Consider the following 72,089-nt stretch of genomic DNA (forward strand, 5'->3'; position numbering starts at 1 on the left):
CAACTAGCATTACAAGAATTGAAACGATATCTATCGAACCCACCACTACTGCACACTCCAAAAACCGACGAAAAACTTTACCTGTACTTGGCAGTATCAGAAGTCGCCATAAGCAGTGTCCTGGTTCTAGAAGAGGAAGGTACACAATTTCCTGTTTACTATGTAAGTCGGACCTTAGGGGAAGCGGAAACTAGATATCCACACTTGGAAAAATTGGCGCTTGCGCTAATTAGCGCCTCTAGGAAGTTACGACCGTACTTCCAATGCCACCCCATAAGCGTACTAACCACCTGCCCACTTCGTAATATTTTACGTAGGCCTGAACTATCGGGCCGATTAGCCAAATGGGCCATCGAACTCAGCGGGTATGATATCGAATATCGACCTCGAACGGCCATCAAGTCTCAAATTTTAGCAGACTTCGTGGCCGATTTCATGCCGACCCTCGTACCCGAAGTCGAAAAAGAACTACTGTTAAAATCAAATTTATCAACGAGGGCATGGATCCTCTTTACGGACGGAGCTTCGAACGTAAAGGGGTCCGGGATAGGCATAGTTTTAAAATCTCCCACGGGTAACATTATTAGGCAAGCTATTAAAACTATCAGGTTAACTAACAATGAGGCCGAGTATGAAGCCATAATTGCAGGTCTCGAGCTAGCTAGAAATTTGGGAGCGGAGGTCGTTGAGGCCAATTGCGACTCTTTGCTGGTGGTGAGTCAAGTAAACAAAACCTTCGAAGTCCGAGAAGGCAGAATGTAAAGGTATTTGGACAAACTGCTTATCACTTTGAACCATTTCAAACAATGGAGTCTACGACATGTTCCACGAGAACAGAATAACGAGGCCGATACGCTTGCTAATTTGGGATCATCGGTCGAGGTGAATGATTTGAACTCGGAAACTGTCGTTCAACTTTCAAGATCTGTAATCGAAGAAAGGCACACCGAAATAAATTCTACTAGCTTAACCTGGGATTGGAGAAACAAGTATATTGAATACTTAAAAAATGGAAAGCTCCCTTCAGACCACAAAGAGTCCAGGACCCTTCGAACTAAAGCTGCTCGATTTACTTTGACTGCGGACGGAACGTTATATCGAAGAACATTCGATGGACCGATGGTGGTATGCATAGGTCGGGGAGATACCAATTACATCCTCTGGGAAGTACACGAGGGCACTTGTGTCAATCACTCCGGTGCCGACATGTTAGTTCGAAAAGTGATCAGAGCAGGGTATTATTGGATCGATATGGGAAAGACACAAAAGAATTTGTTCGTAAATGCGATAAATGTCAAAGGTTTGCTCCAATGATCCATCAGCCCGGAGAACAACTTCACTCGGTCCTATCCCCATGGCCATTCATGAAATGGGGAATGGACATCGTCGGCCCCCTACCATCGACCCCAGGTAAAGCCAGATTTATTTTGTTTATGACTGACTATTTTTCTAAATGGGTTGAAGCGCAGGCGTTCGAGAAAGTAAGAGAAAAAGAGGTTATCGACTTTTTGTGGGATCATATCATATGCCGATTCGGGATACCATCCGAAATAGTATGTGATAATGGGAAGCAATTCATTGGCAACAAAATCACAAAATTCTTCGAAGACCACAAAATAAGAAGGATACTAGCAACCCCGTACCACCCCAACAGAAACGGACAAGCCGAATCAACAAACAAAACTATTCTTCAAAACCTGAAGAAGAGATTGAACGACGCTAAGGGAAAATGGAGAGAAATCCTGCCCGAAGTTCTTTGGGCATACCGAACAACATCGAAATCCAGTACAGGGGCGACCCCATTCTCCTTAGTATATGGCTCCGAGGCATTGATACCAGTTGAAGTCGGAGAGCCTAGTCCCAGATTTCAATTCATGATGGAAGAATCAAATAACGAGGCTATGAACACCAGCCTTGAATTATCGGACGAATGACGAGAAGCTGCCCTCATCCGATTGGCCGCACAAAAGCAACAAATCGAAAGGTATTACAATCGAAGAACTAAACTTCGCCACTTCAAGCCAGGGGACTTGGTGTTAAGGAAAGTCACCATCAATACTCAGAATCCAAACGAAGGAAAACTAGGACCAAATTGGGAAGGACCGTACTAGGTGCTCGAGAACTTTGGGAAAGGATCGTACAGGCTCGGCATCATAAACGGCAAACAGCTATCAAGCAGTTGGAATGTATTACATCTAAAACGGTACTACTGCTAAGGTCCGACATTTCCCATATTTATTCAACTGTCCCGTACAGAAGTTCGAACAAAGAACAGAAGTATTCTTTTACTCAAAAGCACGTGTTGCACTCTTTTTTCCTTAGACCAGTTTTTTCCCAAATGGGTTTTTGCAGCAAGGTTTTTAATGAGGCAACCATCGATCGTGCTGCGCTTTTAAAACAGTATCCGAGGCTTTCGACCCTTAGCCCGAATGGCCTCAAATACCGGGGGCACAGGCCCTCAAATACATCGAGTTCAAATGCAACAAAGTCTTCTCACAACAATAGAGGAAAAGTTGTAAGAGCCAAAATGGTCAAAATGAACCATTCTCATATAGATTGCCCCAAAACATATGTACAATGACTTGAGATTTATTATGTAACCAGAATTAACAATCACTCGAGCATTAAACCTACGGGCTACCACATTATCTCGAGTTCGAAATAAACACTCGAATATTAAGCCTACGGGCTACTTCTATATCAAGTTTGAAATACTCAGTCGACCGTTGAGCCTACGGGCTACTTCAACATCGAGTTCGAAATAATCACTCGAATATTAAGCCTACGGGCTTCCACATTATCTCGAGTTCGAAATAATCACTCGAATATTAAGCCTACGGGCTACCACATTATCTCGAGTTCAAAATAAACACTCGAATATTGAGCCCACGGGCTACTTCTATATCGAGTTCGAAATAAACACTCAAATGTTAAAGCCTACGGGCTGCCGAGTTCGAACAAGGACACAATCGAGTTTGAAACATTGAAAAGCTACGTTTACTCAGAGTTTACGTTAACCACCACATTATCATCAACTCAACAAGCAAAACGTCACTCCAAATCTGATCGATCAAAATCGACCTTGTTATATATATATATATATATACAAAATTGCCTATGTAATTAATTTACAGATATGAAGAATTAGACTCTAAGCTTCTGGGTCGGGGTCTTCCCCACCCTCAGACCCGCTTTTTCTACCATCATCGTCATCATCATCAAAAGCCAAGGCTTCAGCTTCCGCTTCAAGCTCTTTTGCCTTTCTTACCTCTTCGGTAAGGTCGAAACCCCGAGCATGTATCTCCTCGAGGGTCTCTCTCCGAGATCTACACTTAACAAGTTCGGCAACCCAATGAGCTCGAGCATCGGCAATCTTCGCCGCTTCCCGGGCCTCCACTTGAGCGGCCTCAGCATCAGCTCGATATACAACAATAGACTTATCCGCCAAAACTTTTGATGACTCAACCTCCGCCTTAGCCTCAGCAAGTCGTATCTCAAGCTCATCGATTTTCTTAGCCTGAACCGACACCTTTTGCTTGACGTTTCGAAGATGAACGTCGGCTGATAATAACTTTGTTAAGATGGTTTTTTTCTCCACTGCCAGGCGGTCAAAAGTCTCCTTCCACTGGTTGAATTCGGCCCGGATTTGATCGACCTCCTCTCGAAGTAGCCCGATCTTCTCAATCTTTTGCTGCAACTGAGACAACGGAGGGTTAACTTCCACAGTCGAGTCGAATCCATACTTTAACAGAACGAGGCTCACCTGCTGATCGAGCTCGACCCTTTCTTCACGAACCTTAGCCAAATCCGCTTAAAGATCCTTTATAGCCTCCTCCTTTTTGCTACAAAGAAGCCGAAGGTCATCTCTTTCACCTAGGACCTTCCGGAGTTCGGCCTCACACTGGCTAAGATCAACTCGAAACCTACCGATGGCCTACATAGTTAGAAACTGTCATCAACACCAATAAAACAAAGAAGGATCACCGATATCGGAACTGTCAAGTATGGAAAAGAACAAAGAAGCCAAGTATGGAAGAATCATTACCCGAGTAATAAAACGCTGAGCTTCCTCTAACAAAAGAGAAGCATCACCGATATCGAAACTATCATCAACACCAGTAAAACAATCCTTAAAAGGATCTGCTGCACCTGAGCTAGCACCAATATCGAGAGTCTTCAGCTCTCGAGCCTCTTTCAATGCCTCCTCAGAAAAAGACAGAAGAAAAGGTGAATGACCCATTGCCATTGCCCCGAGCAAATCACTCGGAGTACTTCGATCGAGACTTAGGTCTTCGGAACCAACCCCGATGGGCACGGCCGCCATCGGCTCAGCAGCTCTAGCAACCTCGACTGCCTCCGTAGGTCGGACTACCAAAGCCGTGGAGCTATCTTCTTCTTCTCCTTCCTCCCTCAGTCGTTGGACCGAGTCGATCGAAAGGGCAATAATTTTTCTCCTCACATTTTGAGCTTTGGGCTTAGGGTCCTCCGGCCGAGAGGAAGCCCTTCGTTTCTTTTCTTTTCCCTGTTCCAGGATCGGGGACTTGTTTCCTTCATCACCGCTCGAAGGCCTCAAAATGGCATCCCTAGTTACACCTATATACAAAGGAAAAATCGATAACGAAATGAACGCAGAATATACCTCGAGGGAAACAGGAACCAAACCTCACCATGATTCTTAGCCTCCCATCTACCTTTAGCCAAATCAAGCCAAGCGCGCTCGGCATAGGATGAAGTCGAGGCTAACTTTCGAACCCAATCCTCGAGATCAGGCACAGCTTGTGGCATCCAAGGTGCAGCTGGACATCATAAAATAATATTAACAAAAACGAAAAAAGACACAAAAAGCAAACAAGTATCATTTACGGTCGAAATTCCATTTTTCAGGAAACGGCATTTTTTCCTCCGGGATAAGATCACGAGTCCTCACTCGAATATATCGACCCATCCAACCTCGATCCTTATCTTCATCGATGCTCGACATCAAAGCCTTCGATGCTCGACGATGTAGCCTAATTAGTCCACGATAAATCTGAGGCCGATACAGTCGTATAAGGTGGTTCAGAGAAAAATCCAACCCTCCGGCTTTGATAGAGAAGAAACGCAATAAGATGACTATACGCCATAAGGAAGGATGAATTTGGCCGAGGGTGACCTGATATCTCCTGCAGAAATCAAAAATCACGGGATCAACAGCTCCCAATGTAAAGGGATAGGTGTAAATACTTAGAAATCCCTCCACATAGGTAGTGACGCTCTCATCGGAGGAGGGGACTTGTAACACAACCTCAGAACCCCAGCCGTAGTCTTTTCTGACGGCCTCGAGGTGAACCTCCGCTATAGAGCACGTATACATCGATACGTGCTCACACCGACCCGGAACGGACGAAGGGTTCTTCACCCTAAAATCAGTTTTTAAAATACACGGGCCAGGAATATAATCTTGAACGGACGGCTCCGTCGGTGCCTTATCGTCACGCGGCCGTGAGAAGGAAGCTTTCTCCTTATGAGGTACGATTTTTGAAGTTTTCGCCATTAATATAAGAAGAAAAAGTCCCAAAGGAAGGTGAAAGAGGGGACAACACCAAAACTCTGGTATAAGCGGCACTAAAGCAACGAAATAGAGAAAATAATCAAAGGGAATTTGGAAAAAGAGGAAGCACAAAAGTGGAAAATATTATATGGAAAAGCTATTTATAAGGCATGGTGATTCGTTTCTAGCGGTGGCCGACCACCGACTGATACACATTAAATGCCTCGATAAAACCAAATCGATAGGACAGCTATCACGCACGTCATAGTCAAAGTCGATAGAAACGTCATCATTGAGTCTGTCGAACCTTAGGGAAATCACATCGTTTCTCGTCATCTCCTTTCCAAGAAACGAGGGGGCTATCTGTATACGGTTAAAACCGATCCTCGATCATGAAGATCGATCGAGGATGGCATCTCAGTCAAGGGGTATCTTCATGGAAAATCCGAATGAATTCCGAGATGGGGGCGTCGAGCTCGGGGCGTCCGAATCGACCGAGGTAACATCGACCGATACAGGTCCCGAACATCGATGCCCGAAAGTGATCACCAAGCTCGAAACCAAGGCCGAGGTTCCGATCCGATACCAAGCTCGAGTCGGTATCGAGCTCACAGACAAAAAGCTGTTACAACCGCACCAAAGGAGAGAATCTTGGCGGGAATTAAGGAGGAGACACACCATCATGGGTCCTCCACTAGTAATATTATTCCATTATGTTGCTATAGATAAAGTAGTGATCCTTGGCTATAAAAGGCAAGATAGATTGTAATAGAAGACATCTTCCCTGGGATTAAGAATTCATTGTGTTTATCTTTCTAAAGCTCACTAAGTATCTTTGTTCATCATTTTCTATTTTGCGTCATAAATACGTGTATTGTTATCTTCAGATCAAAGGAATATACTTACCCTTAGAACCATACATAAATTCAACGTTATCCGATTTTTCGGGTAAACAATATATTCTCTCCAATTGTGAAGGTAATTTAAAATATCATTTTAAAACAGATCTTCTTACCAATTTTGAAGTACGAAATTTGGATGCCGAGCTGTTAAAATTTAATTTCATTCCATCGGCATTCATATGATAAAATCTAGAAAAATCTAATGAGAAAGTAGAACTAAATTTCGAGCATTATATATAAGATGCATGTGTTCGCTCAATAATATATTCAATTGTAAGCTTTTCTAAATGATCGTCCGTGAAGTTATGGTTATCTGCTTTTCTCTATTGATTCTTTGATTTAACAATGTAAGGTAATTTCTCTCGCTTTCTTTTTATTTTCTCTGTTATAGAGCTAAGACCTCGTTTTATTTCATATAAAAGAGGTTTTAATTTAATCAGATTCGTTCAAATATTAGCCCATTAAATGTATATATTTTTCTTTTCTATAACCATTCATTTGATCAGTTCAGATCTTGTATAGACTCTTGAAAACATCAAAAGAGAGATGATGTTAAATATTCATGTAAATATGTCATTTTATAAATACTTTATCTACTATTCCTAACCTAAATTTCCATTGGCAACCACTATCACCACTATCAACAACCATTTTTGCCACTAACATTCATCGCAGAGCCACAACCACCAACAAATTCTATAGCTAGTCACTACTGACCACTATTGCACAATCACCATCGCTATTTGTCCACGACCGCTACCAATTACTTTCTCACAACTTTACGATTGGCTATCACCACTCCAGTTGCCATTGCTGCTGGCTTTTAAAGTGTACTTCATTAATAACAAATAATAGTTTTATACCAAACTATCTAAATTAATTTTTTATTTTTATAGATATAATATATAATTATTATTTTATTTTAATTTTGTATTTAATGTATTAATAAGCTAAATTGTATATATATTCATATTTAAGAGTAAACAATCTGAAATTTATAGATAATACCATAATAATCATATATGTATTAAACTTCAGATATTTTAATTTCAAAACATGGACTTTGCACTCGCTTATCTAAATGAATCTAATATGTTTTTATATGCTTGAATTAGGTTCCAAAGTTGTGATAATTATAGAAGTCACTATGAGAAGACTTCATAAGTTCCTGGCTAATCTGCCCATCAGATCTATAACGTTATGTTTCAAGAAGCCTCCATCATCTGCAGGTAGTAGTTATATATTTTTTTAAAATATGAATTTTTTTAAAACAACCAAACATATCTTTTCATAAAAAAAATATTTGCAGAAAATTGTGTATTTAATAGACAAAGGGTTCAAATCTTTGGTTTAGCAAAGAAATGTACAATATATCACATGGTTTTTACCGGATTCAAAAGTTTAAATTGTTAAAGAAATGCGAGGTTTATTTGTAATATTTTTTTCTCAACAAATATCTCTATTAAAAATCAGAGTCGCTTTTTATGTTGCACCTACATGAAAAAATTGTGGAAATAGACCATTGTGACGCCATAATTTTGGATCCTTGAGTTGTTAATGTAAATATAAATTCTTTTTATATGAAATAACCAATTTTCTTATTTAAACAAATGCAGGCTAACTATGCACACCGGAAAATGGCAAAACAGTTGCATCAATCATCTTCTCGTTCATGTCACGACCCAAAATCTCACCTGTCGTGATGACGCCTACCTTAATACTAGGCAAGCCGACAACCTCAGTAAACCACCAATTACTTTAAGTTTGAAAATACCATAATTAAATTTAAGAGTAAAATCCCAAATTTTCTGATACAAAATACTATCTCTATACCATACACTCCCAAAATCTGGTATCACTAAGTACATGAGCATCTAAATGACCACACAGTCTGACTAATAAAAATACTGTCTGAAAATATAGAACAGTACAAATAACTGAAAGGGAAGAGGGAGTCAAGGTCTGCGGACACCAAAGTAGCTATCTCGATAGTCTCCAACAGATAAATTTCCAAAATCTAGCAACCGCTGTGTCCGGAAGCACCTGGATCTGCACACGAGGTGCAGGATGTAGTGTGAGTACAACCAACTCAGTAAGTACCAAGACTAACTATTGGACTGAAAGTAGTAACGAGCATCACGGTACAGTTCACTTTACAAACAATATAATACGGATAAATAGGCATGCTTTCAAGTTTGACATTTAAAACCAAAACAGTTAAATCGTATCAAGGTCAATTGAAACAGGACATAGAATCTTTTAGAAAATTTCGTGACAGGGATCTATATCAGCTGAAACACAACAGTAATGAAATCAAGTGCACATACTCAGAGTAACAGTCACTCAGTCCTCCCATTCACTCCAACCTTTTCACAGTCACTCATTCCTCAAAATCGCTCATCTCTCTCAGACACTCAGCACTCGCACTCAGTAGGTACTTGCGCTCACTGGGGGTGTACAAACTCTGGAGGGGCTCCTTCAGCCCAAGCGCTATAACAAGCCAATCATGGCATAAATCAATAAAACATGTTACGGCATGCAGCCCGCTACCATAAATATCCTCACAATCATGCCCTCGGCCTCACTCAGTCATCAATCTCTCCAGTCTCTCGGGCTCTCAAAAATCATGATAATCAGCCAAAACAACGATAATATAATGTGTCAATAAAAAATAATAGAGACCGAGATATAATATGCAGTAGCACTGTGACTGAGTTCAATACATCAATTTAGCAGATAATTCAATATATAGCACGACCTCTGTAGGTCCCTACAGTGCCAACACATAGCCTAAACAGGATTTGCAGTGCAATTTCTATAATACATGGAGAATATACGGATAATATCAGATTAATCAACTATACGGTTCCATGGAATTGACCAAATCACAATTCCTACGTTGTACGCCCACACGCCCGTTACCTAGCATGTGAGTCACTTCAAAACCAAGCACATGACACATAGTACGGGGTTTCATACCCTCATAACTAAATTTAGAACTGTTACTTACCTCAATCCGTGCAAATTCTCTATTCCAATAAGCCTTTGCCTCGCGAGTCGGCCTCTGAGCGCCTCGAATCTAGTCACAATTAATTCGACACAGTCAACACAAATTATAGGAATCAATTCCATATGAAAATACTAAATTTTCCAATGAAATCCGAAAATTCACCCAAATATTAATAGTGAGGCCTACGTCTCGGAACCCGACAAAAGTTACAAAATATGAACGCCCATTCAACCATGAGTCCAACCATACCAAATTTGCCAAATTCAGACATCAACTCAACCTCCAAATCTTAAATTCTTATGTTGAAATTCCTAAGCCCAAATTATCGAATTATACCTCAAAAATATGTAATCTAGTTGGAATACTCAATGATAATTTAATATTATCAACTAAAAATGGTCACAAGTGACTTACCTCAAGAATCCCCGTGATTTCCCTCTGACAAATCGCCCCAAACCGTACTTGAAAAGTCCAAAATCAGAAAAATCTCGGACCCTTCGGAATATATATTGCCCAGGTCCTTTCACTTCTGCGGATCACTTAACCGCACATGCGGTTCCGCTTTTGCGAAAAAATCCTCTGCTTCTGCGGTGGTCCACAAGGCTACACTGCCTCCGTTTCTGCGATTATGCTTCTGTCTCTGCGAGAAGCAGTCCGCTTCTACGGTCACCTGCGCTTCTGCAACCCCTCATCCGCATCTACGATCACGCAGATGTGGAATTTCCATCATACCTGCGGCCACTGCCTCACTCTCCCTTTTCCCGCTTCTGTGCTGCCATGCTCGCTTCTACGAGCTTCGCACCTGCGATCAACAATCTGCATGTGCGATTACACCAACAGACTCCCAGCTTCAGCAATGCACTAAGTCTCGTTTTGATCCGTTAACTATCCGAAATCAACCCGAGGCCCCCGGAACCTCAACCCATTATACCAACAAGTCCTAAAATACGATACGAACTTAGTCGAGCCCTCAAATTATATTCAATACCGAAACCTATCAAATCAAGTTCGATTAACCTCAAATTTTGCTCACAAGTCATAAATGACATAACAGACCTATGAAAATTTCCAGAGCTGGATTCCGACCCCAATATCAATAAAGTCAACTCTCTGTCAAACTTTCAAACCTTTCATTTCCTACTTTCGCCATTTCAAGCCCTAATCAACTACGGACTTCCAAATAATTATTTGGACACACTCCTAAGTCCAAGATCACTATACAGAGCTATTGGAATCATCAAAACTCTATTCCAGAGTCGTTTACACATGAGTCAATATCCGGTCAACCTTTTCAATTTAAGTTTTTATCGTTGAGACTAAATGTCTTAATTTATTCTGAAACCTCACCGGACCCGAATCAACTACCCCGTCAAGTCACATAATAACTGTAAAGTACAAAATGAGCAGTAAATGGGAGAATGGGGCTGTAATACTCAAACGAATAGTCGGGTCGTTATTAAACTAATGTACTATAACGACCCAATCGGTCATTTTAACTATTACAGCCTATTTCCCCCATTTACTGCTCAATTTATGCTTTATAGTTGTTATATGACTTGTTGGGGTAATTGGTTCGGGTCCGGTGAGGTTTCAGAATGAATTGGAACACTTAGTTTCAAGATTTAAAGCTTAAGTGGAAATAGTTGATCGGATGTTGACTTATATGCAAACTACCCCTGTACCAGGTTCTTCTAGTAGTTATTCTAGTTCTCGAGGTCCAACTCAGTACTTGCCGACATTTTCAGAGAAGGGTTATTTTGAGCGTGGATATTTGGGTCACATAAAGAGATATTGCCCCCGCCTTACGGGAGGTTCAGCTCAGCATGGGAGTTAGACTACAACTTCAGCACCAGTTGCTTCACCACCTTCCCACCCAGCTCGGGGTGGGGCTCAGTCAGCTATGGGTCGCCCAAGAGGGGGAGGTCGATCAAGTGGTAGTCATGCCCGATTATATGTTATTCCTGCCATGCTAGATGTCGTTGCTTCAGATGCAGTGATCACATGTATTGTCTTAGTATTCCACAGGGAAGCTTCTATATTATTTGACCACGGTTCCACGTATTCGTATGTATAATCATATTTTGCTCGTTATCTGGATATGCCCTGTGAATCCTTAGTTTCACATGTTCTTGTACCTATGCCGGTAGGTGATACTATTATTGTGGACCGTGTGTATCTGACGTGTGTGGTAACTATTGGGGGATTGGAGACTAGAGTTGATCTTTTATTGCTTAGTATGGTTGATTTCGATGTGATCTTGGGTATGGATTGGTTGTCTCTATGTCATGCTATTCTGGACTGTCACGAGAACACTGTGACGTTGACAATGTTGGGGTTGTCGAGGATCGAATTGAGAGGTTCTCTAGATTATGTTCCCAGTAGAGTAATTTCTTATTTGAAGGCCCAATGGATGGGTGTTTGTCATATTTGGCCTTTGTGAGAGATGTTGATGCAGAAACTCCTACTATTGATTCTGTACCGGTAGTGCAAGACTTTCCGAATGTATTTCCTGCAGACCTGCCGGGTATGCCACCCGACAGGGATATTGATTTCGGTATTGACTTAGTGTCGGGCACTCAGCCCATTTCTACTGCTCTGTATCATATGACACCAGCTAAATTGAAAGAATTGAAAGAGCAACTTCATGAACTTCTTGATAAGGGGTTTATTAGGCCTAGTTTGTCGCCTTGGGGTGCACCGGTTCTGTTTGTGAAAAATAAAATGGTACTATGCGGATGTGCATCCACTACAGGCAGTTGAACAAAGTTACAATCAAGAACAAGTATTATTTACCTCGTATTGATGATTTATTTGACCAGCTTCAGGGAGCGAGGGTGTTCTCTAAGATTGATTTGAGGTCTGGGTATTATCAGTTGATGATTCGGGATTCAAATATTCTAAAGACGGCATTCAGGCCCCGTTATGGTCACTATGAATTTATCGTGATGTCTTTTGGGCTGACCAACGCCACAACAACATTTGTGCACTTGATGAATAATGTATTCCTGGTGTACTCACGTAGCCAGGTGGAACATACACAACATTTGAGTATCGTACTACAGAGGCTGAGGGAGGAGAAACTTTATGCCAAATTCTCTAAGTGTGAGTTCTGGCTTAGTTCAGTGGCATTCTTGGGACACATAGTGTCCAGTGATGGAATTAAGGTGGATCAAAAGAAGATAGAGGTAGTTCAGAGTTGGCCCAGGCCATCTTCAGCTACTGAGATTAAGAGTTTTCTCGGCTTGGCCAGTTATTATCGTCGCTTTGTGGAGAGCTTCTCGTCTATTTCGGCGCCTATGACTAAATTGACCCAAAAGGATGCTCCATTCAGGTGGTCGGGCGAGTGTGAAGAGAGCTTTCAGAAGATCAAGACTGCCTTGACGACAACTCCAGTTTTAGTTTTACCTTCAGCTTCAGGCTCTTATACAGTGTATTGTGATGCTTCTCGGATTGGTATTGGGTGTGTCTTAATGCAGGAGGGTAGAGTGATTGCTTATGCTTTGCACCATCTGAAGCCACATGAAAAGAACTACCATGTTCATGATTTAGAGTTGGTCGCCATTGTCCATGCATTAAAGATTTGAAGGCACTATCTCTACGGTGTGTCCTGTGAAGTATTTATGGATCATCGGAGTCTCCAGCACTTGTTCAAACAAAAAGATCTAAATTTGAGAGAGCGGAGATGGTTGGAGCTGCTAAAGAACTATGATATTACTATTTTGTATCATCCTGGAAAGGACAATGTGGTGGCCGATGCTTTGAGTAGAAAGGCAATGAGTATAGGTAGCCTTGCATTCATTCCTGTTGGTGAGAGGCCTCTTGCAGTTGATGTTCAGGACTTGGCCAACCAATTTGTGAGATTAGATATTTTGGAGCCCAGTCGGAATCTAGCTTGTGTGATTTCTCGGTATTTTTTATATGACCGCATCAGAGAGTGCCAGTATGATGATCCCCATTTGCTTGTCCTGAAGGACACAGTTCAGCACAGTGATGCCAAAGATGTTACTATTGGAGATGATGGGATGTTGAGGATGCAGGGTCGAATTTGTGTGCCAAATATAGATGGACTGCGTGAGTTAATTCTTGAAGAAGCCCACAGTTCGCAGTATTCCATTCATCCGAGTGCCGCTAGGATGTACCAGGATTTGAGACAGCACTATTGGTGGAGAAAAATGAAGAAAGATATAATGGGGTTTGTAGCTCGGTGTTTAAATTGTCAGCATGTGAAGTACGAGCATCAGAGACCGGGCGGATTGCTTCAGAGACTTGAAATTCCGGAGTGGGAATGGGAGCGTATTACTATGGACTTCGTAGTTGGACTCCCAGGGACTTTGAGGAAGTTGATGTTGTTTGGGTGATTGTGGATCGGTTGATCAAGTTCGCGCATTTTATTCCAGTTGGGACTACTTACTCTTCGGAGCAGTTGGCTGAGATTTATATCTACGAGATTGTTTGCCTACACGGTGTGCCAGTGTCTATTATTTCAGACTGGGACACGTAGTTTACATCACAGTTTTGGAGAACAATGCAGCGAGAGTTAGGCACACGGGTACAGTTGAGTACAACATTTCACCCTCAGACGGACGGGCAGTCCGAGTGTACTATTCAGATATTGGAAGATATGTTACGCGCTTGTGTTATAGATTTTGGGGGTTCTTGGGATCAGTTTCTGCCACTTACAGAGTTTGCCTATAACAACAGTTACCAATCGAGCATTCAGATGGCTCTGTATGAGGCTTTATATGGTAGATGGTGTCGGTCTCCGGTAGGTTGGTTTGAGCCGGGTAAGACTAGGCTATTAGGTACTGATTTAGTTCAAGATGCTTTGGAAAAAGTTAAATTGATTCAGGATCCACTTCGCACGGCGCAGTATAGACAGAAGAGTTATGCCGACCGGAAGGTTCGCGATGTTTCTTACATGGTAGGAGAGAAGGTACTACTCCGAGTTTCGCCTATGAAGGGTGTTATGAGATTCAGGAAGAAGGGAAAGTTGAGTCCTAGGTATATTGAGCCTTTTGAAATATTTAAGAAGGTTGGAGAGGTGACTGATGAACTTGCATTGCCGCCTAGATTATCGGGTGTTCATCCAGTGTTTCATGTATCTATGCTCCAAAAGTATGTCAGAGATCCGTCTCATGTTTTGGATTTCAGTACAGTGCATTTCGATGGCAATCTGACTTATGATGTGGAGATGGTGGCCATTTTGGACCGGTAGGTTCGAAAGTTGAGATCAAAGAACATAGATTCAGTGAAACTACAATGGAGAGGCCAGCCAGTCGGAGAAGCTACTTGGGATACTGAGCGGGAGATGCGGAGCAAATATCCACACCTATTTGAGACTCCAGGTATAATTCTAAACCCGTTCGAGGACGAACATTTGTTTAAGAGGGGAGAATGTAACGACCCAGCTAGTCATTTTAACTATTACAGCCATATTCCCCCATTTACTACTAAATTTGTGCTTTACAACTGTTATATGACTTGTCGGGGTAATTGGTTCGGGTCCGGTGAGGTTTCAGAATGAATTGGAACACTTAGTTCCAAAATTTAAAGCTTAAGTGAAAATAGTTGACCGGGTATTGACTTATATGTAAACAACCCCAGAATAGAGTTTTGATGATTCCAATAGCTCCGTATGGTGATTTTGGACTTAGGAGCGTGTACGAAAAATTATTTAGAAACTCATAGTTAAATTAGGCTTGAAATGGCGAAAATAGGAAGTTTAAGTTTGGAAGTTTGACCGGGGAGTTGACTTTTTGATATCAGGGACGGAATCCAGTTATGAAAATTTGAATAGGTCCGTTATGTCATTTATGACTTGTGTGCAAAATTTGAGATCAATCGGACGTGATTTGATAGGTTTCGGCATCGAATGTAGAAGTTTGAATTTCTTAGTTTCATTAGGCTTGCATCGCAATATAATTCGTGTTTTTAGCATTGTTTGATGTAATTTGAGGCTTTGACTAAGTTCGTATGATATTTTAGGACTTATTGGTATATTTGATTAAGGTATCGGGGGCCTCGGGTTAGTTTCAGATGATTAACGGATCAAAATTTGGACTTAAACAGTTGTTGGAAATTTTGTCCTTCTAGTGCAATCGCACCTGCGAAATTTAGCTCGCAGGTGCGAACTCGCAGAAGCGACCAGGCATGGGTTGATGCAGAGGTCGCAGAAGCGAGCAGATGGTCCGCAGAAGTGGAGTCGCATCTGCGACTGTACGACCGTAGAAGCGCAGAGGCCGCAGAAGCGGCTTGCTCCTCGCAGAAGCCCGTTCGCAGAAGCGGGAAGGCGACCGCAGAAGCGAAGGGAGGCCAGCCTTGGCAAAAACCGCAGATGTGGTGGATTCTCTGCAAAAGCGCGACCGCAGATGCGGTTAAGTGTCCGCTAGTGAGAAACCTATGGATAGATTACAAAATAGAAGGGTTCCGACATTTTTGTCATTTTGGACATTTCCAACACGGGTTGAGGCGATTTTTGAGTGAGAATTCACGGGAAATCTTGAGGTAAGTCACTTATGATCATTATTAGTCAATAATATTGAATTATCATTGAGTATTCCGACTATATTACGTATTTTTGAGGTGTAATTTGAGAATTTGGGCCTAGGGATTCGAAAAATAGATTTGAGGATTTGAAGGTCGAGTTGTTGTCGGAATTTGATAAATTTGGTATGGTTGGACTCACGTTTATATTTTGTAACTTTTGTCGGGTTCCGAGACGTGGGCCTCACTAGCGATTTTTGAGTGGAATTTCGGATTTTGTTGGAAAAATAAGTATTTTCATATGGAATAAATTCCTATGATTTGTATTGGCTGAATCGAATTAATTGTGACTAGATTCGAGACGTTCGGAGGCCGATTCACGAGGAAAAAGCATATTGGAATAAAAAAATTACACGGTTTGAGGTAAGTAACACTTCTAAACTTGGTTCTGAGGGTATAAATCCCTCAATTACATATTATATGAATTGTTTGGAGGTGACGCACATGCTAGGTGACGGATGTGTGGGTGTGCACCATAGAAATTATGAATTAATTGATTCTGTGGAGTTGCATAATCAAATAATCATGTTATTATCTACATATCCTCCACGTGTTAGAGGAAATTGAGATGAGACTCATGTTAAAGATCATGTTTAAGCTACGTGTCAATATTTTTGGGACCCACAGAGGTCATATTACTGTTGAATTATTCATTTAAATTATAATTTTGTACTCAGTCACATCTATCATTTGCATATCATATCTCAATATCTGTTGCTATTCATTGATACATCATATCATCATGTCAGGTTGATTTTCATGTCGGGTTGATTTTCATGTCATTGAGAGCCCGAGAGACTGGAGATTTTGAGTGATATTTATGGGATCGGGCTGCACGCCGCAACATATTTTATTTATTTATGCATGGATCTGGCTATTATAGAGCTTGGGCTGAAGGAGCCCCTCCGGAGTCTGCACCCCCATAGTGAGCGCAGTTGATTTATATTGAGGGATGAATCTTCCGTGGACATGGATCTTGTCCAAATTATTTATATTTGGGGATGGATCTTCCCTTGGGATGGATTGGCCTTATACAGTACCGAGTGACTGACTGTCAATTGATGTATTTATATATGGGATGGATCTTCCCTGGGCTGGATTGGCCATATACAGTACTGAGTGATTGAGTATTTTGAGATTGTGAGTACACGAGGTTTTCCACAGAGGTGAATCATATACAGCATATGCATTGGCATGTAGATACAGAGATGTCATATTCCTCATATCATTCAGAATTGATCTATTTTATTTGTACCGAGTTTAATTGTGAACTTGAAAGCATGCCTATATTTTCTGTATTGTTATTTCTATACTGGATTGTACCTGTTGAGCTCGTCACTACTTTCAGCCCAAAGGTTAGTCTTGTTACTTATTGAGTTGGTTGTACTCATACTACACTCTGCACCTCGTGTGCAGATCCAGGTACTTCCGGACACGGCGGTTGCTAGTTTTTGGGAGATTATCTGTTGGAGACTATCGAGGTAGTTGCTTGATGTCCACAGACCTTGACTCTCTTTCCTTTGAGTTGATTGTACTGTCCTACATTTTCAGACAGTAATTGTATCCCTCAGACTCTGTTTTCATTTAGATGTTCATGTATTCAGTGCCACCAGGTTTTGGGAGTATTTTATATCAGTATTTGTAAGATTTTTATATTGAATTTAAATATTATGTTTTCAAATAAAAGAATTTGTGATTTATTGAGGTTGTCCGCTTGCCTAGTATTAAGATAGGCGTCATCACGACATATGAGATTTTGGGCCGTGACATGTACATTCTTTTTAATTAGGTTGAAAAGGACCAAAACGCTACTACAGAGGATCTTCAAATTGGAGAGCAAAACAACATGCTCGTGCAAAACCTAAAAAAGAACTTGCTCCCAAAATATTACAAGAGAAGCATGTTGGCCGCGGGCGAAGGATCGTCAGTAGCTGGAAGATCTGTGGGTGCGGCCAACCAACACCGTAGTGTGAGGCCGAATGCGCCTCCACATGTGGTTGCACTACCGGCGAATCCTCCTCCTCAGTACGTTCCTCCGCCCGAGAACATACACTGCATCGGTATGTATAAGTTAAATTTCTTCCAATCATATATAAATCACATTTCTTCCTTTTAACTCTCCAAGTTCAATGCAAAATCGCGTTTCTTGGTCAAAAATACTGTGGTTATGCTTTACATTGCCATAAGAAGGTGCAATCACTTATCCAATATAATGAGTAGCACGATGTATTTCGGTGTATATTGAACTTTTAAGCTACGACCGTTCTAGAGGTTTTTTTCTTTGTTGGACTTGAGTTGATCTTTAATTCAAATACCTAGTCACTTTGGGAGGAACAAAAGTACATACTAATCAAAATACTGGTGCAAAATAAGTTTGGAGTGAAAATGCTGGAAATTCCCTTAAAATTTAAATTGATGGGGGATAAATTAGAAAATATTATTAGTGACATTTCATTTCAACAATCTTTGACAATAATCACTTAATTAGTAGATAATTTTACATACCGAAAAATAATAGATTGACAGTCAACAATGTCATTTATGCTTTTAAAAACGAAATCTTCTTAAATTCTTGCTTGGAAAAAGTCGAAAGAAAAGAATAAAACCCAAATGTATTGACATTGTTGTTGGTTCTCATTTGTTGTGTTCGTTTCAGCCATGAACACCGCCTGGTTTCATAAGTACGTAGAGAACTGGCCTTACAAAGTTCTCCTTGAAGCGGCTAACACTTCACACTTACATAGGTGATTCCTAAACGTGTCATCCTGTAGATACACTATTTGATATACCCCGTATCAAATTTAGAAATCATTAAAAGGCCTTAATGCTTTATCCTTGGTACTGAACATTGTCTCATCACGAGAACGGACTAAAATTTTATTTGACAATGTTGAACCGTCATTAATGACTTTGTTTGATCTCCTTGAACCTAGATCTTGGGATCTCCAGTCTTCTAGGTAGAGTTACCGCCACAATGACTTGTTCTCGGCCATATTCCCATTCCCCTTGATGATTTCTCAACTACCTCTCTAGTTAGGCCTTTTGTAAGTGGATCCGACACATTATCACTTGACTTTACATAGTCAATCGTGATAATTCCTCCAGAGAGTAATTGCTTAACGGTTTTATGTCTTCATCGTATATGACGAGATTTACCGTTATACATAACGCTCCCAGCCCTTCCAATTTTCGCTTGACTATCACAATGTATGCATATTGGTGCCAACGGTTTGGGCCAAAATAGAATGTCTTCTAAGAAATTTCGGAGCCATTCAGCTTCTTCACCGGCTTTATCTAAGGCTATGAATTCAGCCTCCATTGTAGAGCGGGCAATACATGTTTGTTTGAACAATGGCTGCCAGTTCTAAGTCATGAACATGATAATTTTTCTCGTGAACTTTCAACTGCCGCGACGCATATGCAATCACCCTGCCATCTTGCATTAATATTGCACCAAGCCCAATGTGAGATACATCACAATACACCGTATAAGATCCTGAACATGTGGGTAACACCAACACTGACGTCATAGTCAAAGCAGTCTTGAGCTTCTGAAAGCTCAACTCACACTCGTCTGACCATCTAAATGGGGCACCCTTCTGGGTCAATCTGGTCTTAATAGTTGTTCATAATCAATTACAGAATCGTCAATTAACTTCATGTTAACAAAAATCTCATTTCAAACCTTCACAATACTAATAACGAGATGCGAGGCATGAAAACCTCATAATTATTTACCTGAATTAACGAGTCACATTTAACACCACCTTGGCGGGCACCTACCTCGTAGGTTACAACTCAATATTACAACACGAATTTGGCAAGTATGCACAGAGAATTTCATACAAAAATTTTCAAATAAGCCTAACAGGCATGACTCTCTATTAGTACTATAGTACAAATTTAATTTCACAAGGGAGAATTTAAACACAAGAATTTTTATCACAAGGATCTCGTCCTTATATAACTTCCACCGCAGCTCATAGTCCGGTTTAAACATATCAATTTATTTTAAAATGTGAGGACCTCAGCCTCAGTTCTGAATCACAAGTAATATGCACATCTTGCCAATCAAAACTTTCTATTTTCTCCTTTTAAATAACTTTCGTTAAACAAAATCATAACACATAATGAACCCCACACTGGTAAGGCATATAATTCATAATTTATAATTAATTATCCGTAAATTACATCAAAACTTACCGAAATGAGTAACAGAAAGCCACCTTTAGCCTCACAGCTCTTATTAGAGACCAACATGGAATGATAGGCATAGTTATCTCCATAAAACCTCCCAACAGGAGTAAACACATAAGTAGATTATAGAATTACGAAGCTCACTCATAAGTGGAGCACAATAGGAGGACTCGTCTTGATACTCAGAACCGAATCAAGTTAAGAAAATTATTCCTTTATTTTAAATCGAGGTCGTACCTATAACGACACCATCTGATGTAACGACCTCCGCTATTCCATAAAACAAATATAACAATGGCTGGGTCTCCACCTCTAGGACGCCTTCTACCCGCCTGTCCTCTACCCCTAACTGGTCGTGTGGGTGGTGTAGTAACTGCAATGGGGCACGTAGCCTGAGTGCTTTGATGAAATATGCCTCTCCCAAGTTTGGGACAATTTCTTTTTTCATGATGTGCCTAGTATCACCGTATTCATAATAACCCCTTTGCTGGTTTGGCTGCTCATATTGAGTCTGTGCCAGATAACTGAAATAACCATTGTAGGAAACTCATGTCGATGGTGCATTAAAAGAACTTACTAGAGCACCCCGAGTAATCCGATGTGCGGACTGGGCTGGCCGACTGCCCGAGCCCCCACCATAATGATTTATACTTTCAGAGTATAATCCACTGAATCCCCCATAACCTCGAGACGTCTTGGTCTCCTTAGTTTCCTTTTTCCTCATTCCGAACACGTTCTAATATCTTGGCAATTTCTACCACTAGCGGAAATGAAGTATCAGCATGTAGCTCCCAAGTCGTACAAAATTTTACGATTATAATTGAGTCCTTTAATGAGTTTGTGGACTCGCTTTCTGGTTGTAGGAAGCAAAGTAGGAATATGACGGGCTACCTAATTGAACCTGATGGCATATTATGACACCGTCATGGTGGCCTGACGCAACCGTTCAAAACCTATGTGCCACGCATTACGGAGAGTCTATGAACAAACTCTTTCAAAAGCGTTTATGAGAACTGAGCCAAGTGGACGGTGTTGCATTGGCTGGTCTGCCCTCTTCATAGGCTTGCCACAAACACTTGTGGAGAATTATCTCTCCCAAGGCCAATTTATTCTTTTGTTATGTTGACTCAATACTGTTGAGCTGACCCATTTCTTAACACCCCTATTTATACACAACGATCACAAAAGTAGAGCTCCATACAGACAAATCTTGGTCCAAAATCTCGTCAACCACTGTACTTCCTCCGAAGTACCCCAAAAGCTGCAACCATAACGTCCACGCCAAGTAGACTTTCTGAAAATTAAAGTTATTTCTCTAACTCCTTTGGTACTGAAGTATAGGATTATTAAGTAGGCGGACATACCGCAAGTCCCAACCTTATCCTCTACAAAATCTCGGGTCTTAAACATGTATAAATTTTGGAGAACCTTTCAGTACCACATATATACATTTCAGGCCAAAACTGATATAACACATGACAACGCAATCCATCCATTGATAATGGACTCCCCCACTCGGCGCGATGTCATAGTTCACCACGTCCGATGATCCACAATATTAACCTTCACAGCTCGTATAAATCAACAAGATGCCAAGGTTCGTTGCACCCCTCACATGATTCACTGGTTGATCTCTCAATACGTCCGCATTTTCAGTTGGAACCACACGTTGAGGCAATGTTGAGCATCTCTGGCTCTCTCGTAGTCCATCTGCGGCATCACGAACCGTCGACGCACAACTGATACCGAGTGCGCAATGTCATACACGAGTGGATGCAAAGGAATATGAGATATATGTTTCAAGATAAATCAATGTCGCACGATAAGGAATGAAAGAAGTAGAATTATTCCTAAACTCTGTTGCCTCTAGAAGATAAGTACAGACATCTCCGTACCGATCCTTCAGACTCTACTAAGCTTGCTCATGACTCGTGAGACCTATGTAACCTAGTGCTCTGATACCAACTGTCACGACCCGAAATTCTCACCTTCGGACCGTGATGGCGCCTAACATTTCACTTGCTAGGTAAGCCAACGTTAGAATAATATTATCTATTTTTAAAATATTTTTTTTAATTTATTAATAACAAAGAACAAACGCGAAAGTGAAGTCTGAAATGTAGTGAATAATCCTTAAAAATAACGGTGTCTAAATACCATCCCAGAATTGGTGTCACAAGTGCACGAGCTTTTAGAATAATACAAATAAAGGTCTGAATAAAATAAAGCTGTCTGAAAATAAACACACAACTAAAGTAAAGTAGACGTGAACTTCAGAACTGCGAACATCATACAATTATACCTCAAGTCTCCTTTGAGTAGCTAAAATCCGAGCAAGTCTATAGTATGCCGCTGGGACCAACTCCGAAATCTGCACAAGAAGTGCAGAGTATAGTATTAGTATAACCGACCCCATGTACTGTAAGTGTTGAGCCTAACTTCGACGAATTAGTGACGAGGCTAAGGCGGTTCACTTACATTAACTTGTACGTAATATTAGTAACAACAACAAATAATAGAAATAAATAAGGTAACTCATTTATAATAATTGAAGCCAATTCAGCAGTCATAACCAATTATCATTTCCATCAATTCTGTTGCAGCGTGCAACCCGCTCTCACAATATATTCACATTTAATTCTGTTGCAGCGTGCAACCCGCTCTCCCAATATATTCCTTTTAATCAAGTCTGTCATATATTTATTTCAATCAAGTATATATAAACTTTTAAATAAGTCTGTTGCAGCGTGCAATCCGATCCCTCAATATTGACTTTTAAATAAATCTATTGTGGCGTGCTATTCGATCCCCCAATATTGGCTTTTAAATAAGTCTATTGCGGCGTGCAATACGATCCCCCAATATTGACTCTTAATAAGTCTGTTGCGGCGTGCAACCCGATCCTCCAATATGGACTTTTAATAAGTCTGTTCCGGCGTGCAACCCGATCCTCCAATATGGACTTTTTAATAAGTCTATTGCGGCGTGCAACCCGATCCTCCAATATATTCATTTCGATCAATTCTGTTGCGACGTACAACCCGCTCCTCCAATATATATATATATATATATATATATATCCAATAAATATAATAATTAATATAAAATTATAAGACAACAAGCATACAATAATTATGAATTAATTATGAAACAAACAAAGGCAAATAGCAAGTTATTATAGAAATCAGAGAGAAAATATGCAGTTTAATATTTAATATGCTAAATGTCAAATAACACTTAAGGCACATAATTCAAATAGCATGTAACAATTAATGCAAGAATTCAAGGATTAATATTTGACAAAGAATAAGAGAGAAACAATTATTATAATAATTAATTCATGATTTAAAATAATTTATGATTTTTCAAGTAAGTAGGCAAACAATTAATTTGACGACGTATAGACACTCGTCACCTCGCCTATATGTCGTTCACATGCATTTCACATAACAAATAATTTAAGGGTTCTATTCCCTCAAGTCAAGGTTAACCACGACACTTATCTCGCTTTGCAATTTCCAATCAATTACTCGACCACAACTTTTTTTTTAAATTTGTCTCCAAAAGTTTCAAATCTATTCACTAACAATTTGATATACTCAATACGAATCATAGGAATTAATTCCATATGAATTTACTAATTTTCCGGATAAAAATCTAAAATTCATTTAAATATTCGACAGTGGGACCCACATCTCAAATCCCGAAAAAATTTACGAAATCCGAACACTCATTCCGCTACGAGTTCAACCATACAAAAATTATCCAATTCCGATATCAAATGGACCTTCAAATATTAAATTTTCGTTTTTGGAAGATGTTATAAAAATCTGAATTTTCTTCCCTAAATTCACGGATTCATGATGTAAATGAGCATGGAATCATGAAATATAATCAATATAGGATAAGGAACACTTACCCCAAGAATCATACTCTTAATCACCCATCATTACCCAAACTCGAAATTGAAGATTATGGGTTAGAACCTTACCTCTTTGACGAAGAACTTGATGAATTTCTTGTTGGTTTTCAAGGCTTAGGACAAGAATATGATGAACAAGACACTTTATCTACTTCCTCTCTCTAGAACACTCTCACTTCTCTCTAAAATCATCACATAAATGCCCCAAAATAAACCCCAAAGCATATTTATCAAAATGGGGTCGAGTTATAAAAATAGAAAAATTACCTCTCCGAAAACAGGTATGCGGTCGCACAATGAACAGCACAATTGGTGTGCGGGTCGCAAAATGATCGCACAAATCGGTGCCCAGAACTGGGCTGTTCTGGACCATTTTGCGACCAGTTTGCGGTCGCATAACCATTTTGCGATCGCATAATCACATTCTGCCAGCCTTTGTCAGCCTTTGGTAATTTGGTCATAACTTTTTGTAGGAATGTCCAAATGATGAACGGTTTGAAGCGTTAGAAACTAGACTCAAGGATCTTTCATTTCATAGGTATACACCATATAACTCTTCATATCAATAGAGGTATGCTCGTTTGAAGTTAGGTCTTGTGCGAACTCACTTGAAACCTTAGTCTATTATGAAATTTCCAACTTCTATATTCGATGCCGAAACCTATCGAATCAAGTTCAATTGACCTAAAATTTTGCACACAAGTCATAAATGACATAACGGAGCTATAAAAATTTTAGAAACCGGATTCCGACTCCGATATCAAAAAGTCAACACCGTGGTCAAACTTGAAAATCTTTAGCCTTTAAATTACTAGTTTCCGTTAAATGGTCATAACTTGAGCTAGGGACCTCCAAATTAAATTTCGAGCATACGTCCAAGTCCCAAATCACGATACGGACCTACCGGAACTGTCAAAATACTGATCCGAGTCCGTTTGCTCAAAATATTGACCAAAGTCAACTCAGTTGAGTTTTAAGGCTCTAGCTCACATTTTAATCCATTTTTCACATAAAAATAATCCGAAAAATTTTACGGACTTCGCACGCAAGTCGAGGAGTGACAAATAGTGCTTTTTGAGATCTTAGAATACAGAATTAATTATTAGATTTAAAGATGACATTTTGGGTCATCACATAAATAGAATTATTAAAAGGGGGAAAAGGCAAGTAGTACAAAAAATTGCAGTAAAAAGACCTTTTTACCAAAAACTAGTCGATCTTAACAAAACTTGGTACCAACTAAAAAAAGATAGATTCAAAGTCCAGCAGATAAACAACATCTGATCAGAGAAATGAATTTCAACAACTGCATTAACAAAGTACCAAAATAACAAATATATCTCGCATAGAGGTTCATATATTGACTGTTTCACTAATAGCAGTGAATCTCACACACTGAATTTATATAACATGTCTTGGACTGGCAGTGGCTCAAGCTTTCAACTGAAAAGAAGAAAATAACTTCAGAAGAATAATTAGCTAAAGCATGTTGGAATCTACAAATGCCAAGCAACTGGTGTCTCTTTGGTTTTCCTATGAACATACTCTGCTCGCAAGAGAGCAGAAACAAAGCATGAATTACGCTAGATTTCATTTGTATTTCGGATCATGGATTTATATCTTTTAGGACATGGCAGGATAGCTGATTAAATATATCAAAAATTTCTTAGAATTTTAAATTATTTTATGAGCTAATAAATAATTCATGATTCTATAAATTGGGGATATAGAATTTTTTATGGGACTGAAAATGTTGTTGAGATAAAATACATTTTTGAGTGATGTTCGATTCCTGACTAATTTGATTCTTACAGTTAAAATAAAAATTAAAACCTTTTCTACACAGGAAAAAAAAGAAAACAATCAAGTCTATTAGCACATAGGGAATACCTGTATGACTTGCACTTCTATAAATGTGCTTCAATTGGGAAAATCACATTTCCCATTCTCCTTTGTATCTTCATCAATACGCGGCTTTCTTCTCAGGAGAAAAGAGTATCGTTAGCATTTCCCTCAATTTAGGACTTTTGGTTAAGCAACAGAGTTCACAAGCTGCCGCAGTGCGGAGAATGATGGACCAATAATTTACCCAATATAAACAATTTCTGCACAACAACAATCAGAAAAATACCGAGAACCCCAATAAATTCACTTAAAAAAAATATTTCTTTACAGTAAGCGAGAAATATGTATTACCTTTAAAGTTGAACAAGAGATCTGTGACAGAACTATCTGGTCATAGCATAGAGTATAGATCCAAGGAGAGAAGTGAAATAGTTGGAGAATAAGGTCAAAAAACAGAGGTAGAATTAACGCCCATTTTCCAAACGAAACTGGAAGAGGATTTGAGCAACTGTGAGAATCTGGAGGAAGAACCAGCCTATGCACTGAGCGTTCATTTTGACGGTTGTACATGTCAAAACTGGGTAAAATAACGATACCACCTGTGTTAGGCTAAAGCAGTTATAATTTTCCCAAAATACGCCTGACGACACCAAGCTACTCAAACTCTACTTTATTATTAGTGACTCCGTATATAATTTACCATAATATTTATATTAATTGATGTATATTTTATTAAATTTAAAATAAGTAATAAATACTGTGGTTGAAATTTTTATTATTTTTCGTATACATACTAGTTAAAAGGGAATAAATAATTGCCCGAGGCCTAAACCAAACCTCTATTGCATAAAATTAAAAACCGCAAAATTGTATAGGCTTTGCCTTTTGCTTATATATACTCCTTGCACTTTCTGGTCCGTTGGCAAAAGTTGGGTTCCTCTCAAACTTCGATTTCCAGGTTTTCTCCTCTTCCTCCACAACTATTCTCCTACGCATTCTTCAATTGTTCGTTTCTCTTTATTTGACTGCTTCGTGTATGTGTTACTTTTTGCCTGTTGTGAATTGTGTTTGAATCTGTGCGATAATTTTACAGCTAAACCTACTCGATTTCAGTCTAATTATGAAATTGTGTTTTGCTTTATTCAAGCATTTAGGGTAGAGAAGTAAAAGAGCTTTTTCGATTTTTTCTTACTTCGGTATCTTAGGTCTTTTTTTTTTGGCTTGTTTTTTCCAAGATTTTTTTGAGTCTATCGGAAACAGCCTGGGGTAAGGTCTGCCTATTCACTATACTCCCCATACCCCACTTGTTGGATTACACTGGGTTTGTTGTTGTTGTTTTTTCAAAGATTTTTGGGCATCTACTCTTGCCACTGCATCTTAGAACTGAAACCTGTATTACCAATTCGATCTACTTGCCTGATTAAATTAACTAGATTTCCATATTATTGTCTGTTATAACTTGGTGTAGATTAATTGATTGTGGTATTGTTATAATTTAATTTGGCAGTAAATTGCCGTCCTGGTTGTAGGGTTCCTAATAAATGTTATGCAGCTTTATGTATTAACCTTCAGTTTCTTTTGGAGTGATAGCACTTACTAAGTTAGTAAGACTTTTGGAGTGCTTTTTGTAGATAATAGTAGATATGTACACATTGCACAGGATGCATTTCTTCGAAGGAGATGGATGTGCAATAGGTATAGTTTGTAGATCTTAAGAAGGTCTAAATGAACTATCACCTTAATCCAAATTCAGCTACTAAATGTTGCTCCAAAACTTTGAATAATCAGTCAGGGTGCTCTTAAATGTTTTTGATCCTTCTCGATTTCCTACAGGTGACAGAAAAGGAAAAAGGCAAAATTAGACTGAGTTATTGTTTGAATTGCTTGTTTCATACTAAGAAACAAAAATGCTTTTCATCTTATGTTAAACAGAAAAGATCATTCTTATTTCTTTTCTACGTTTTTCAAAAAGCATGACTATAATAACATGCTTGCTAGATATACCAACCATGTCTGCTCCGTGCTTAGCATGTCAAAGATCTCTTCCTCGGAATTTTGATCTTCCAAAATCAGCCTCTACTTCTTACATATGTTCTCTTTTCATGATGTTGATATATTTCCACTGTATTCACCTTATTCATTGAGCATCCTAAACACCTACGAGTTTTGTGGTCCGCTAACCTATACTACAATTGCAAACTGAGAGATGCAAGTATATGCGCTAGGCTTGGTTTCTGCGTGGTACCAATAAGGGAAACTGATACTGTACTCTGTACTATCAGAGTGTTCTAACTTAATCTTTTTTGATTCTTGTAATGTCACCGAGAAGGAAATATGGATTAGATATTAGTTGCAAGTATGGCGTGTAGTATCAGCAATCACTCAGCCAGAGTTTAGAGGGCTAGGAGATGGGACGTGACGTGTTTAGTGCTTATTTTGGTGTGTACTGGATTGTGAGAATTGTAAGATTATCTGGTCTAAATGGTTGTGGCTCGATGTAGATGCAACTTGCAGGCCGTGACTGTTGTTCTTGTGGAGGATACTGGGAAAAGGAGATGAGAGTAAAAGAGTTCCTTGATAGTGCTTCTGTATTTGGCGGCGAAAGAAAATAGATGAACGTTGTCTTTTCTTTCAGGCCCTCATCCTTTAAAAATCTAGAAACAATTTTGTTCGAGAGGAACATCAAAGTGTGAAGAACTAGATTCCTTTTGGTAAAGATCTTGGCACACTGATCTTCGTTTTCCTTCTTTAGTCATTCCTTTTACCTTCAGTTTTATGTTGACTAATTGAAGAAAAATAAGATAAAAACACTCAAATGGGTGTCAGCTTTGTCGTATGCTTCATTGTGGTTTACTCTAGGTTAGCGAATTTGCAGAATGTCTGCTCTTAATTTTGAAGATGAATAAATGAATCTAGTCAAAGTGATTAAATTGATTTTAGAGACAATGTTTTATATTTCATTTTCCTTTACTAAATAATCTTTCAACTAATTATAGTATATGCAAATTAAAACTTTTATCTTCTGGTTCAAAATAATTTCGAGATTACTTTGAATTGTTACTGATGTGAGGTAACTGATCTGAAATTTGATTATCTCCAGTGAAGCTTAGTAGTTTGAGGTGACAAGAGAATGACAAAGAAGCGAGAAGTAGAAGATAGCTTGGTGGCTGAAGAGGCAAGCCCAAAACGGCAGAAGGTAATAGAGCATTCTTCTCCCTCTCTTCCACCAATTGCTTTCGAGAATCCTCTTCTTCCACTTGCATCTTATGATGATGATGATGAAGACGATGAGGATGATGGAAGGAGAGGACACATTGCCGAGCAAGTTATAAATAATGGTGGAAACAAGGAGCAAAATGGCTACTCATACGACGAGGAAGAAGATGAGGATGATGAGTATCATGGTAGAAGCCAAGGGAAGCGAAATCGTGCAATTGAAATTCGGAGGGACTGCCCTTATCTTGATACTGTAAATAGACAGGTAGCCTCCTGATTCAGTTTTTCTGGAACAGGTTTATCTATCATAATTTAGACTGCACAAATTGCTATACTGAAATTTTACATCTAACGATGAAATTCTGAAATTTACATTGCACAGCGAAATTGCGACGACTTTTCATCCTTGTGGTGCTGAGGTTCTGATATGCTTCTCCATTCGTTACTTTGGTTTTAAAATCTCTCCGTTCTGTTTCTTTAGGGACAATAGCTTGATACTTTTGGGACTCTTGTTTAAGTGACTGATAGTAATTCCTTATAAAAAAGGGTGTCTTGTAGTAATTGAGTACCAAACTTCTTTTCGTTGGATTTGATGCATTTCTATTGACTGCATCAGTAAAACACATTTGGTTTAGCTCATGTGTCAAGACTGATGGCTCTCTCTCTCTCTCTCTCTCTCTCTCTCTCTCTCTCTCTCTCTCTCTCTCTCTCTCTCTCTCTCTCTCTCTCTTCTCTTCTCTGGTAATATCCTCTTTTATATGTTTTGTCTAATTTTGCAGGTATTGGATTTTGACTTCGAGAAATTTTGCTCGGTCTCTCTCACAAATTTAAATGTGTATGCATGTTTAGTTTGTGGGAAGTATTTCCAAGGAAGGGGGCCCAAGTCCCATGCATATACACACAGTCTTGAAGCAGGGCACCATGTGTATATCAATTTACGAACAGAGAAAGTTTATTGTCTTCCTGATGGATATGAAGTCATAGATCCATCGCTTGATGACATTATACACGTGCTGAATCCAAGGTTTGGCACAACTTACTCTGGACTGCCGCCATTTATTTGTTCGCCTTGCTTTGTGTAGTTATATTTCCCCTGTATCTATTAGCTGGTAATCCTTTCTTTGAAAAGATTACTGTGATTCACCATGTTTGTTTGCTTGGTATTTATTTGACAGATTTAACGGGGAGCAGGTTGAACAACTCGATAAGAGCCGACAATGGTCTAGGGCACTTGATGGGTCTGATTATCTTCCTGGAACGGTAATAAACTTCTTTATGCTGCATTTATTTGTTTAGTATATGAGTGTTCAAGTTACTATGTCTCTTTTAGTCTAGATGCTAATCTTTTGGTGCTGGGGCATACGTTAGGTTGGGCTGAATAACATCAAGGAGACTGATTTTGTCAATGTTACGATTCAGTCTTTGATGCGAGTAACTCCTTTGAGAAACTTCTTTCTTATCCCTGAAAATTATCAACACAGTAGATCTCCTCTTGTTCATCGATTTGGAGAGCTCACCCGAAAGATTTGGCATGCACGGAACTTTAAGGGACAGGTGCATACCAGCATTGGTGAATTCCGCTTTGTCTGTTCTTCATGGTCTTCTTATTTTAACTAATGTTTGTGCAGGTGAGTCCGCATGAGTTCTTGCAAGCAGTTATGAAAGCTAGTAAAAAACGTTTTCGGATAGGTGCACAGTCTGACCCTGTTGAATTTATGTCATGGCTTCTGAATACCCTTCACGCCGAGCTTAGAACTTCCAAAAAAGGCAGTAGCATAATCCACCGGTGCTTTCAGGTTTGCTGCAACAGATAACTGTCTTCAACATTTTCAAATATACTTGTCGATTATTATGGTAATATGTGAAACTTCTTGTATAGGGGGAATTGGAGGTTGTGAAAGAGATGCATAGTAGACCTATTGCAGAAAAGAGGGAGAATGGGGATGCCCCGAATAATGGCAATGGGGAAGATGGTCAACATGGATCTCACAATATTGCCATGGAAAGTAGCAGAATGCCTTTCTTAATGCTTGGACTCGATTTGCCACCCCCACCTCTTTTTAAAGATGTCATGGAAAAGAATATTATTCCTCAGGTTTGTTTTTTCAAGTTTAAAATTTTTATTGTGATTATCATTGGAAATGTTTTGCCTTTTTTCTTGTTTTTTTTTTCCTCCTCGAGGATTCGTGGAGAATGGTGGTCATCATATTTGACTTTTTTCATCCCCTTTACCTGGCCATTTTGAATGTATTATTGTTCTAATACGTTATGCGCATGCAGAAATGCAAGTGTCTAGATGTCAGCTAGAAAATGTGAAAGTGCGACTCTTTGAGAAATATTTTTGCACTTGAAAAAAAGTTCTCCAAGTTCGTTTATCGAGTGTTGTAGAGTTTAAATGGATATTTGAGTGATCTGAGGTGAATGAAATTTTATGTAGATGTGCTAAAATTTTGGGTTAACTACAGAGAGTTTCCTTTCTAGTTGGTTAAAGCTCAAGACTTTCTCTGTAGTTTAAATAAGGAGAAGCGCCTCTCTTCTAGTTTAGATAGTTCATTCACTTGATATTAGTTACTACTACAATTTAGAATGATATCTGCAAGTACAACTATTTTACCAATGTTATTCTCACGATGCAGTTATCTTCATGCAATAAATCATTGGCCGTTACACAAATGTAGGGTTCTTGAAAGTATAGCTGTGTTATCCTGGCCCTATTGTGATCTTTGGTCTACTGACTAATTTTTCGTGAGTTAAATATCTTGATAGTTCTGGATGTTGGTCTTGTGTTTTGGGGAGGGAGGACACACTAAGAAAGAGAGGTAGAGTATGAGAGCACACTAAGAAAGAGAGGTAGAGTATGAGAGCAAAGAAATGAAATGAGAGGAGGAGAGGGAGTAAATAGAAGAATTAAGGAAATGATTTCTCCCTCTCAACTCCCACCAAGGGAATAGCAGGTGACAAAATATTCAGGGCATCATACAATTTTTGTTCAAATTTAATGCCCTTCACTTAGTCTGTGTCAACAAGGGAGGTATTTGTCATTCTTTGAATTGGAGGTGGGATCTCTTGAATTTTATTAACTTGAGGGGAATATGCTTGTTGGTGATACAGTTTGATAATTACGGTGTAGATGCCTATTTGCACACATTCATGATCTATTTCTGCTCTCTTTTGATGGTTGTTTTTTCATCTTTTTAGCTTCGCAAAGTAGATAAGAGGCTATTAATCCATCGATTTCTATTCAATGTGTCTAACAAGTTCTTCAAACTTAATGAAACACCTGCTTTTGAACTTTGTCTAATATGGTTCACGAAATTTGGAAACTTTAATCTCTTGAGTGTTGACCTCATTATCTACATCCTTTTACCATATGATGCATCTCAAGTTTGTACTTAATTGATTTTTGTAAATGCAGGTACCATTATTCAACATACTTAAGAAGTTTGACGGTGAGACTGTGACTGAAGTTGTAAGGCCTCGTATAGCGAGGATGAGATACCGTGTAACAAAATTGCCGCAGTATCTAATTCTCCACATGCGAAGGTTTACAAAGAACAATTTCTTTATGGAGAAAAATCCGACGCTTGGTGAGTACTCATATTGATATTATCCTTGAATTGAATGAAATTACCAAAACATCCAACTCATAGTGAATGTAGAAGCCTTGTCAATTCTACAGCTTTGTCAGTAATATCCCCTTCTCCAAGGGATTTAAAAGCTTCGTCAGTACTCCTGCTAGCTCGCCAGTACCTCTTCTCCCACACAGCTTCCCCCACCCAAAAGAAGGAAATTTGGTAATAGGGAAACAATAATTCCAGAATTAAAGGAAGAAGAAGACTGCCTAAGTTGCCTATCATATTAAAAGTTCATTTCTCCAAAAATGTCGTGGGAATATACTAGTCCATTTTTGTGAAATATCTGTGGTTTTTCACTCATACTGTCCAATTCTCATCCCTCAAATTGGTATTTTTGGTTGGACATGATACCAAGCTGTTCTATTCAAGCCCTGGTTCTGCTACCCATCAGCATATACTAGACCTTACTGTAGATTAGGATGTCGCTTAGCCTCTTTTACACTTTGAATATCAGTAAATAGTAAATACTTCTTTTGAGGGGTGGGTGGCAGGGAGGAGCAAGGGGTTTGAAGTTCTAGCTTTTGTTAGTTTGAAGCTTTGGTTTATATTGCTTGTTAGAATTGTTCTTTCTGATTCCAAATTCTCCACATACGGGCGTTTAAGGAAGGGGGATGGGGAGACGAGGGATGAGGGGTTTAGTGTTCTAGGTTTACTTTCTGCTGGATCAGTGGTGTGTAATTTCTTTTTTCTGATCAAAATATCTTTTATTCTGCTTGTTAGAGAGTCCACTTGCACTACACGTTCTCCACACAGGAGAAAGCAGCTAGGGAGCAGGGAGAGGGCGGTGTGGAGGAGGAAAGAAACAAAAAACTAGATAATGCAAAAAAGTTCTAAACCTCGAGTATTTATAGTTAAGACTTTGGAACTGCACTGTTAGGCTTCTATTTCGTAACTTATGACGCTTGATGCATCTTTTTTCAGTTAACTTCCCGGTGAAGAATCTAGAGCTCAAGGATTATATTCCTCTGCCAGCACCAAAGGAGAATGAGAAGCTTCGCTCAAAGTATGATTTGATTGCTAATATTGTTCATGATGGTAAGCCAGGTGAAGGATCCTACAGGGTGTTTGTCCAACGAAAATCAGAAGAACTTTGGTTAGTTACACAGCTCATATCAAAAGAAAAGAGATGCAAGTATTACATGATAACCTTTGGAAAAGAAAAGAGGGAATGGTTGATTTTATTACTTGATAACCTAATGCTTTTAATTGACGCAGGTATGAGATGCAAGACCTACATGTTTCTGAAACTCTTCCCCAAATGGTTGCACTTTCTGAGACTTATATGCAGATATATGAGCAGCATCAGCAGTGATGAAACTGACAAGTAACATTGGAAACACAAACCATTTCCTTCTCTTCTCTTCCTTTTGAAATACCAAATTCAACTATTAGATCACTGTTGAAGAGTAGTACTGCACTTGTTGAGGGATAGTGAATGTGCGGTTTACTTGTTCGTTGCTATCGGTAAATCTCTGCTGGTTTTATATTGTCCAGGCTTATCATTACTATTCATGCAGTTCTGTGGAGTCAAGCTGTGGAAGTGTCCTCTTAGTTCTTTCTTTTCAGATGGGTTTGTTATGTGGTAGGTTCTTGAATTCGGAAGATGTTGCCTTAATCTTCGTTTTCTGGACGTAGTAATAGTGGCTAAGAAATGAGTGGAATCCATTGGACAATTAAACCTATGTTATTTTGAATTCCACTGGATTAAATTATTACCAAATTAAGTAAAATGTCATGTCAAAAGGATTTACAACCTTAGTTTACCCTTTGACTGGATTTTCTCTAGTTCCTTCGACACTTGCTCAGAGCATAATATTAGCCCGTGTGTGGTAAGCATACTTGCTTTAGGAATAATAAGTTGGACTTGGGCCTCTCACCACGATGTGTTTTACAATGAAGAAAAATATACGTCTTATGGTACAAAACATAATACTAATGTATTCTTTTTAGCAAGGACAAGGAAAAGAAAATTCACTTGGTATGAAAATTGTTGTGGTGGTTAGTCAAAACTCAAAATCAAGGTGGTTAGGTGATTTCTATCTGTCTTGATTCAGCCTCCATTTGAATTATCTGCTGCAAATCTTTTCAACCTTGAAAGTTGAAAGGCCCACATGTTCCTCTTTCATATGTGAACAAGTGTGAACGCTTAGCTCATTGACTATGTCCTATATCTTTTGTTTTCTGGTTTTTATTATGTAGTTATAAATCTGACTTCCTGACAAGTCATAAATTTTAAAAAAAGAAGGTAATTTTTCGGTTAATTTGAAGAAAAGGATTGCCAACTATAAGTGTTGTACATCGATTGTTAACATGTTATTGTCATCACAAGTTTTTCATCAATGGAATTCACACAGATTCTAGTAAAATACTCTGATATTGGGGAAAGAATATCGGGTAGTTTATTGATTTTGTCCTTTATAGGGTAATAAAAATATTGATTATACTCCATGGCGTGAAAATTTTAGTATTATTTTCCCATATTGTATATGTAGTCCATCTCAAGATTTAATATTTTCTGCTAACGGAAGTAGACCTAGAAAAAAAGGGGCTTGAAATCAAAGGTCGAATGTTGTCATCTTGGTCAGCGTATTCTTCACTTAATCACTTCTGCCCTTCTCTTCTTTTCTTTTTAATATTTGATCTACAAAAACTACGGAAAAAATTTGTATTATTCTATCTAATTTTTTACAAAAGAATTTTGTATTGTTTTTCTCTATATTGTTTTTTTGGTTCCATGGGGATTCGTCAAAACAACTTACATAGGCTCTCAACTATCAAAATTGACTTATTCAGCTCAAACCTGTGGCGACTTTTGGTAGTTTATGAGATAAGTCCACATTCTTCAAGTTCTCTCTATCATGCCCCTTATTTTAAAGTATTCACTTTGTCAAAGTAAAACTATTCGATACACACATCTAGTGAGCAAGAAGTAATACATGACTAGTTTTGCTAAATAATTTGTTTCATTCCATACTACTCATTACTTTATAACTAGCCAGCTTCACTCTTTATTAAAACCAAAAAAAAAAAAAAAAAAAAACTCTTCAAATGAATAATTCCATTTGTTCTTTTTATTTGTCACTTTATAGCAAAAAAAGGCATTAATTAATTTTTTTCAGTTCCGCCCTTACTACTCCAACTAACATAAGTTTTCTTAATTAATATATAGGTGCCCAAAACCTTGAACGGCAAATAAAAAGTTCAGAAGGGAGTACTATATGTACTAGTTCATCTTTATCCTTATAATGTGTAACTATGTGTGTATATTTGAGTATTCGCAAGAGTTTACTTGTTGTTCACAAAGTAGAACAATGAGTAGCCTTTCGAATAAAAGGCAGCAATCTAACGAAGGTATCAATAGACTCTGACTAATTTCCTTGACTAGATATGAACAAGGATTTGACTTGAAAGTAAACAACAAATTCCAAGCATTACGTTACAGTGAATTGTGACCTTTGGCCGCTCCAATCTTGCATTTATTTTTTCTTGGTTCCATTTAATTTAATGATAATTCGATTTTTATCATTAAATAGAATTAAATTACTGGTACAGATAAGTAAATCATGCTTCTTTTGTTTAGAGCATTCTTCAATAATCAGCGTAATTGAGGAAGAAGCAAGAGCTGTGCATCACAAAGTAAATGATAATCAATTAAATTTTCCTAAAAGTAATACTTACATCTTTGTTTTCAAGCATGATTCCTCTTCTGTGCTATTTCCTAGAAGCAACATGACCCTTGAATGCTATCCAAGAAATGAAGACAGAAAAATAAACAATTTCAAGATAAGAGAAAAGGAGTGGGGTACTAGCACCCGGAATTGACTTGACTTTTGACTCAAAATTATTTTTTCTCAAAATTTTATTATTATATTTTTAAAAATCACGATGTAAAAATAATATTAATGATAAAACTGATATAAGGGGCTTTATTGAAAAGAAAAACGTCCACTTGAACTGAAAGAAATTCCAAATACACCTTTTTTATTTTTATTTTTTTTATCTAGTACTCCCTCTGGTCCACTAATTAATTTTTTTGTTGTTCTTACACATATTAAGGAATCCATCTTTTGACATTAGTTAATAATAAAATTGATCTGATTAATCTTTATTATTTTTTAAAATTAATTCCTTCTTAATATTTGAAAAAATCAAATATCGTGAATCACAAAAAAGGCCAAAAAAAAAAAAATTCAATTCAAATGGACGAAAAAGTACAATTGAATGGTCAAATTCATTAGGTCTATTCTTGGTTGAGAAGTAAGGAACAGTCCAACCAAAATGTTTATTTTGACCAGATATGCTTTAAATATTATCAAGCAATTTAAAGCAAAACAAATAAGTCCTGATTTTATCATGAGAAAACCGCACTAAGAAAAGACTGAGAGTTGAATTAGGGATTTCCTGCCTACTAGCTACTTATTACACTATGCTAACTTTTTGCTAGCTACTAGTCATCATGCAATGCTGAAAAGGAATAATTAAGCCCCAAAATTATCGTGCAAAAACAGTGAGAAGGCGATCAAGAATATGTAATTAGGATGCATACAGTGGTTTATTTACAATTTGAGACCAAAATACTATTGTTTTCAGTGTCACCGTTATGAAATCAAGAATATTAACATAGGTTTTGGGAAAATGTTTTAAAAGGCAAAAGTGGAACTCATCCTAGTGTCGTGAGGCTTACACTTCAAACACCAATATTTGATCCACCATAATGATAAACTGAAGATTCTACTATAGTATTTCTTGAAAATTATATATATTTTCTTGATTGATCTAAAACAAATATATTTATATGTTGGTGGGTTCGTCCTTTTATTGTGCCCAAGCACGAGTCCAACTTATAGCCAAAAAACTCTCTAATTTACTGTTTAACTTTTTTAAATTAATAAACTCTCTAAGATAATATTTTTCTCCGGTTCTAACTTGGACCAGTGGAAAAAATCACCGATTTCGATAAGATAATAAAATAATATATTTTTGGAAGACCCCTATATAAATATATGGTCCCATTAATATTATAAATAATAATTTTTTAAAATTAGAAAAATATCTAAGACAATTTAGTGAAATATGATTCTAGTGTTTTTTGTGTTTTCTTAAAATTTAGGTTAATTTGCGCGATATGCCCATTTAAAATGCCAGTTAATACCATATATAATTAAAATATTTATTTTATCTTGTATACCTACTTTATAAATTTATTTTACCCTATATACCTACTTTATAACTTTATTTTATTATATATACCTACTATATTCCAAAATAGAATATTGTGTATTCCAAAATAGAATGCTGTGTATTCCAAATTAGAATATTGTGGTATATTTAGTTTAGACATTGTATTCCAAATTAGAATACTGTAGCATGTTTACTTTGAATATTGTATTCCAAATTAAAAAATTATCATATATTTGATTTGGATATTGTATTCCAATTTAGAATGATGTAATATATTTTGTTCGAATATTATATTCTAAACTAGAATACTATAACATATTTTGTTCGGATACTGTATTCCAAGTTAGAATATTGTGGTATGTTTGGTTTGAATATTATATTCCAAACTGTATTCCAAATTAGAATATTGTGGTATGTTTGGTTTGAATACTATATTACAAGTTAAAACATTTTGGTATATTTCGTTCGGATATTATATTCTAAATTAGAATATTATGGATGTTTAATTTGAATAATAAATTCCAAATTAGAATATAATAAATAGTATGCTTCGTTTAAATATTGTATTCTTTATTAGAATAATGTGGTATGTTTGGTGGATATTGTACTATCATTAGAATATTAATTATGGTAAGCTAGGTTTTGATTTTTTGAATTAGAATATCATGGTATATTTTGTTTGAATATTATAGTTCAAATTAGAATATTGTGGTATATTTGATTTTGATATTGTACTCTTCATTAAAATATAGTGGTAAGCTAAGTTTAGATTTTTTCAAATTAGAATATCGTGGTATATTTAGTTAGAATATTGTATTCCAAATTCCAAATTAGAATATTGTGGTATGTTTGGTTTGAATATTGTAGTTGTTACAGGTATATTCCGTTTGGATATTGTATTCCAAATTAGAATAATGTGGTAAATTAGATTTGGATTGTATTCTAAAATAGAATATTATGATACGTTTTAGAATATAAGGAGGTATAACATGTAATATTTTTGGGATATTTGACGTAATTTCTAAACTTAGGTATATCAAGTGAGTTTTATAAAAAGGTATATGAGTTAACTTCCCCGAAAAAATACCTCTTCAATTGGGCGGTAAACCACTAAACCCTTCATTGTAATGGGACACATAGTCCATAAAATAGAAGTTTAAGTCGTAGAAATCGACCATAGTTTGAATTGTGTGAAGATAAATTCGGAATAGAGTTTTGACAGTTCCAGTAGCTCCATAGGGTGATTTAGGTCTTAGGAACATGTTCGGATGTTGAATTGGAGGTCCGTAAGTCATTTTAGCGTCAGTTGGCGAAAGTTGAAAAATTGATTAAATTTTGAAAAGTTGGACCGAGGGTGAAATTTTTGATATCGGGGTCGGATTTCAATTCCGAAAGTTAGAATAGGTCTGTAATATCAATTATAACTTGTGTGCAAAATTTGAGGTCAATCGGACTTGATTTGATAGGATTCGGCGTCAGATGTAGAAGTTTGAAGTTTTAAAGTTCATTAGGCTTGCATCGATGTGCAACTCGTATTTTTTTAGTATTGTTTGATGTGATCTAAAGGCTCGACTAAGTCCGTATGAAATTTTAGGACTTGTTGGTAAGTTTGGTTGAGGTCCCGAGGGCCTCGGATGGATTCCAGACGGTTAACAGATCAAATTTGGATTTGTGAGAATGGCTGAAGGCACCAGTTCTGGTATAATCGTACCTGCACAAGATTGACCGCAGGTGCGAGCCCGCAGAAGCGAGCAATTGGGTGCAGATGTGGGGCTGGGGGAAATGGCCAGTGGTCGCAGGTTGCGACGTGAAGACCGCAGAAGCGGAGTCGCTTCTGCGGACGGTTGATCACAGAAGCGGAAAGGCCTGGGAGGCTTGTTGATCGCAGAAAGGGGCGTGGCTCGCAGGAGCGCGTGCACAAAAGCGTTCCTTGGCCACAGAAGCGGAAGTGCAGATGCGCATTTGGGCCCGCAGATACAGACGTGCCTGGACTAAGTTAGAACCGCACCTGCGATAGAAATTCCGCAGGTGCGGAACCGCAGATGTAGAATTGGGCTCGCAAAAACGATTTCACTGGGCAAAAAAGGGCCAATTCCGAGGGTTTAATTTCATTCTCCATTGTGAACCTAGAGAGCTCGGATTGAGGCGAAATTTTGAGGATTTTCAGAGGAAACATTTGGGTAAGGATTCTTGATTTGTTTTTGATTAATTTCCACCAAGTTATCAGTTATTCTTCCTTTAATTAAGGATTTGGGTTGTGAAATTTTGAAAAAAGGGTGGAAAAATCCCTAGGCCGATTTTTGAGGTTTTGATTGAGAATTTTGTATCGGATTTAAATAATTTCGATATGAGTGAACTCGATATTGAATGGGTATTCGTATTTTGTGACTTTTACCCGATTCTAAGACGTGAGCCTGGGTCGACATTTTGGGGCGATTTTTCGATTCTTTGTTAAAGTCGTAGATTTATGATTTAAATTAGTATCTTGTAGTTGTATTCATGTTATGTAATTTCTATTGGCTAGATTTGAGCCTTTCAAAGTCGAAAAATTAAGGGAAAGGAATCCTTATCGATTGATTGAGCGAGATTTGAGGTAAGCGACTTTTCTAACCTTGTGTGGGAGAAATTCCCTTAGGATTTGGTACTGTTGTAACAAATTTGTGATATGTGAGCGTCGTGTATGCGAGGTGACGAGTGCGTATACGGGATAATTGTGGAAATTTCGGTTCTTGCTGAGTAGATTTTTTTGAATTCCTTAACTAAGTTGCCTTAGCATGTCTAGCTGTCATGTTTAGCCTAGTATCGCATGTCTACGTGCCTTAACCTTACTTGAAATTCGTGCAACATGCTTAGTTCAATTACTTATTTCCTCGAGAGATCCCCATGTCTTACATATTTACTTTGGGACTACGAGGCAGTATCTGAGGAGATCCCCATGTCTTGTATATTTACTTTGGTACTACGAGGCAGTACCTCGAGAGATCCCCCTGTTGAGCATTTGCATTTGGGTTACGAGGCGATACCTCGGGAGCGCCCCCTGTTGTTTACCTTTATTTGATGTGCTGTTATTTTTCTGAAACTTCTCGTTGTTTAAATTCTCAGTCATTTCAAGTATTATTATACCTTCTGCCTTTCTTATCTTTTTATTCCAGTAGGGCCCTGACCTGACCTCGTCACTACTCTACCGAGGTTAGGCTTGGCACTTATTGGGTACCGTTGTGGTGTACTCATACTACACTTCTGTACATCTTTTTGTGCAGATCCAGGTTCTTCCTACCAGACCAGATACCAGTGAGCTGGACCGCACGAGGAGACTTCAAGGTATATCTGCTAGTGTCCGCAGACCTCGGAGTCCCCCTCTATCCTTATCATGTTGTATTCCTCATTCTCTTTAGACTTGATGTATAGAGACACTTAGTGTTTTCTTTTAGAAGTTTGTGACTTATTTCTACCGGGTTTTGAGTGTTGTAATTATTAAAAATCGCAGTTCTTGTTTATATTTCATATGTTGAGATTGAGTTCGGTTTTATATTCAGTTATTCTGCAAATTGTTAGGCTTACCTAGTCTTAGAGACTAGGTGCCATCACGACATTCTACGGAGGGAAAACTGGGGTCGTGACAAGTTGGTATTAGAGCTCTAGGTTCATATGTGTTATGAGTCACAAGCAGGTTTAATAGAGTCTCGCGGATCGGTACGGAGACGTATGCACTTATCTTCGGGAGGCTATGGAACTGTTAGAAAAATATTCACTACTTTGATTCCTTATCGTGCGAGATTTTGGTTTCGGATTCTAAATTTTTGTCTTTCTATTCTCTCACAGATGGTGAGTACACGTATAATTGGATCAGATGACCAGACACCCCCGCCCCCTGCTTGAGCCGCTAGAGGCCGAGGCTAGGGTAGAGGCCGAGGACATCCACGTGGTGCAGCCAGAGCACCCGTACGAGCTGCTGCAGAGGAGCCACCAGTAGCTCCAGTTGGAGGGTAGGCACCTGAAACGCCTGTTAGTGCACCAGCTCTCCAGGAGACTCTAGCCCAATTTCTTAGCATGTTCAGCACCTTGGCTCAGGCAGGATTGATACCACTTGCTCCTGCCACATCTCAGGCTGGGGGAGGAGCACAGACTCCCGTCGCCGGTATCCCAGAGCAGCGGGTTCAGGTCAACCAGGATCCAGAGGTCATACCGATGCAGGCGGTAGCTCCAGTTTAGCCCGAGGTTAGGGCAACAGTTTCTGAGGCGGAGCAGCTCAGGCTCGAGAGGTACAAAAAGTACCACCCTTCTACTTTCAATGGCTTGGCGTTAGATGATACCCAAGGTTTTCTTGAGGAGTGCCACCGTATCCTCTGTACTATGGGTATTGCAGAGATTAATGTGGTTTCTTTCACTACGTTCCAGCTCAGAAGAGCGGCCTATCAGTGGTGGTGCGCATGCGAGTTGGATAGTCCGACTGTGGCAGCGTCACTCACTTGGACTCAGTTCTCAGATATCGTCTTGAATGAGTATGTTCCCCAGAGTCTCAGAGATGCATGGCGTGCAGAGTTTGAGTAGTTGCGCCAGGGTTCTATGACCGTGTTAGAGTATGCGGTCTGATTCAGTGATTTGGCTAGGCATGCACCGGCCTTAGTTGCTACTGTTCAAGAGCGGGTTCGTCAGTTTATTGAGGGGCTCAACCCCAGTATTAGATTGAGCATGGCCCGAGAGTTGGAGATGGATATTGCGTACCAGCAGGTAGTAGGGATTTCTAGGAGGTTGGAGGGTATGCTGACTCGAGATAGAGAGGAGAGAGAGGCCAAGAGGTCTCGAGAGTCTGGCATTTATAGTGGCACTCGTGCCCCAGAGGCAGCTCGTCATGGCAGGGGTTATATGGGTCGCCCTGTTCATTCAGTACTTCCAGCTGTCATCGGTGCTCCGGCCACTACTAGGCCCCAGGATCCTTATTATACACCGCCAGTGTCTAGTATGACTCCTGTACGGGGTGCTTTCAGTGGTCAGTCCAGTCGATCAGGCCCAAGCCAGTCGCATTAGCCACGTCCTCCGAGAGCTTGTTTTGAGTGTGTTGACACTCGCCATGTGGTGTGGGATTATCCCAGATTTAGGAGGGGTGCACCTCTACAGATTTCTCAGGCACCGCGTGCTCTACTAGGTCCTCAGGCTATGGTTACAACACCAACTACCACCCCACCTGCACAGCCAGCTAGAGGTGGAGGTCGGACAGGTAGAGGTCGCCCTAGAGGGAGAGGTCAGGCCAGATATTATGCCCTTCCGGCTAGGACAGAGGCAGTTGCATCAGATTTTGTTATCACATGTATTGTTCTGGTCTGTCATAGAGATGCATCTGTCTTATTTGATCTAGGATCTACTTATTCCTATGTGTCATATTATTTTATCCCGTATTTTGGTGTATCCTGTGATTCTCTGAGTTCACCTATTTATGTATCTACACCCGTGGGTGATTCTATTATTGTTGACTGTGTGCATCAGTCTTGTTTGATTTTTCTTAGTGGTTTTGAGACCAGAGCCGATTTATTATTGCTCAGTATGGTGGATTTCGATGTTATTTTATGCATGGACTGGTTGTCGCCCTATCACGCTATCCTTGATTGTCATTCCAAGACAGTGACGTTGGCTATGCCAGGTCTACCGTGGCTAGAGTGGAGAGGTACCTTAGATCATGTTCCTAGCAGGGGTGTCTCATTTCTTAAAGCTCATCGAATGGTTGAGAATGGGTGTGATGCATATCTGGCCTATGTGAGGAATGTTAGTGTTGACACTCCTACCGTCGAGTCTATTCCGGTAGTGAGGGACTATTTAGATGTATTCCCAACGGATCTTCTAGGCATGCCGCCCGACAGGGATATTGACTTTGGCATTGATTTATTACCGGGCACTCAGCCCATTTCTATTCCACCTTATCGTATGTGTCACGACCCAAAATCTCACCACAGGCGTCATGATGACACTTAGTCTTTAAGACTAGGTAAGCCGATTATAACAACAATTCAAGCCCTTTTTTTGAAATATATAACTTAAATACAAGTGTCAAAACCAACATCGAAAATATTCAAACAACCTCCCAAGACTGGTAATACTGAGTCACGAACTCTAACTGAATACATGCAATGATCTCAAGGATCGAATATAGAATACTGTTCGAATAAGAGTTGACAATAAAATAAAATGGAAAGACTCCAAGGGACTGGGATGACCGAGCAGCTCTACCTTGAATCCTTGCGATCAACACACTAACTTTGTCAGAGTCTGATATCTCCAATACCTTGCTTTGCACAAAAATGTGCAGAAGTGTAGTATGAGTACATCACAGTCGGTACCCAGTAAGTATCAAGACTAACCTCGGAAGAGTAGTGACGAGGTACAATCAAGACACTCACTAGTCTAATAACCTATGCAACATAGCATACAAAAGTATAATAGAAACAGATAGCAGTGATAGCAACAATAATCAACTAGTGACATAAACAACAAGACATCAAAAACACCATAAATATTGCTCAAACGAATAATGAAGGCAAGTATAATCAATTAATCAAGTCCTTCAAAATATACATCTTGTATCTATAAATTCTTTTTTCAAATAAAAATCTTTAGAATATAATCCTTTCAATTAAATGTATCTCGAATATACTTCCTCCAAATAAACATCTTGCGAATATAAATCTTTCGAATAAATATCTTCCAATATAATTCTTTCAAATAAATATCTTTCCAATATAATTCTTTCAAATAAAATTCTCCAATATAATTCCTTCAAATAAATATCTTTCGAATATAATTCTTTTAAATAAAACCTTTCGAATGTAACTCTTTCAAATAAATATCTTTCGAATATAATTTCTTTCAAGTAAAATCCTTCGGATATAATTCCTTTCAAGTGAAATCTTTCGAATATAATTTCTTTCAAGAAAAATCATCGCTTGACACCTCACTTTAAAATCCTAAAAATTTCGGGCCTAAGCCCACTTTAGTATCCCACGGCACTTCGTATCCATATTTCTATCACAACCGTACAAACAATTCACAAGGGAGAAGACATAATAATTTAATGAAATGACTGAGAAGTGAACGGCGAGAAATTTACAGAAAAGTAATAGCACAACAAATAGAGGAAAACAATAGGGGCGCTCCCGAAATATCGCCTCGTAAACCCAAATTAAATGCTCAACAGGGGGATCTCCCGAGGTACCGCCTCGTAGTACCAAAAGTAAATATGTAACAGGGGATCTTCCGAGGTACCGCCTCGTAATCCCAAAGTAAATATGCAAGCAAGGGGATCTCCCGAGGTACCACCTCGTAGTCCAAAGTAAATATGCAAGCAGGGGATCTGCCGAAGTAATGCCTCATCGTCCCAAAGTAAATATGCAACAATTCATATCACAAATTACCCATAGGCCATAACCATTTCCAAAGATACAACGAAACCGATTAATTTCATGGCAAATAGCCCAAGCTCCACACAACGTATATAAATTCTCAAAAACAACAAAAATGATAGAAAGGTAACTCAACATTGTACAACGCCTTCTTTAATCTAAATTTTGATAAATATATTAACGTCTAAATTTAAACTTATTTAATTAATTATTTGCAGATGGAAAAGCCATAATGTAATTATTTCTAGGAAATGTCAACTCAATAAGCACACGGAATTCGCATAAAAATTAAAGTAGCAATCACACCAACTTATCACATGAAACAAATTCGACAGACAAGGAACGAGGCATGACAAATAAGGATTTAATAAGTGCCAACAAATTTCTAATTTAATACTTATGAATGCCCACGACTTTAAACCAATAAAATTTACACATATAAGTACGAGTACGAACTCATCACCTCGTGTACACGGCTTTTACATTATAACAAATGACACATACGACTCAATGCCTAAGGAGAAATTCTCCCATACAAGGTTATGCAAGATATTTACCTCTTTGAAGTTAGGTCGATATTCCAAAATATCCTTCTTGCTTGAATTGACCTCCGGACAACTCAAATCTATCCAAATTAATTGTATAACTTCATTAAAATTCATCAGAAATAATTTTGGATATATAACGTCAGCTTAAAATTTTACATTAAAAAGTCAACCAAAAGTGAATGCGGGGCCTGCCTCTCGGAACCTGATAGAATTTTCACAAAATCCGAATACCTATTCCAATACAAGTTCAACTATACCAATTTTATCGAATTCTAATAACAAATCGTCCTCCAAATCTTACATTTCCATTTTTTGAGGAGTTTTACAAAAATTCCAATTTTCTCCATTAAAACTCGAATTAAACGATGAATATAACCATGAATTTATGAAATATAATCACTTTCAGATGTAGAACACTTACCCCAGTCGAAATCGTGAAGAAATCCTCAAAATCGCCCAAGAACTGAGCTCCACAAATCCCAATCATAAATGAGGAAATTTTTTGAAGATCTAAGGATTTCATGGAGGATTGAGTTTGTTTTAGGGTGGAATTGATGGAATGAAACACCAAATTAGTAGGTATTACTCACCTTGAAGATGGGGGGAGTTGGAGATCTTGAGAGAGTGGAGGAAACCCCCAAAATTCGGCCAAGAGGAAAGGGGAAAAATGAACCCTGAAGTGAGTAATTAATATTTCGAGCGCCAGAGGTAGCGTGGGGAGCTACCTGTGACCCAGTTTCCAGAACCTCAAAATTCCCAGTGCTAGGACTAGCGCCCCACGCTACACTAGGCGTTGGCGATGGGAAATCCTTTCTATTTGGCCCGGAAATGGGCATAACTCTCTCATACGATGTCCGAATTTGACGATTCATTTTGCTATGGCTCAGTAATTTCAATACGGGTCTAATGCTTTAATCAAAACTGAATTTTGAGCTCATTTGCTTAATTTGATACTACTTATGCTTGAAGAAACGATGTCGAAACATTCTAGAAATATCCAAATTCTACATTCGATGCTGAAACATATCAAATCAATCCGAAATGACCCCAAATTTTGCACACGAGTCATAAATGACATAATGGACCTGTTCCAATTTCCGAAATCGAATTTCAACCCTGATATCAATAAAGTCGACTCTCGGTCAAACTTTCTAAAAATCGTCTATTTTCCAACTTTCGCCAAAATGCGTCGAATTGTCCTACGGACATCCAAATCCAAATTCGGACATACGCCTAAGTCTGAAATTACCATACGAAGCTGTTGACACCATCAAAATCCCATTCTCGAATCGTTTGCTCAAAAGTCAAACTCCGGTCAACTCTTTTCATTTAAGCTTCAAAAATAAGAATTGTTCTTTCAATTAAATTTCGAATCTTCCGAAAATCAAACTCGACAATACGCGCGGGTCATAATACATATTACGAAGTTATTCGGGACCTTAAGTCGCTGAACTGAATATTAATTCTCAAAATGACAAGTCGGGTCGTTATAGTATGGCCCTAACAGAGTTAAAAGAATTAAAGGAGCAGTTGCAAGAATTTCTTGATAAAGGTTTCATTCGACCCAGTGTGTCACCTTGGGGTTATCTTGTCTTGTTTGTGAAGAAGAAGTATGGTTCTATGGGAATGTGTATCGATTATCGCCAGTTGAACAAGGTTACAGTGAAGAACAAGTATCCATTACCTCGTATTGATGACATATTTGATCAGATTCAGGGTGCCAGAGTGTTCTCTAAGATCGACTTGCATTTAGGCTATCATCAGTTGAAGATTCGGGAGCCAGATATCCCGAAGACTGCTTTCAGGACTCGGTATGGTCATTACGAGTTCCTTGTGATGTCTTTAGGGCTACCCAAAGCCCCAGCATCATTCATGCACTTGAAGAACAGTTTATTTCAGCCCTATCTTGACTCCTTCATCATTGTGTTTATTGACGACATTCTGGTGTATTCCCCCGGAGTCGGTAGGATCATGAGCAACACCTTAGGACTGTGCTTCAGACCTTGAGAGAAAAGAAGTTGTATGCAAAATTTTTGAAGTGAGAGTTCTGGCTAGATTCAGTGGCATTTTTGGGTCACGTAGTATCGATTGAGGCAATCAAACTAGACCCGAAGAAGATTGAATCAGTGCAGAGTTGGCCCAGACCATCCTCAGCTATAGAGATCCGGAGTTTTCTTGGCTTGGTGGGGTATTACCGTTAATTTGTAGAGGGTTTCCCGTCTATTGCAGCACCTATGACCAGATTGACCCAGAAGGGTGCTCCGTTCAGGTGGACCGGGGATTGTGAGGAGATCTTTCAAAAGCTCAAGACTGCTTTGACTACAACCCCAATGTTAGTGTGTCCTACTGGTTCGGGGTCCTATACGGTGTATTATAATGCGTCGCGCATTGGTCTTGACGCGATGTTGATGCAGGATGGTAGGGTGATTGCCTACGCGTCTAGACAGTTGAAGGTGCATGAGAAGAACTATCATGTCCACAACCTTGAGTTAGCAGCTATTGTTCATGCCTTGAAGATCTGGCGGCACAATTTGTATGGTATTCCTTGTGAGGTTTTCACCGATCACCGGAGTCTACAACATCTGTTTAAATAGAAGGATCTTAACTTGCGGCATCGAAGATGGTTGGAGTTGCTTAAGGATTATGACATCACCATTCTCTATCATTTCGGGAAGGCCAATGTGGTGGTCGATGCCTTGAGTCGCAAGGCGGGGAGTTTGAGCAGTTTAGCATACCTACCAGTAGCAGAGAGGCCTTTAGCCTTGGTTGTTCAGGCCTTGGTCAACCAGTTTGTCAGATTGGATATTTCCGAGCCGAGCAGAGTTTTGGCTTGTGTGGTTTCTCAATCTTCTCTTTATGATCGTACGAGAGAGTGTCAGTATGATGACCCCCATCTGCTTATCCTTAAGGACACAGTTCATCATGGTGATGCCAAGGATGTCACTATTGGAGATGACGGTGTATTACGAATGCAGGGTAGGTTATGTGTGCCAAATATAGATGGTTTGCATTAGTTGATTCTCCAGGAGGCTCACAGCTTGCGGTACTCAATTCATCCAGGTGCCGCGAAGATGTATCAGGATTTGAGGCAGCACTATTGGTAGAGGCGGATAAAGAAGGACATAGTGGAATATGTAGCTCATTACCTAAATTGTAAGCAGGTGAAGTATGAGCATCAGCGACAAGGTGGATTGCTTCAGAAGTTAGAGATTCCAGAGTGGAAATGGGAGCGGATCACCATGGATTTCGTTGTTGGGCTCTTGCGGACTCAGAGGAAGTTCGATGCAGTTTGGGTGATTGTGGATAGATTGACCAAGTCACATCATTTCATTCCAATGGTCACTACTTATTCTTCAGAGCAGCTAGCTCAGGTTTACATTTGCGAGATTGTCAGGCTTCATGGCGTACCGGTATCTATCATCTATGACTGGGGTACGCAGTTTACATCACGGTTCTAGAGAACCGTACAATGTGAGTTGGGTACTCGTGTGGAGTTGAGTACAATATTTTACCCTCAGACGGACGGGCATTCCGAGCGCACTATTCAGATATTTGAGGATATGCTTCGTGTGTGATTGATGGATTTTGGGGGTGCTTGGGACCAGTTCTTTCCACTTGCGGAGTTTGCCTACAATAACAGTTATCAGTCGAGCATTCAGATGGCACCGTATGAGGCTTTGTATGGTAGATGGTGCCGGTCTCCAGTAGGTTAGTTCGAGCCAGGCGAGGCTAGGCTATTGGGTACAGACTTGGTTCAGGATGCCTTAGAAAAAGTTGAATTGATTCAGGATAGACTTCGTACAACCCAGTCCAGGCAGAAGAGTTATGCAGATCGGAAGGTTCACGATGTTGCACTCATGGTTGGGAGCGGGTCTTGCTCCGGATTTTTCCCATGAAAGGTGTTATGATGTTCGGAAAGAAGGGAAAGTTGAGTCTTAGGTATATCGGGCCTTTTAAGATTTTTGAGAGGGTTGGAGAGGTGGCTTACAGACTTGCACTCCCACATAGTCTCTCTGCAGTTCATCCAGTATTTTATGTTTTCATGCTTCGGAAGTATCACGATGATCCGTCTCATATATTAGACTTCTGCTCAGTCCAGTTGGACAAGGATCTATCCTATGTTGAGGAGCCGGTGGCCATTTTGGATAGGCAGGTTCGAAAGTTGAGGTCAAAGAACATCGCATCTGTGAAGGTTCAGTGGAGGGGTCATCCGGTCAAGGAGACAACTTGGGAGACCGAACAGGATATGCGCAGCCGTTATCCTCATCTTTTTACCACTTCAGGTATGTCTCTAAACTCGTTCGAGAACGAACGTTTATTTTAAGAGGGGGAGAATGTAATGACCCGGCTGGTCATTTTGAGAGTATTCGCCCTGAACCCCTATTTATTTCTCCCTCTACTTTCTTTTGTGGTTATGAGACTTGCCGAGAGGATTTGTTTATGATTTCGGAGTGTAATGGGACACATAGTCCCTAAAATAAAAGTTTAAGTCGTAGCAATCGACCATAGTTTGAATTGTGTGAAGACGACTCCGGAATAGAGTTTTGACGGTTCCAATAGCTCTGTAGGGCGATTTTGGTCTTAGGAGCGTGTTCGGATGTTGAATTGGAGGTTCGTAGGTCATTTTAGCATCAATTGGCGCAAGTTGGAAAATTGGTTAAATTTTGGAAAGTTGGACAGGGAGTGGACTTTTTGATATCGGGGTCGGATTCCGGTTCCGAAAGTTGAAATAGGTCTGTAATGTCAATTACGACTTGTGTGCAAAATTTGAGGCCAATCAAACTTGATTTGATAGGATTCGGCGTCGGATGTAGAAGTTTGAAGTTTTAAAATTCAATAGGCTTGAATCGATGTGCAATTCGTATTTTGTATTGTTGTTTGATGTGATCTGAAGGCTCGACTAAGTCCGTATGATATTTTAGGACTTGTTGGTAAATTTGGTTGAGGTTCCGGGGACCTCGGGTGGATTCTAGATAGTTAACAGATCAAATTTGGATTTGTAAGAATGGCTAAAGGCACCAATTCTGGTGTAATCCCACTTTCGCAAGATTGACCGCAGATGCGGGGCTAGGGAAAATGGCCAGTGGTCGCAGGTGTGACGTGAAGACCGCAGAAACGGAGTCGCTTCTACGAACGGTTGAGCGCAGAAGCGGAAAGGCTTGGGAGGACTATTGATCGCAGGAGTGCGTGCGTAGAAGCGTTCCTTGGCCGCAGAAAAGGAAGCGCAGATGCGCATTTGGGCCCGCAGATGCGGACGTTCCTGGACTAAGTTAGAACCACACATGCGATGGAAATTCCCCAGGTGCGGAGCCGCAGATGCGGCTATGAGTTCGCAGAAGCGATTTCGCTGGGCAGAAAAGGGCCAATTCTGAGGGTTTTATTTCATTCTCCATTTGTGAACCTAGAGAGCTCGGATTGATGCAAAATTTCAAGGGTTTTTCAGAGAAAATATTTGGGTAAGGATTCTTGACTTATTTTTGATTAATTTCTACTAAGATATCATTTATTCTTCCTTTAATTAAGGATTTGGGTTGTGAAATTTTGAAAAAGGGGTGGAAAAATCCCTAGGCCGATTTTTGAGATTTTGATTGAGAATTTTATATCGGATTTGAGTAATTTTCATATGAGTGAACTTGATATTGAATGGGTGTTCGTATTTTGTGACTTTTACCCGATTCTAAGGCGTGGGCCTGGGTCGACATTTTGGGGTAATTTTTCGATTCTTTGCTAAAGTCGTAGATTTATGATTTAAATTAGTATCTTGTAGTTGTATTCATGTTATGTAATTTCTATTGGCTAGATTTGGGCCTTTCGAAGTCGAAAAATTAAGGGAAAGGAATCCTTATCGATTGATTGAGCGAGATTTGAGGTAAGTGACTTTTCTAACCTTGTGTGGGGAAAATTCTCTTAGGATTTGGTACTGTTGTAACAAATTTGTGATATGTGAGCGTCGTGTATGCGAGGTGACGAGTGCGTATACGGAATAATTATGGAAATTTCGGTTCTTGCTGACTAGATTTCTTTGAATTCCTTAACTGAGTTTCCTTAGCATGTGTAGTTGTTATGTTTAGCCTAGTATTGCATGTCTACGTGCCTTAACCTTTCTTGATATTCGTGCAATATACTTGTTAAATTACATGTTTCCTTGATTATTGTATTCGGTCTTTAACTGTAGGATTCCTTGCCGCAAATTAGTGGTTCCATAATTTATGAGTTGCATATTTACTTTGGGACTACGAGACGATACCTCGGGAGATCCCCTTTTCTTGCATATTTATTTTGGGACTACGAGGCGGTACTACGGGAGATCCCCATATCTTACATATTTACTTTGGTACTACGAGGCGGTACCTCGGGATATCCCCCTGTCTTGCATATTTATTTTGGGACTACGAGGCGATACCTCGGGAGATCTCCATGTCTTGCATATTTACTTTGAGACTACGAGGCGGTACCTCGAGAGATCCATCTATCGTGCATATTTACTTTTGGGACTACAAGGCGGTACCTCGGGAGATCCCCCTGTTGAGCATTTACATTTGGGTTACGAGGCGATACCTCGGGAGCGCCCCCTGTTGTTTACCTTTATTTGTTGTGCTGTTATTTTTCTGAGACTTTTCGTTGTTTAAATTCTCAGTCATTTCAAGTATTATTATATCTTCTGCCTTGAATCGTTCTAGACGCGATAAGTGCTTCCTTACGCGTAACTGGTTCCAAAGGTATTGTATCGTCTTCAACATTATTTTCTCCAATGGTATCCATAATTTCTTCTAAGCTCTGGACCTCTAAACATGTATCACTTTCAACCGGGTAATCCAACAGGCTATTGACATTCATTTTATTACGGTAACTGATATCATTAATAATGACCTCAAGTTCATGAATGTCGTTTTCACAAGTGGGTTCATTTAAATTCCTTGAGGCTTCATCCCTCAAACGAATTTTGTAGTGTCGAAAATAATTTGCTATTGTATCTTGCTGAACATTTGTCGTCCAAGCCTCGATCGCAAGATTGATAGCATCCAAAACATTCATCTTTCCTAGATCAGTTTTTCCCAGCTCATAGCCTTCTAATATCCTATGTGAAATCTACTGCGATAATGCATCTTGAAAGCTCTAATTATCCCAGCATCACATGGTTGAATTTTTTATGTCATGTTGGGTGGCAAGAAAAGCAATTCAATATTTTGTAGTCCTTAAATATTTTTTGGATGTGCTGGATAATTATCTACCACAAGCAAAATTCGTCTACCATGCATGTAGTGGTAAAACCAACTAATATATTCACCAAAAAGCACACTAATCATCCATGCTCTTTTGTTTGCACGATAGTGAAAATTCAAGCTATTCATGTTGACATTCTTGAAGCAACATGACTTTGCATATTTTTCAATAATCCATAAAGGAATTTTTTCAGATCTATCCTTATTGCAACAAATAACAACTGTGAGACTTTCTTTGTCCTTCTTTCTTCCTTCAGGTTATTTCGTATCAAGAGAATGATCAGCTTGTAACATATAAAATAAATTAGTTTCATCCATATCAAAAACATCTTTCATAGGGAACTGGTATATTTTTTTCCTTATACTCTCCAATTTCGTCTCCATCTCTTGTATATCAACCGATCCACTCTCTCCGAAACTACAAAATGATTTGATACCATGTCTTAGCTTGAATTTCTCGAGCCAACCTTGAGAAAAGTTATGCTCAAAATCTTGTTGAGGATATAAAAGTTTTATTGTATCTCTCGCCTTCTCCAAAATTAACTCTTCGGTTATATTCACACGGTCTTGGTATTGGAGAAACCACACTCATAAACAACCTTCTCCATGTCTGAAAATTTTGCTGACTTGTGCCGCTTGATATCCCTTATTTTTTCTAAGTTAGCCGAAAGAAACTCAGCTGATCGTTTGAGTGTCAAGCCACAACTGCAAATCTTTTTGAGTGCATGTGGAATAATCTCTTTTGTACTCACATAATGCTTTACATATTTGATCTGTCATTGTTGATTTTGTGACACCTTTTAGATGAGAAGTCATTATTGGGTACGGTTTGAAGAAATTTTCTATGTTGCTTATATCGTTTATTCTCTCACCATCATACATTGAATATTTTTAGTAAAACTACAATGAATAATATTTGATTATTAAGAAACAATAAACATTACAATGATTTATTAATTACAATGAATAAACAATGAACATTGCAATGAATTATTTAATTAAAAAAATTATAATGAATCATACATCATACATTGTACTTTATGTATAATGTATTTATTTTTTATATTAATTCAATTAATATGATACATAAATTAGTAAGATATAATGATTTTGTTGTAATCAAAATTAACCTTCATCGAATTTCGAAAATACTCTTTAAATTAATAAATTAATCGATTAAATAATACCTCTACAAAATAATAATATTTCATGGTCCCGACAATATTAGTTTAGAGAGTTTCTATAACTTTTGTGGCTATCGAATGTAAATAGTTTCGGCCGCGAGCTAAAATTAATCTTTGCCCTGTAATTTACTTATAGTTAAACATCAAATTTTAAACGTTTTTCAATGTTCATATACTAGGTTAAATAGGGATATGGATACATTATATGCTAAGGCAAACTATATGTAACAGAGTGAGCAGTTATTAACTTGAGTCAATTACACGTTTAGGAGGTCATAATTATATAGTTAGTTCTCAATACTAAAATAATAAAATATATCAGAAAATCGGCTGAAAAAGACAAGGAATACCTACCTCCTCATGCATGCGCAGTAACACGTGCAGGTTATTGCAACAATTATATGACAACTAATTCTTTGTACTTTGTAAATATATTAATTAATTTGGCGATTTTGTTTGAAGAAGAAGAAACATTAAAATAACATGCTAATTAGATTTTCCTAGATATGATTCATCGATCTTTCCAAGCTTTTTATTTTCTCTCTTTGTCATGTAACATGCGCGCTGTTTCCTCGAAGCTACATGCACTTCCTAACTCCAATCGTATTCCCACCTAAAGTTTCTCAACAAAAAGAAAAGTAAATTCTTTTGATTGTACATGTATATAGCTAGGAGTAATTTAACTTCTATACAATAACGGTATACTTAATAGATAAATATATGTAATCGTTCATAAAACGTGAGATTGGTAGCATATAAAAAAATTAGTAAATTACTACAACGAATAAAAATATATTGATAGTGTAAAAAATTTAAGTTGTCATTTATATAAACTTACTTCATGTATAAAGGTAGTACCACATCTTTACTCAACGATCCAATTGATTACAAGTAGAAACTACACTCTATACCAATAAAATTTCTTGGTTGGAGTCTCCAACTTGGAGGGAAGGGTAGAAGGTCAAAATTTGAATGGTCAAAAATGAACGTCATTGTCTAAACGTAAATTGCAAAGGAAAGATCAAAGCCAAAAATGTATCATTTTGACTAAGATATCCGATATATAAATCTCATAACAATTGCCAAAACATTTGGCTTCCTATTATAATGCATGCAACTCAAACACTTAACCTAACCACATGGATAACACTATCCCAACTTCACCTACTAATCAATGGATGGATATTGGAATGCCATATTACCAACAAACTGATTTTGGTATAGCAAATCCTTATGATCAGTGTTTCTCTGATTCCACTATCATAACCACAAGCACTACTCAAAACACTATTGATCAACATCAATATTCCAGTACTTTAAGTCCTGAAAATTCTTCACAAATTGCTGGAAATGATGATATTCACGAGTTGAGTCCTAAAACCAGCAAAGGGAAACCGATTCGAAGGCGGAGTCGAGCTTCCAAGAAAACCCCTACAACTCTTGTCAACACAAGCATCACGAATTTTCGAGCAGCGGTGCAACAATACACTGGATGTGATCATACTTCTCCAATATTCAAGAATCAAAAGGGTCCAATTAACCTAAGTTTCGGACCATCAACTGATGACGTTCAGACTGAATTTTTTGGAAGTAATTTAGTAGGGGAGGGCTCTAGGAATTATGGATACTATTCTAATTATGAAGATCAGACTGAGAGATCAAAGGACAAATTACAGCAAGATCAAGAGAGTGGTACTTCTCCTTCTGCTGCTTATAGTAATTCTGGAAATAGTAAGTTGAGTGTGGACGATTATGGAATATGGTAGTGACTATTATATTATATTATATGAATGAAAGGGAAAATTTGATTTGTTTTTAGCACATCCAGATATGAGAAATTTAGACTTCGCAAGAGCGTTTCAAGACCTTTTTTTTCCTCCTTTATTTTTTCCCTTTGTAAATTCTATCTCTTTTAGTTCTTCTAATTAACCCCGCCCCCCTGGCCTTTTCAAGTTTGAATGAATATGACTTGGGCGTATAATTTGGCTGGAGAGCTTTGGTTTACTTCATCCTTTAAGCTTCAGTCAACAATTAATGACGTAGAGAATCCATAGTAGAAAATACATGCACTTAATTGACCTCAAATTTTGTCCTGATATCTACGGTTGTGTATATCCTTAAGCAAAATAGAGATATCAGATATAATACCAAAAAAGTAAAGGAGAACGAGAAGAAAGAAAGAAAGAAAGAAAGAAATTGAGAGGAGTGTACAAATAGGATATCCTAATTAGAGTCATTTCTGTGAAATATGAAAGGCGAAATTTTGATTTCTATGATGTGGATAAGGATAAAAATATAAATTGAACAAGAAGGTAACACTCTAATTTCAAATATATGAAATAATATTTGAAGATTATGAGAAATAAGTATTTGTTGTACACTTAGTCCATTAATATTTCAACTTCAAACTTAAAATAGATAATTTGAAGTTTGAAAAATTGAGTAGTATGAAATAATGATCTTCGCTCACAAAATTTCAACCTTTTTTTCTAGTAAAATCGACATTCAAGCACAATTTTAACTTCTAAATACCCTTTTTAAAATACTCTTTTTTTTTTTCAAACTTCAACAAAATTATGTCCAAACGCCTATTCTTTATTTTTTGTTCTCCTATAAATGAAGGAAGTACTCTATTTGGAAGATATTCGACATGCGAATGTGGCCCAACCTCAAAACGAATCAAAAAGAAAACGAAAATGATATGTATCCCAAAAGATTTAAACTTTTTTTTTTCTACCCTCTTGAAGTTATATATGTAGTGTTTTTCTCTTATAAACGTTTATCTGCTTCCCTACCCCCTCCAAGAAAAATTCCAAAAAAAAAAAAAAAGAAGGTTTTGAAGAGACCAAATGTAAATAAAAGTCTCAATACATAGCACACTTTTGAATTTTAAAATTGGGAATCCAACAAGAGATGAAGCTTTATGTGTCAAAATATACCAAGTCCAAGCATGGAACTAAGGTGGTTGGTTGGAAGTCTACATCCAGCCACCCTAAGAAAAGTTATTATTGTAATAACATCAAATCAAACGTCATTTAAATTGGAGTACCGTTTCTTTTTCTTTATACTAAGATCATCATCGATCATCATCAATTCTCATCAAATTACTTCACTATGGTACCCATCAAAATAAAGAAAATCATTTAATATTAATTTCATCGCACTGCTAGAAGCATGTACTCAAGTCAATAAAATAGTGAGCTCACGCATACGAATTATAGCACCAAAAAATTTGTCATTGTTTTTTGTCTTGTCGAATTTTTACTTTTGAAAAAGTCATCGGCTTGTCTCTTAAGTAAACTTAAAAGTCAAGAAACATAATGTATTCACATGTTTGAATAACTTGAAGCAGCAAGTTGTAATTATTGGAGTACCTTATTGAAATCACAAGCCTTAAACCAGTTTACTGAGTTTAATTTCGGAGGACTATTCCATGTATGTATTCTATTATCTGATATGTAACAAAACTTATGCACTTCTCCAATTTAGTGCACCTTAAAAAACAATTACTAGTACTACTACAATGATAAACTAAACCCTAAAATGATCACTAGTCAAAATTTCTGTAAGCTAATAAAATTCAGTTACCTTTCGGTAGTTTTATTTGAAAGAACAAAAATACAGTCCAGCATAATCATTAATTGAAAAAAAAAAAGAAAAAAAAAATAATAAGAACATCACGGGAATTTTTATCTCGCCAGGTCGTGCATTGACATAACTATTTGAATTTCCTCTGATCACTTATATGTCAAACTGTTGATTAGTCAAAAGAAGGAAAAATTAACGTGGAAGACAAAGTCGTCGGTCAAAGTAAATGACTTCCTAATGATTTTGCTCAGCAAGTAATTGGTTCGAAAAAATATTAATGGAAACCAAGTCCACAGCTATCTGTAATTGCAACAAAGAAAAAAAAGTCAATGTTATTTTCGTACACCTTTGTTGTACGTACAAGAAAATATAGCAAACAGTCAGAAATACTTCAAATGACAAGCAACAATATTGTCACCATAATGTTGTCACTTATGAGAAAGAGTACTAGATGCATAAGATATGTGAAATTTCTTTGGTCAAAATTAAAATTATCCCTTTAAATTCTGTTTACAGCATACTTGTATGGTTATTTTGGCAATCCAATACTATGTAATTGCATATGTAATGAAGTTTGCTCTAAACTAATTGAAATTTTTTCATTCCAATATACTATTTGAAATCTTATTACGATAAATGTTCATTGTTTGGTATTTATCCGACCTAAACACATTTTAGTTACAAAATGTATACGATCCACCTTAAAAGACTCTCAATCCATTATTTGTGTCTTTAATCAAGGGATTTAGTTACACCATTTTTCTTTTTTTCTCTCCTCTCTCCCCTCTTACAACAAACAAGATCAGTGAGCACGACTAAGAAATTTAAACATGCGTAAAGTTCACCGAAAGCAATAGTAAAATACAGGAGGGGTCATTGAAAATATCTCAGTATTAATAGTCAGGTCGTGAATTACCTCTTCGGGTCTTCCTTCAAGATTATTCACCAAATCTATCATAAACGGGTTTTGTCTAGCTTTTCGCAAGTCCATTGTCTCCTTCCTCGATTTATTTCTCTCCTGCCTCGACATTTTATCTTCTTCCATAGGAGCAGGTACAAGTTTGGAGGGTCAATATACATTGTTGCTATCCTGTAGCTCAAGACAAGAAACATTCAACCATCTCTTTTACTTTAGGAAATCATATGGGAGAATGAGAGAGTAAAATCATAATTTCAACTTTTTGAACGGCTAATGATCGAGTCAACTCTTTGAACATGAAGAGGAGAAAGGAAATAAGATGGTCATTTCATGGTCAAGTACCAATCACCCAACAAATTTAAATATATTTTTTATATAAATTTTATACAAATATATTTTTTTGTATATTTTGTATCTAGTTTATACATAGTAAAAATAAATTTCATATATAATAATTATATATTATACAACTTATCTACAACTACAATATTATACCACTTAATTACAAATTTTATACAAACTTTATACAATATGTCTTTTGTATATTTTGTATCTGATTTATACATACAACAACAACAACAACCCAGTGAAATCCCACTAGTGGGGTCTGGAGAGGATAGTGTGCACGCAGACCTTATCCCTACCCCGAGGGAGTAGAGAGGTAAATATCTGATTTATACATAGTAAAAATAAATTTCATACAACTAATTATATATTATACAACTTATCTACAACTTTCATACATTATTTCTACCCCAGTTATATACAATTACAATATCATATAACTGAAATACAATTTTTATACAATATTATTCAACTTTCATACAATATTTAAATAAAAAAATGTATATAAACAACAGAATACAATTTTTCTACAACTTTACTACAATTTCGTAAGTATAATGTATGTTATGTCTTCTTCTTCTTCTTCGAGTTTCAATCTAAAATTCTGTCAAAATCAAGTCTAATCTTCACAAAAACACCCTCAAAATTGAGATATAAACTCCAAACAATATTCTCAATTATTTGCAACAACACCCAATCCAAACAAATAATGGTTTTTGAAAACCAAAATTCGAATTCAAAGCTTCAAAGCTTTTTAATGATTGTCAATGGTGGAATTGTTGCTCTCTTACTGGAATTAGGGCCGATCTTTGAAAGTATTTTCTTCTTCATTAAAAGTTAAGCAAGCAACAGGCGTTAATGAAGGTGAGTGATAGAGTATTTAGAGCTTGAATCTATAAAAATGAAGAGGGATATTTAAAGAAGAGTGAAAAAAATGTAGAAGGATTTTTGAAGAAGAGTAAAAACATAATGGAGGGAGATACTGAAGATACGTGGGGGAGGGGGGGGTGGAGAGATAAACGTGGGGGAGTGGGATATAGACGTTAGAGTGATTTTAGGATTTAATTATTATCATTAAATGCCTAAAAATGTACATAATTGATAATTTTATATATATTATGTAATTAGATTAAAACTTGAGTAAGGAGGGTAATAAAGTTTGAAATAGTGTATAGGAATGTAAAAAATCCTAACTAATAAGGGTTGTGGTAGAGTGGTAAATACTTATTCATAATTAATTAGAGATCTCAGGTTCGCGTCCTGGGTATGACATCGCCTTTGTAAGAAAATGCTTTACCCTGAGTATGGGACCTCCTGGCATGAATCTTGATTTTGTCGGACCCCAATACGGGTACCGCACAACGGTGAAAACCAAAAATAAAAAAGATTTGCTATTGTAAGTTACTCCCACCGATCCACTTGAATTGATTTTTTGGTTGTTTTTACACATATTAAGGAATTTACCTTTTAACATTAATTAACAATAAAAATGATCATATTAATCTTAATTTATTCATTGGAATTATAACAAATACTCCAAGGTTCTGTACTCCGATCCAAGGGAAACTTTAGAAAAAAAAAGTTAATTGTCACGACCCAAAATCTATTAAATGTCGTGATGGCGCCTAACATCATTGTCAGGCCAGCCAACCTTGACTAATTTATTTAGTTACCCATTTTAGTATTTTTGAAATCAAAAATTTTCTTCAACTAAATAATAAGGAATAAAATTTACAGAGTACATGATAATATTTTCCCAACTACACTACTGAACAAGTCATAAGTGCCCCCAAAACCCGGTGTCACAAGTGCATAAGTATTAACTAGAAAGTAAAATAAAATACAGCATCTGTCCGGAATATAAATTAGATAAGAAAAATATAAATAACTCTGAAGGAGACTCTGTTGGCTGTGGATCGTTATATAGAATGCATCTCACCTAAGTCCCCGCATTTTAACCACACCTCTACGCCCACAAGGATGTTAGATATATCTGTACCTCCACAAAAATGTACAGGAAGTATAGCATGAGTACGTAAACAACGTGTACCCAGTAAGTATCAAGTCTAACCTCGAAGAAGTAGTGACGAGAGGTCGACTTTGACACTCACTAAGGGTCAATAATATTAAAATAGAAATATTTAAATTAACATGATTTATAGAAATGACAATAATGTTCCTTAACCAACAGAAATAATTAATTCATTAAATTCCAATAATTTTTCATTTATCAGTTTGCTTCACAAGCTGCAATAAAATATCAAGGTATCGTGTAATTATTATTATTAGGCACGATGTCTGCCGAGGTCGTTCGGCTCGATCCATAGATGCATCTATACTATCGAGGCGTTCGGCCCGCTCCACAAAAAAGGAGGACATTTTCTTATGAACCTCCGGAATGAGTATATATATATATATATATATATATATATATATATATATATATATATATATATATATATATATATATATATATATATATATATATATATAATGCAGGAGGATGTACAAATTTCTACAACAGTTAAATATTCTGAATAAAATTTCAAGTATGTGAGAGTTCAATCTTTTACCATTTCCTCTAACAATTTACAACATAATCATATTGCTTTAATTAAATAAGGATACACTTATCACAAGTAATTCATGATTTGAGTCCTAAACTATCTGGACATTAGCAATATTAGTAGTTACGCACGGACTCTCGTCACCTCGTGCGTACGTAACCCCCACAATTAGCAACAATTATTAATTTGAATCACATATGGGGTAAATTCCCTCTTACAAGGTTAGACAAGAAACTTACCTTGTCTCAAAGCCCACTTCCCGATCACAATGTCGCGAAAAATCTCAATTCAATGCCGAAAAATCTGAAACTATCCAAAATGGTAAAATTTCTAAAATTCACCCAGGGCTCACGAGCCCAGATTCCGAAAATTTTCAGAGGAAATCATTACCCATAACCTCAAGAACTCAAATATACCATTTTTCATCCAATTCCATAGCTATTTTTGTGGTTAAAATCCAAAAATATTAATTTCTAGGTTTTTCTTCAAAATCCCAAATTTCTACAAATTTTCATGTCTAAATCCATATATAATCCAAGTATTAAACCTGCAATAGGTGGGAATCACTTACCTTGACATAGATGATGAAGATGGAGCTCCAAAATCGCTCCAAGATCGGCACCCATGGCGGAAATGAAGTAAAAATAGCCAAAATCCAGTTTAAAACAACTCAGTGCCCAGCACTGACGCCCCTTCTTCGTGTTCGCGACCAATGCCTTGCGTTCGCGAAGGCCAAATGCCCTGCCCCACAATTGTTCTTCGCATTCGCGACCTCTTCGTCACGTTCGTGATGGCCAGCTGACCTTGCTTCTTCACGTTCGCTTTCCACACTTCGCGTTCGCGAAGGCCAACGACCTAAGGCCCATCTCCTACATTTCCTTCTACGCGTTCGCGACTGGCCCACCGCGTTCGCGTAGGATCATCAAGCACTCCTCCGCGTTCGCGTAGCAGCCACCATTTTCCTTCTTCGCGAACGTAGGACTCCCTTCACATTCGCGAAGAACAAAACCAGAACCAGCAATAACTTTTCAACCAAATTCGATCCGAAACACACCCGAGGCCCCCGGGACCCCGTCTAATCACACCAACCAGTCACATAACCTAACAAAAACTTGTTCGAGGCCTCAAATCACATCAAACAACATCAAAATCACAAATCATACCTCAAACCAAATTGATTCAACTTAAAATTTTCAAATTCTTCAAACTTACTCCGAACGCACCGAAACATAAACTACTCGGATTGACACCAAATTTTGCGTGCAAGTCTTAAATCACCATACAAACTTACTCCAATTTCCGGAATCAGAATCTGAACCTGATATCAAAAAGTCCACTCCCAGTCAAACTTCTTAAAAACCTTCAAATTTCTAACTTTCGCCAAATGACTCCGAAATGACCTACGGGCCTCCAAATTAACATCTGGACGCGCTTCGAAGACCAGAATCATCACACGGAGCTATTCCCAGGCTCGGAATCTCAAACAGACATTGATAACATTAAAATACACTTCAACCCAAATTTATGAAATTCTTCCAAAATGCCAACTTCTACAATAGGCGTTGAAACGTTCCCGGGTCATCCAAACCCCGATCCGAACATACGCCCAAGTCCAAAATCATCATACGAACCTATTGGAACCATCAAATCTCGATTCTGAGGTCGTTTTCTAAAAATGTTGACCGAAGTCAAACTCGCCCTTTTTAAAGCCAACTAAAGCACCAAGTGCTCCGATTTCAACACGAACACTTCCAAATCCCGAACCAACCATCCCCGCAAGTCATAAATTAGTAAAAGTACATACGGGGAGTTTTATTTAGGGGAACAGGGTTCTAACAGTCAAAACGACCGATTAGGTCGTTACATTAATTCTTTATTGATATCTGAAAAAATAAATATTGTTGAACATAAAAAAAAATTAATTAAAATAGACAGAAGGGAGTATTGAATTCATATTTCAAAAGTTCAAAAAAACTCCATAGATATTTATTAGTTGATCTCCGGCAACCCCTCCCCTAACTCCCGCCCCTCTTTCAGCCGCTTGATATTAATCCATGATTTAAGGCAATAAGAATGCATGAATTAGCCCTTAAATACTTCTGGATTTCGTTTAAATTAAACTATTTGGACACTGTCAAATTGGATAATAAATTGTTAAATTAGATCTTGTAATATAATCTTAGTTCACATTTAACTAGAGCCACGTGTCAGGTTTGGGACATTTTGCCGGTCCAATTTCACCAAACTTGTCCATCTTAATGAGGTCAGCAAATAAATTTCTTTTATTTTTTCTTGGAGATATAAAATATATATAAGCTTAATTGTCGTAAATAAATTAGTCACAGCATCTAATCTAACCATTTGTCTTGGCCTTATTGGCAACATAATTCCTCTCACTAACATCCCTTACTTATTATTAAAGAGCACAAGATTGCATTAGCAATAAAATCAGGCTTCAAAATTAATAGGACTAATAGAATATTCAGTAACTTAAATGATAAGTTTCGCAGGTCAAAGCGTTTGACCTGTATAGGCATACCTTTTCAAAATACACAAAAATATATAAGAAATACCTGTTATCTTGATGATATTTATATCGTTATCCTGAAGAAGATATGCTCAAGGACATTTTTACACATCATATAAAATAAATTGAAAAGAAATACGAAAGCTGTCATAAGAAATTTAATAATATCAACTTATTATATATATCAAAGGAGAAATTTGACAAACAAGAAAAGCTTACAAATACAAGTTGTACATGAAATGCCAATGGCAATGGCGTTCTACTATCAAAGAAAGAACGGCGTTTTAAGCTGGACCTTGTAAACAAATGATGCTACTCTGACATGCAAAATATGACTATTGATTTTATGTCTAAATAAATAATGCTACTTTGACATGAAAAAATTGAGTTTCGATATTATGTGTAAATTAATACTCATAGTTTTGACATGGAAATGTGTTTATTACCAACTCTATATGATATGAATACTCAACTACCATTCAGGAAAAATATAAAAATAAGGTATTTCAGTTTTTCATGTTTTGGTCAAGTCACTATTAAAAAGTTGTTATGTTGGGTGTGAAGCGAAACAAGGAAAAAAGGAGAGTTCTTTTCATAAGAAAAAGAAAAAGAGAACGAGGGGATATATGTTAAACGTGTTTTTCCTTGTCCTTTCCTTTACTTGGTTTTAAGGATATGAAATATATCAACAAGCATTATATCGTCAAATTCTCAGTTCAACTAGTTATGAACATAACGTTGATGACGTTTCTTTTTTTCTTCCACTAGAGAAGTAGTGATCCAATTGACTATGAATAGCATACGGTCAAATTTGAGGCAGTGCAAGAATTTTTATTAAAAAAAAATAAAACCATTTTCTGTATATGAAACTAAAAAATAATAATTCAAGAGCATATATACATGTTTTAAGTTTTTTATTTTATTTTGAGGGTGGTCCAAGAAAGGGAAAGGGGAAAGGGGAAAAGGTTAAGTGAAAATGCAATATTACATCCCGTGTGTGGTTTACAGGCTATTACGCGGTGGGGGTTTACCTAGTGCGCACATAGTTCTCACCACATAGTGTTCACCGGAAGGGCAGAGGCTGTAGCGGCTGCGAATTTTCCTGGGGTTTCAAAAAAAAAACATGATAGGATCTCTACTAGTCATGAGCTCGTATGATATTAAATAAAATATTGGCTTTCTGTAACGACCCGACCGGTCGTTTCGAGCATTTGCACTTTGCTCGGAGGTTTTGGGTATGAGTAGTTCCGTATGAGATATTATGACTTATGCAATTCATCGGTTTTGGTTTTCAGATTATTCAGAATCGATATGGAGAATAAATTTCATGGTTCAAGCTTTAAGTTGGTAGAGTTGACCAAGTTTGACTTTTGTGATTTTAACCCCGGAGCAGAGTTTTGATGGTTCCGTTAGGTCCGGATAATGATTTTGGACTTGGGCGTATGCCCGAATTTGCATTTGGATATTTCTAGAAGGATTCGGCGCTAATCGGCGAAAGTTGAAAATTTGAAGGTATGGAAAGTTCAAAAGCTTGACTGGGAATTGACTTTGATGATATCGGATTCGAATTGTGGTTCCGGGAAAATGAATAGCTTCGTTATATCACTTGGGACTTGTGTGCAACATTTGGGTTCATCAGGGTTGATTTGATATGTTTCAGCGCGAATTTTGAAAGTTCAAAGTTCCTTTTAGTTCGATTTGAGGTGCGATTCGTCGTTTCGATGTTGTTATGTGTGATTTGAGGCCTCGAGTAGGACTGCGTTATGTTATGAAACTTGTTGGTATATTCGGACGGGGTCCCGGGTGGCCCGGGTGAGTTTCGGACGAGGTTCGGATCATTTTCGTTTCATGTTGCATTGTTGTAGGTATGCTGGTTCTGGTATTTCCGCATCTGCGGAAGAATGGGCACAGATGCGAGTTCGCAGATGCGGACAGTTGTTCGCAGAAGCGCGAGTAGGCTTGGCTGGGGAAGATCGCAGAAGCGAAAATTGGGGCGCATCTGCGACCCCGCAGAAGCGAGGGATTTGGGTGCAGAAGCGAGATGGAGCGCAAAAGCGCGTTTGGCATCGCACCTGCAGTTGCGCAGAAGCGGATGGAGATCCACATGTGTGAGGGGTTGGATGGCTGATGGAGTCCGCAGAAATGGAGCTCGTGTCGCAGAAGCGGCTCTTGTGTCCGCAGAAGCGGAAATGACTGGGTAGAAGCTTTAAATCGAGGGTTTGATCGTTTTGTTCATATTTTGAGATGTGGGACTCTGATTGAGGCAATTTTGGAGGCAAATTTCATTACAAGGATTGGGGTAAGTGTTCTACACTCGATTTTGATTATATTTCGTGATTTTATCTTCATTTTTGGTAATTGAATTATGAGTTTTTAAGAGAAAAATTAGGGATTTTAGCCTAAAGTTTCATAGAGTGAGTTTTTGAGTTTCGAATGTCGAATTGGAGTCGGATTTGAGTGAGTTATTGATACTATAGCACGTGAGTTTTCCGTGCAACATGTGAGTTGTCCGTGCGGATTATAGCGCTTGGGCTGAAGGAACCCCTCCGGAGTCTGTACACACTCCTAGTGAGCACAGGTACCTATTGAGTGCGAGTGCGAGTACCGAGTGATTGGGAGGACTGAGTGGATTGATACTCTAAGAGTATACATATGGTTATTCACTATGTTATACTGTACTGACATGCACACTTGACATATAAGCATAGAGATGTATTTTTTCTCATGATGTACGGTATCACATCATTCATGGCTTCTCATACACATTGACATGTAGGTATATAGATGTATTTTTCCTCATGCCATTTGATAATGAAACATTTACCTGTTGAAAAGTTTTGGAAGAAAAATCACGATTTTACAAACTTACTCATATTTTGGTATTTTTGGTAAAAGATTTGGGTTTTCACTTTTATGCTTGAAAAGCATATCTATTTTCTGAAACTGTGAACGAGCTGAATATTTTATTTCTGAGTTATTTCCTGTACCACTTTTATTATATTGTTATGAGCTGTTGCTGGCTATTGGTGTTGGACTTTCACCTGTATTCCAGCTCGTCAGTACTTTCAACTTAAGGTTAGGTTTGTTACTTATTGAGTACATAGGGTCGGTTGTACTCATACTACACTTCTGCACCTTGCGTGTAGATATTGGATGTTGATGTTGGTGTGATCGACGGGAGCGGGATTTGAAAACGTACTTGCGTTCCGATCGTAGCTGTCTCTTGTTCATGGTAGCCTTAGATTTATAAAAATTTGTTTATGTACATTTCGAACAGATGATGTATTTATTTCATACCAGCTTTGTAAATTCTAATCTTAGAAGCTCATGATTTATATTACTAGTCCTTGGGGAGTATATTAAAGTCAGTTAAATATTAATTGGATCGGATTGTTGTTATTTGGCTTACCTAGCGGGTGAGGTTAGGTGCCATCACGTCTAGTTGGATATTTGATCGTGACAATGTGGTATCAGAGCTCTAGGTTCATAGGCTCTACAAGTCATGAGCAAGTGTCTAGTAGAGTCTTGCGGATCGGTATGATGACGTCCATACTTATCTTCGAGAGGCTACAGGGCATTTAGGATAATTTTTCATCTTTCTTTCCTTATCGTGCGGAATTAATTCAGCTTGAAACATAACTCTTTGAATTCCTTCCACGCATTTGTGTGCGCATGTGAGTGCTCGGTATCAGTTGTGCATCACCGGCTTGTGATTCCATGAACAAGGTTTGAGATGTGTATCATGTGTTTTGATGATGGGCCAGTCTGGAGAACTTGAGGTCGGGTTTTGACCGTAGCTTGAGCACGGGGATTTCGATTGTGTGAACATGTTCCTTTAGACTTATATGTCCGGTAGTGTCCCTATTAGTGGAATTTGTGGCTCGATGAGTTGCTGGATGGATATATGATGAGTATGATGTGACTACGAGATGTGTTCTGATGGTTTGATTGTGACGAGAATAGTTTGATTGAGATGTAAAAAGGGCTATTGGGTGTTTGATTTCTGTCTTAATGTGTTGTATAGCCTCGAGTTATAATTGTAATACGGAATCCTTCATTTTGTTTATTTGTGGGATGAACTAGATTTCATATCTTGTTGTGAGTTCAGACTTAGGAAGATTAAGCGATTGCATAGTAGTTGTGGCTGTGAAAGGGTATAAAGAGATGCCAGTTTGAGGCTAAGCAGGTGGGTTATCTCCTACGAAGTAATCGACGGATATATGAGCTTTATAATGTTGTGTGGAGAGTTTCTTTTCTACAAGTGTGGTATATGTGTTGAAATTTGAATTTTGAATTTGGTTGAGAAAGTTGACCTGATCGTCACGTAAATGAATGCAAGATTTGCAAATGATTGGAGGTATTAGATGGTTTGTGTTACATGAGCTTATGAAGGATTGAGTTGAACCTCAGTGGGGGACTATGGCAGTAATAGAGTATGGGTATTATGAGTTATCGAGTATTTTATTTTATGGCTTTGAGCCAAGTGGGGGAGTCTTCTAGCGATGAATTGATTGCATGGTTACGTGTTGTATTGTTTTTGGTTTGAAGCATACATGTGGATCGGTTATGACTTGCAAAGGTTGAGATCGAGGATGACTCGAGTAAAGAAATTTCTGGATACGGGTTATGTTACACCTTATGGGGGTATGGAAATCATGGAATGATTAAGTTGTTATTGTGAAGGATGTAGTACGCACAGAGTATGAATTTGATTGGTGGTGTTAAGGCAGGGTTACCTCTTTAAGTGTTGTTAAGCTAAGGGAGCACGTGTCTTTAGGTCCGTTTGGGCGGTGCAATTTAGATTTGAGCAGAGTGGACAACTCTCTAAAAGGTTCTAATGGGTTCGAGATTTATATATAGCAATCGAGAATTTTTTCGGATTTGTATATGGATAGAATCTGAGATTTACATTTGATGGTGCCGGGACTTGCGGTAATTCTGTATGGCTATGGATTCTACATTTCAGTATAAGAAAAGAAATAGAAATAATTTAAAATTCACATAAGGTCCTTCAGAGTGGGTATCTCGGTTGTGGTACTTGTGGTGCTTAAGAAAAATACAATGGCTTATGGGACTTAGGGCGGTGTCATTTTATGTTAGAATGTCTTGTAGTGAGCCTTGGGTAAGGATCGTAATGTTCTTGATGGTTTCTACCATGGTTTGAGCCGGATATTTTCTACCGGTGTTAGGAACATGTTGTGTATTGTGATTTCTTCCTGGATGAGAGCAAATGGAAGGTTTCTAACTAACCGAGTATGTAATTTGCTGGTGACTCAGAGTTGATAATGAGATTCTCATACTTTTCACATAATGGTATGATAGATGTGGTGTGTTGTGCGGGATTAAGATTTACATTTACAAGGTGGCAGTTCAGTCTTGAATGGAAGGCCAGGAATTTTGGACAGCATGGTCAGTTTCAGATATTTAGATCAATGTTATAGCTGCTTAGTAATTCTTGAGAAGGGTGCGCATTTCAGAAGGCGTATTGTATTTTGACTTATGGATGTTCATTGGTATTGCGGTACTCACCTCCTTGATAGACTGCTGGTATTCAAATTATTTTGCTGTGTGGCACGGAAGAATTATGAAAGTATTCCTCGTGGGATGATCGTGTATGAGAGATGTGTTAGACATTCGGGTGGTGGAGTTGGGAGCAGATATGGTGATTCGTGTGTTCTATGAATTTGGAGACTAGGATTTCTTAGAAGTAGAGCGTTTTGTGATTGTGGACTGTGATGTTATGGCCAAGGCTAGCCAGATGATGGTATGAGTTATGGTTAGGTCATTGCGAACTTTTGGAGGGTTAATTATCTATTTGTGGATGACCGGAGTTGACTTAGGGGCCCATTGGTAGGACTAATGAGGATGTGTATCCTACACCGGGTCGGAATTGTTGACTCAGCACGGTTAGTGTTGAGGGGTGAATCACTCGGTTAGAGTTGAGCTTATTCGTGTTCTGATATGTTCTATGAGTTACACTTTTATGCTACGAGGGATTGCGATTTGTTGGTTATATGCATACATAGTGCGGTCCTATTTGGGTCTTATAGCGGAATTTGAGCGAGATAGGTATTAGGGTGCTGAATGATTGATTGCGCATTTGGTTATGTTCTTTCCGGACTGTGGTATATTGTGCTATTTACTTCTCCGTGGTTATGGTCCTGTACCTTGGGTACTTGATGTCAAATTGCGCGCGGTTGTTGGTTTGAGCATGGTAGCTGGATGATGGTAGGCTATAATCCCATGTTTTAGTCGCTTATCGCACTCTAATTTACTGCACTTTAATTGAGTTGGAGCTTTAATCGCTAGTGTATTGTGTGTTTTATGCCTTGTAGGAGTGATTCTGATCTATGTAGATGTTATAAAATGAATTCAAGCTATTAAGGAGTTTTGAAGTCTGAGTAAAAGCCCAAGGATTAAGTCGGGATCGTGTTTGGGGATCAACAGATGATAGTGGAACGAAACGAAGAATCGAGCAGGTATATTACGCAGTGTTCAGTAAAATGCATATAACCTTTCGCTAAGAACTTCATTTGGGATTCACAATATATCGTTGGAAAGCTATTTAAAAGGGCTACAACTTCCATGCTTTACATTTTCCGAAATTCCCAACAGAACGCCACCCACGTGCGCGGCCGTGCACTGGCCATGCATTGGGCGCGCATATGAGGCAGAATAGGGTGAAAAGTGCGCGGCCAAGTGTGCGAGCACACTTCCAGGTGCGAAGCCTCGCACGTCCTGTCTGGGAAAAGTGTCCTATTTTGTGTAGGAGAAGGTGTATTTGTTCGGTCCCGACCCTACTTAATATATGTACATGGAAAAATGGTATTTTGAGGACTTTTGACATAATTTAGACCTAAGGAGAAGAGGGAGAAGCAACAGCACAAGGATTTCACCATTCATCCTCACTCAAGACAAGGGTTTGGATGTTTTATGTTTTTCGTTTGACTTAAACTTATTTATGATGAATTTCTCCATATCCATGGAGTAATTCTTCCTTAGATATTGTTAGATTTGGTGTTTTGAGAATTGTTTGTGGATATTAACTCTAGTTTTATGTATTGAAGTGTTTTAGGCATTTTTATTTTTGCATATATATTCACTTATTTATATAATCGAAAGAGGCATAATTTGTGATGTTCTGCATTATCTTATTGGTTGAATTCATTGATTCTTGTTAGTAATCGAAAGAGGCTAGTTGAATTAACGTTTAGACCTAGTTAAGAGGATAATCGAAAGAGGTTCTTCTAAGGATCAATCCACTACGAATTCTTGCATATCTTCACCAAGCTTAACTTAGTTCATATCGTAAGGTTGAGACTTAATCGAGAGAGGAGTTTCTACTGAATGTTTGAACATAATAGAGTGAATTTGAGAGACTCACTTGAACCATAGAAGTGAAGTAACTAGAGTTAATTCCCAAACAAGTATCTTAGACCAATCCAATCAACCCCTATTTTCTCCCTTTGATGTCTTCTTGCTTACTCTTGTTGCGATTGTCATTAGCCAATAGTTTAGACTTCTAGTAAATTTTAGTTTTAAATCATACAACTCTAAATTGTTGATCATCTTGAATTACAATAAAGCTGTAAACTACGAAAACACTATTTAACTCCAACCCATGTGGATGCGATATTTTCTATACTATATTCGACTAGCGAGCATAATTTTGTGTTGTGTTTCCAGCTCATCACTGAAGGTATTTCATGTGGACCAATGTTTGGATGGGGTCACGCATTGCATCTGGGATACGTCGAGATATGATCCTTTGTTTTAGATTCGTGTGTTTTGGTTATACTATGTATGATGGGTTTGT

At 38.1% G+C, this 72,089-nt stretch overlaps 1 protein-coding gene and 1 long non-coding RNA gene across 3 annotated transcripts; one reads left to right on the top strand and one right to left on the bottom strand.

Moving 5' to 3' along the window:
- Positions 1-25,275: 25,275 nt before the first annotated feature.
- On the bottom strand, positions 25,276-26,635 carry LOC107816496 (uncharacterized). The gene is made up of 3 exons (XR_001654971.2): positions 26,301-26,635; positions 25,995-26,209; positions 25,276-25,547 (listed from the first exon to the last, which is right to left on the bottom strand). It is a non-coding gene; the product is annotated as an uncharacterized LOC107816496 (long non-coding RNA).
- Positions 26,636-26,774: 139 nt separating this feature from the next.
- LOC107814517 (uncharacterized) lies at positions 26,775-34,530 on the top strand. Of its 2 annotated transcripts, XM_075235143.1 has the most exons (11): positions 26,782-26,907; positions 28,451-28,660; positions 29,050-29,430; positions 29,945-30,189; positions 30,341-30,425; positions 30,534-30,719; positions 30,794-30,961; positions 31,045-31,260; positions 32,581-32,752; positions 33,722-33,893; positions 34,016-34,530. In XM_075235143.1, exons 3-11 carry the CDS (start codon positions 29,080-29,082, stop codon positions 34,110-34,112), a joined length of 1,692 nt encoding a protein of 563 aa, XP_075091244.1. In that variant the 5' UTR covers positions 26,782-26,907; positions 28,451-28,660; positions 29,050-29,079; the 3' UTR covers positions 34,113-34,530. The 2 variants fall into 2 exon arrangements, with proteins under 2 accessions (XP_075091243.1, XP_075091244.1); XM_075235142.1 differs by lacking the exon at positions 28,451-28,660 and having other exon boundaries at positions 26,775-26,907.
- Positions 34,531-72,089: the final 37,559 nt, after the last annotated feature.

This window comes from Nicotiana tabacum, chromosome 17, assembly GCF_000715075.1.
Source record: "Nicotiana tabacum cultivar K326 chromosome 17, ASM71507v2, whole genome shotgun sequence".
NCBI classification, from domain to species: Eukaryota; Viridiplantae; Streptophyta; class Magnoliopsida; order Solanales; family Solanaceae; genus Nicotiana; species Nicotiana tabacum.

Excerpts from the sequence above, each read along its gene's own strand:
- LOC107814517 (XM_075235142.1), top strand. The coding sequence starts at position 29,080 with ATGACAAAGAAGCGAGAAGTAGAAGATAGCTTGGTGGCTGAAGAGGCA. Across the intron at positions 29,431-29,944 it reads TTGATACTGTAAATAGACAG|GTATTGGATTTTGACTTCGA; the intron begins GTAGCCTCCTGA and ends CTAATTTTGCAG. Across the intron at positions 30,720-30,793 it reads CACGGAACTTTAAGGGACAG|GTGAGTCCGCATGAGTTCTT; the intron begins GTGCATACCAGC and ends ATGTTTGTGCAG.